We start from the raw sequence: 72,089 nt of genomic DNA, 5'->3' as shown, positions 1-72,089 counted from the left end.
ATTTGGTAGAACCGGCTGCTCGAGTGAAGCCGCATTTTGAGTGATAGTGAAATCATTGTAAGCGTAAGTGTGCTTTTCCATTATCCTTCTTTACGCGCATAGTCCCCGTCGCTGACGTGCCTGTTCCCTACGAACGCACCCCCTCGTTGCCGCTCGGGCCCTCTTGCTGTGCTCCTGCACTGATTCCAATAGAATGCATTTGTGCTTTTTAGTGGGCACCTAGCAAAAGTTGTTTCGTGTTTTATGCACTGTACTTAATATGCCACGCATCGGCAAGGTTCTAGAACACGAGTCCCCACATATAGGTTAACAGTTAGATTAGTTCTTTACTGTATTAAAGTTTAACATTTAATTCACATAGTATTGTTGAGCGAGCGTCAGTGAGTGAAGGCGGGTTAAAGCCCCGCACGGCACGTTGTTTTCTGTCTTTGTTACAATTAAGTGGGAAGGGGGACCTGTGTTCTAGAACCTTGCCTCATGCGTCTACTCTATATTTATACTAACCCCCGTGAAGTCAATCTGCAAGTAGTAATGGAGCTCCTCTTTTAGTGCATATTCTGCTATAGGAAATACAATGCTCCAACCTAACCTGAAAATGTAAGAAATGTATCAAAATTTAGTAGAACCGTCTGTTCCAGTAATGCCTCCAAAAAGCATACACTTACTGTCATCTCGTTGTTTGCTTGTATTTAGCAGTCTTTCGCCTTGGCAAATAGTACAACAATGCGTGCAGCTTTTATTATACGGATTCATAGTAAAAGTAGTAGTAGTAGGAACGGGTTAGAAGCCCCGCGGAGGTTGGTTGGTCCTGTTCTCGACATGAAATAGGCAAATTAAAGACTTGTCCAATTTTTTTCGTACATTTTACAATCTATGGATCTGTATAGTAAAACTGCACCACAGAATGACATACTTTCCCATGCATACTCACTCCCATATACGGTTTATTGAGAATAAAAACACATACATTATCATTTTACTACCTTCACTATTAATATTTTATATAGTATTCTACCTAAAATATTTAATTTGATACAGGCGTCTGCAAATGTTAACCTAATGTAGGTATCCTCGTTCTTTCTACGGTATTTTAATACACTGTAATAAGAAACCGTAGGCAACGCTGTATGAGGAGCTAATCTTCACAATTACAATACTCAATCTGCTGAATTTTACACACAATGCACCTAGATAGGAATAGGATAGGAATTATACTTACTTGTCTTAAAGCTGACCTTTATCACAGGTGCCTTTAACAAAACACATTATTTATATTCACACAATCAAAACACGATTCCGCAAATGGCTCACGATTCCCAGCATGCACTGCTCAAACTGCAGTTACAGTACGGGGAACGTCCGCGCTTTTTAGCACCTAAAAAAGACGTCTATTTTTGATGATGTTCGACACGTGATTCTTTGTACCATTCTGGCACGTGATAAACACGTACAATTTAGGTCATGTTTGACACGTCATTTTTGTTACCATTTTGGTGGGTGATAAAGACGTTCCAAATTTTCAAAAGACGTCATTTTGAATTCGAACCCCAAAAAAAGACGTGTTTATGACGTGATTGTGCTACTTGGGAATTCCAATGTTTTGTTTACACTAGGAATATCAGTCACTAACTGAGACTCAAATTCCGGTGTTTCGTATCCAGTAGGAACATCTGACTGTAACTGGGGTTCACATTCCGGTGTTTCGCTTTCGGCGCTTTGTGTTCCTTGGTTGTTTTCACGAAACACATCTCGTAAACCGTCTATCTTTTGCCCTAATTCGCTCTTTACCTCTTTCTCTAATCTGTCAATATTCTCTTTATTTCGATTTATATATCTATCAACATTCTCTTTAAACTCAGCACGGCTCTCTTTCATTTCTTTCTCTAATCTAGCAAAATGCTTTTGAAAAACTGAAACAAATCTGCCTCGTTGTATGCCATCTTGAACAAGATAAAGCTTAAAACATACAATTAGAATAAAATGAACTATCACAAGAATATATGATTAAAATCACCTGAAAGAGATTTTTTCCTGATTACTGGTTCTAAGCTGGAAAAGAAATGATGTATTAAAATATTGATCTTACAAGTATATTCGAGCACCAACGGTCTCGATTCGGGTCGGTAGTTCGGGCGTCATTTATTTGTAACCGATTAAATTCGGGGTCCATGTTCAGGCAGACATTTATTTGTAACCGTCCGGAGTTCAAGTCGCTGTTCGGGCGGCATTTATCTGTAACCGTCCCGGAGTTCGGGTCACTGTTCGGGCTTCCATTCATTTGTAATCGCCCGGAGTTCGGGTCGCTGTTTGGGCGGCCATTTATTTGAAACTGGCTGGAGTTCGAGGTCTCTGTTTGGGCGAACATTTATTTGTAACCGCCTGAAGTCCTGGTCGCTGTTCGTGGTTCTACCAATAAGTATTCTCCTGAGACTGGAACTTACCTGGACAGGACGATGAAGGACCTCTCCAAGAAAAGGTTACAAACTGTTTCCAAATCGCTCGTCGGTCTCAATAATGAGATGAGCATTAGGCGTCGAGAATTTCGGGTGTCTCGTCTTGAAAACCTCACGGACGATTAGACGGTCATCCAGACCATAGCGCACACAAACATCACTCATACAAACAACGAAAACACACTGGATTAAATGACACTATACTTATTTATTAGAACACTATTATATAAAAAATAAAGAGGAGATGAATGAACACAACACTGAACACTGGATATGTATAATAATTTCTGTCGCTGAAATCACGCTTTGCCCTTTTTGGGCAATATAGCCCTTTATATATATATATATATATATATATATATATATATATATATATATATATATATATATATTTATATATATATAAGATTATAATTTGAATTTCACTGTAAATGCTTCTCTCACACCATTGACACACTTGGGGGGTTAGCACTGGCGAAAAGTTGTCTGGATCGTCCCACGATGAATCCAGTTGTTACGCTGAACCGTCCTAAAACGTAGAGGTGATTCTTCAGCAAATTAAACAAGAAATTCTCTAAAGTAGAATGCTGATGTGGGAGGGCGCGTGTATAACATTTTAAACGCACAAGGTCTGCGGACCTGGGACTTCACTAGTTGGGGCTAGCCGTAATAAAACGTCCTTCACCGGCTAAATAGCTTGTGCCCCTTCACAAAAAGTCATATCTGAAGCTCGACGCGACATGCGTGGTTACGGCTTCCAGACCTGGAGTCAAACACCCTGAGCATCAAAACTCAAGGTACGGGTTGCAATGATCAACTGAAAGTGTTGGCAGTTCATTTCAAAAATCACTCAGTTAACTCACCTGTATGCACATACAAACAGAATATAGAAAACAATTTATGTTAATTTTAGTCAACTGCCCATAATGCACTAGACATGGCGATAACACTGGCGTGAGAAAGTACAGATAACGGGCTGGAATACAACGCAGTTGGTGCCACTTTGATTGCTGAATCATCTGGTCAGCCCGTATTTCTCTAATCTATTATAATGTTTCCATAAGCGATTAAAGAAAACACTAAATGCAGTTCCCAATAACTATAGAATATATACTGTGTATATAATAAGTCAGGGAGAAACACTGAAATGGTTAGTCATTCGCTGAAATGTTCTCACCAAAAGCAACGTTTTACATGTATATATGAAAAAACGATGAAAGACTTCTTTGTCCAATTGTGTGGGAAAGAAGCAATTCCCACCAAAGAAAGAACTTATGTGCGTTGCAGAATAAAGTACAAATTGAAAATAATAATCACTGTCTTTACACTGATGGATTCTCTTTGGAAAAATATTGAACGACAGTGGTTCAGATTCCTCGTTAAAACTATAAGTCCATGTCTCATATAGTCACGCTGATGAAAGGGGACGGTGAGAGATAATTAAATAATCAATCAACAGTATTTCAAATTTCAGCTGCATAAACAACCTATGACTTGTAGGACTAGTTCATTTTGTTAAAGCAGCTGTTTTAACGAAGTTTAGTATTAACGTGTCAGGTATTTGTATGAGAAAAGAAAAAAACTTATTTTGTAACTAAATGATAGCTCTATCCACGTAGATTCTGCAAACAGAAACAATGAAAATCGATATAAAAGTGACTCACATTATTTTAACAAAAATCGATTTAGATAATAGTTTGGGCTGCCGCAAGAATAGGAAAAGTTAGAAAACTCCGATTAATTGTAAGAACTCCATCAGGGGTTGAAATTGGAGGGGTCATACGCCATTAATCAGGCCATTAAGGTGTACAAGCTCGCGAGCATGGTTCTGCGTTCAACTGGGCTCGGGCTCAAAGCCTCAATGAAACAAGTCAGTGCGAGCCCAACTCAAAGAAGTGAGCCCGAGTGCAAGTGAGCTCGAGCCCCAATGAAATACGTGAGCGCGAGCCCAATTGACGGAATTGAGCTCAAGCACGAATGAGGGCGAGCCCAATTCAGAGAAATGATCCCGAACGCGAGCGCAGTCAGAGAAGAGAGCGTGAGCCCAAGTGAAAGAGAGCCCATTTGAGACAAGTGAGCGTGCGTCCGAGTGAGTGCGAGCTCAGTTGAGAGAACTAAGCGTGAGCACGAGCCCGGGTGAATGCAAGCGTAGTGGAGAGAAATGAGTGCGAGCCTAGATAAGATCAGTGAGTGCAAGCGCGAGTGAGCGCGAGCCCAGTTGGGAGATGTGATCTTGAGCGCTAGTGATCGCGAGTCCAGTTGAGACAAGTGAGCGCGAGCCCGGGTGAATGCAAGCCCAGTGGACAGAAGTGATCGCGAGCCCGAGTGAGTGCGAGCCCAGATAAATTTAGTGAGTGCGAGCGCGAGCCCAGTTGAGAGAAATGATCATGAGTCTACTTGAGACTGGCGAGCGCGAGCCCTAGTGAGTGCAAGCTCAGTTGAGAGAAGTGAGCGCGAGCCTAGTTGAGACAGCAGAGCGCGAGCCCAGTGGAAAATGTCTACCTTTGCTCTACGCTACGCTACCGTACGACCGTAATATTCTCTACTCTTCCCTATCCTGCCCTATACTTGAACGCAGAAACCGAACGTTGGATTTAAGACAAGACAGTATTTGTGTGAAACTTAGCGTAGGTTGTATTTAAACAGTATTTAAGAAAAAAGGATTACCCACCCTACTAGAAAATGTCGCTTTACAGGCGGGTAAAGAAGCTTGATCTGTTAGGACAGAGCTATTCTTTTTTATTTATTTATTTATTTATTTATTTATTAATATTATTTGCTTTTAATATTCGGACCTAAGATATCCATATTTGATTTGGTTTGGAGTTTAGCATCCCTTTCAGCAGCGAGGCTATATGAGACGTGGTCCTACAACTTAACGTAAGATCCGAATGGCGGATCTCCCAGGACATCACGCTTACTAAAAAAATCTATGCCCTCCTATCAGGAAGAACTTCCTTTCCAGATTTTGATTTTTTTTTGTGTGTGTGTTTGTTAAAGGATATGTTTGTCTAGCAGCATTAGAACATATTTGCTTTTCCGAGGAGTCAACTTCGCGAGCTTCCTTCCCATATCTAGTACGAAAAGTTACCACATACTACGCGAATCAGTTTTTAGTTGATACTCTCCTGTTTTAGCCAATCAAACGTATGATATTGTATGACCTCATAGTTTTATACAGCTTCCGATTATTCATGGATAAGTTAATCTTTTCTCACAAACTCTTGGTGCAACGATGTAAGATTCTTATCCAAAGATAAAAATAATTCTACGGATTATCTTATCCGATCATTAATCCTCGGTTGGTGTATTGGTGCAACCGGGCATGAGGATCTAAGTATTAGAAATACAATTATCACACACACGCACACACACAAACATATACATTTATATATATATATATATATATATATATATATATATATATATATATATATATATATATATATATATATGAGTGAACGATGTAGGACTCTTTTGTTCTGTTGCGTGGGAGAGAAATTCAATTGTTCGTAGTTCCCACCGAAGAAAGAAATCTGTGTCCCAAAAATAAAATATAAATTGAAAAATGATTACCGTCTTTTCAAAATATACAGAGCGTCCACAAAAAATGCTTATATAACTTCATGACGGTTACATGTACATATCACCATTCATTTCACTGTAGTTCACCGTCTTCCAACGTTTCTCCGGATATATTTTACCTTCTATACAGTTCTTCCTATTTTTTTTACTACCTTTTCCAGTTGCTTTCCTGCTCTTCTATATTGTGTTTTAAATATTTTGTCGAGCCGTATGAAGTTTTCAGCTAGCACTTTCATTTTTCTATAAATGCTGTAGAGAAAAGATTTTTGAAATCAAAAACATTCTAGAATATTCAATACCAAACACTTTACAGGAGGTGAGTTCAGAAGTAGTGCTTAGCATATTTCATAGTAAGAATTTCTGCAACGAAAAGTAACCTTTAATCTAAATCATTGCAGTGATAATGAAAACTATGATGAAAATGAGGTTAAATTTCTTGGTATATGTATAGACATCCAACTAACCTGGGAAAACATGTAAAATATGAATGTACAAACATCTTCCGAATTCTCCTGTTAAGAAAGTTAAAACACAATTCCCCATGAGTATGTAATATATATTTTGCTTTGGGGTAACAGTAGTCAAGCACACGTTGTCCTTGTTTCGCTAAAGAAAGCTAACAGGATTATTGTTGAACACTGTAAACCACTATTTATCAGGATTAAGATAATGACAGTAGTAAATCTATATATTTATCAAGTGCTACTTTACACTAACCTTTCGGTAGTCGCGTCTGTCTATGTAACACGGGCAGTCGCGCGTTGTACTTTTTACAACACTTAACAGTAAAGATGGTATTGACTTATATTCACATTGTGATCCCATTGTCACATTCAAAATAGTAAAAATAAATAAAAATACAAACGACACATGCAGTAAATTCGGTCAGTTGCAATTCACTCAGTTCAGTCAGTTAGTGACTTACAACAAAAACAACAACACTGTTGTACTTTTTACAACAGCGCGACTGCCGAAAGGCTAAACAAAACCTTGCAAATATGACACTTAGGGACGAGGTATATACATATAATAGTAAATGGTGCATGAAGATTGATGTACCCTTTACTAGATTATCGAAGATCAGAAATACCTTTTTAGTTTTAGGGCCGAAGCTGTTTAACAAACTAACAACCTCCATACAGCAGTTGCCGTTAAAATTTATAAAAGAAAATCAAATGATTGGTTAACATCAAATCAATTTTTATTCGATTAAAGAGTTAAATGAGTGCAAAGAAAATGTGTCCTAATTTCCAAAGTCATTCTACTTCAAATATTATTAGGCTATTTATGATACTATTAATCAGCAACTGATTGCTTGTATATTACGAATACCTTTTTCTTCTCTTTTGTTTTATACAGACCTATATATATAAGTTTATCTCATTTGGACGTTGTCTATTGCTTGTAAAGCTCAATGATAATAAAATATTCTATTCTATTTGATTCAATTATTTGAAGATTGACGTCACGGGAATACCACCCACAGGTAACAGAAGGTGCGTAAAAGAGCTCCCTGAGTGATTTGAGTTTAACCTTACCAATAGGTAAAATTTTACTTTAACTATTCGGGAGAGGTAAAATCAACTGAAGATATATTATAATGAAACATGGCCATAGTGCCCTTGAATTTACGGTGGATGTTAATGTTATTTTAATATTTTCCCCATAAAGATATCGAATTGGTCCTGTTATCGATATTTTTAACCACAAACCTAGAATAAAATGTATTTTCAGAATCCACAAAGCTCGTTACTTTATTTCTACTGTGAAAAAGAGACCTAAACACTACACTTCAATTAATAGGTCAAATTATGTAAATTACATTTTGCATAAAATTGGTAAACGAATATCAACATTGGATACTTGTACTTTCGAATACAGTATACTTACAAGGGACATGTTTCGGTTCGAACGCGAGGATCAACGTAAAACTTGGTAGAAATATACAGGACTAAGTACTGACCACTGTATGGTATGTCGTTCCCGTGTAAAACACGTTTTTCGCCGACAGCGCCACCTATCCTTCGAAACACTAGCAGTTAGATTCCACGTTATAATGGTTAGTGAAGATCAGTCAGGTGCGTCAGTGTATGGTAGTAAGCTCGAATTAGTGTTAGGTGTGGTAGTCAGTGTGCAAAAAATGGGGCGGGCTGCTGGCATTAATCCTCTTCATGTAGTTAAACTGTTAAAAGACGAAATAAAGCGCAGATTTAAGGATCAAACGTCAGTTGGAGTGGACGATGAGTCATTTGCGACATTTTGGTGCAATTTAATTATCAATGAGTACGAAAATGAATTAGAAATGATACACACATCGACAGTCGACAGAGATGATAAAGAAAATGTCAGGGCGCAGAAAGGTATCTATGATAACAGTTCAGAGCGGGATGAAGACAGCAGTCCAGAGCGGGAACCGAGAATCGGGAAATGAAACTCCAAACAGTGAAATGTGAAATAATCAGATTATTTGATAAAGGTCGTAATCATTCGTGAAAAAATGCCTGCTTGTTTCTGAAGATTTTCAATGAAAGCCAACTTCTTTTATCGCTTGGAGAGCCCAGCACAATAAATACTAGTAATGCACTGACGTTCCATGCTCTCGCGCCTCGTCAAATAATCTGATGATTTCGCACTTCACTGTTTGGAGTTTCATTTCCCCATTCCCTTTAAATGAAGCGGAGTTCGTAGATAGCGCATGTTCATAATCCAAAATAGGTTTGCAGTTACTCAAAGAAATAATTTTCTTGTGTCGTGTCAGAAAGTTCCTGTACGAGTTCTATTCTCCTTCATGATAATCTTTGTATATACTCCGGACTTCCTCGTCCGTAAACTGCGATAAAATATATGTTCTTTACAGTTTTCGTGCTGAAGATACGTGGTATTCGCTTTGACTAATGCCTTGTTCCCGCTCTGGACTGCTGTCCTGTTTCCACTGGACTGCTGTCTTCTTCCCGCTCTGAACTGGTATCATAGATATCTTTCTGCGCCGTGACATTTTCTTTATCATCTCTGTCGAGTGTCGATGTGTGTATCATTTCTAATTCATTTTCGTACTCACTGATAATTAAATTGCACCAAAACGTCGCAAATGACTCATCTTCTGCTCCAACTGACGTTAGATTCTTAAATCTGCGCCTTAGTTTGTCTTATAACAGTTCAACTACATGAGGTGGGTTAATACCAGCAGCCCGCCCCATTTTTTTCACACTGACTACCACACCTAACACTAATTCGAGCTTACTACCATACACTGACGCACCTGACTGATCTTCACTCACCACCTATAACGAAGACTCTAACTGCTAGTGTTTCGAAGGATAGGTGGCGCTGTCGGAGGAAACAAGTTTTACATGGGAATGACATACCATACAGTGGTCAGTACTTAGTCCTGTATATGTCTACCAAGTTTTATGTGGATCCTCGCGTTCGAACCGAAACATGTCCCTTGTTACAAATTTTGCTACTAGTCGTTCTGGCACTACTTTCTTCTCATTTAAACTAATAATAAATTAGTCTGAGAAATATAATGATGTTCTCTTCATTGATGAGACTAACAAAGTTAATGTCGAATGTTTTCCACTACATTAAGTCTTATGTGAAGATACTAATTTTTTTTTACAGAGTAAGGACTTTTTCCAACAATAACTGTAAGACAGTATTTCTGAATATCCGTTTTTCGATAATGTGAGGACTCGTGTAGGCAATATTCAAGCAACTTAAAGTATTGCCCTTATCCTCACTATACATATTTCTAATGTTGCTCTTTGTGAAAACCAACATTGAATTACTTAACACACCATCAATCCATAAATTTGATACCAAGAGTATGGATAAGATCCCAGCAAACAGCATCGCACAACGCTATACGAAAGAAATAAAACATTTATGGGTTCTATATTATATAATAAACTTCCTCAGCATATTCGAATGACAGAACAAAGACGTGAATTCAGGAGATTACTTGAAAACCTATTACAGCACGGCTTTTGTTTCGTGAATGAATACCTAGATGTGTAAAGTAATTTGATTACTGATAATATTAAAATGTCTATTTTTGTGTTCTTTTCTCTGATGTAGCCCAGTATTTTAACCCTTTGTGGACGGAATTATTTTCCTGTTGAAGAAAAAAATTGTTTTCGGTATCAAGCTGTGATCCACACTGAAGACGCCAGGCTTCGCTACTTGTCAAATATAATCCTCGAAACGTAACGGATATGAAACGTTCGTCGTTTCGAATAAAAAAAATGCTCGGGCTTGCAATACAACGATGCGTTGAAACGTTACAAATTTGTTTTCGTCGTCCATATCGGGTTAATGTAACCAGTATGAATATGTCACAAATATGTATGTTTATATATGCCTTGACGAGTCTTATTCTAAAGCACGAATTTGTGCTATATGTGTGATTATAAAGACGAAGTAAAATGAAATGAAATGAAATGCTCGTCGTCTGTAATTTATTATACAATTTTATACAGTATATGTAGACAGTTTTGCTAAAATTTTCGTAGGTCTGCTGTTTGTTATACATATTACAATTCTGCCTAGTATTGTATGAGTAAATCGTATTTGCTAATATATTCGATTACATACATAATTGTACTATATCTATGTCAATAATAGGCCATGTCAATAATTTATATTTTTAAGAGCATTTTTATTTGAGGATTGTTTAGGCACATTAAACATTATTCTTATGATTTTTCTGTATTCGGAATGTACTAGCACTTATTTATGAATTCCACTAAAATTTAACTGCATAGTTTATTTTCAAAATACAACTTCACTGGTAGATGTATTGCAATATCTTATATATTTTTACAAAATGAAACTAGAAGTGTATTATCCTCTGCATTCAGAGAATTCTCGACTTTGGATACTTAACTACGGAACAAATGTCCTGCAATTGTAACAGATAAGGATTTCTCCCTAAGGCTGCTATTTTATTAAGTATATTTCATATCTTGCAAGCATCTTAAAGAGAAATAATCAAAGTGCCTAAGAATACTGTGGTTAGAAGCCAATTGCTTAAATATACAAAAAGTAATTCTTTCAAGCTTTCTCAGTAGTGACTATGTCGCACGTATAAAGGAAATAAATAACGAATTCTGTGAATATTATATTTACAATTCTCACTCCTCTAAAAAGAGAAATGTGTACCGTGTTAGTAAGGAGAGATGCTGCACTTAAACAATCGAACAAATAATACAACAGAGATTTCTGTTTATAAACGAAAATTATATACTATTATTGACATTTGCAAATATACATGTCGCTTTCAAACACAGTGTTAACTACCGTACTCGCATGATTGCAGTAATAGGCTCAAAGTGTTTTAATTACTCCGGCGGTCAAGCAGGAATAACGCGTAGAAGACTTAAGGAAATTTTTTATTGCAAAGACTTGCAGATTTTTTTTCTGCGAAAATAATTTAACAAGAAGTTCAAGTTTTGACACGTCTGAAAAAAGTTCATTATCAAGCATTGTTGGGGGACATTGCTCTTTCCTATTCACTTGTGGTGAAAACGAATACAAGGGAAAGTATTTCCTTGAAAGTTTGTGTGATGGGTGTTGGCAAAATCGTTCAAGTATCTCTTTCCTCAAGTGAACAAACACAGAACATTAACAACAAAATGCAGATAAAAACAAATTCTTTGCTAGAAAGATTAGTGGTAATGAATCTGCATGTTATAGAAGACTGTACCATGTGTTATGTTGAATGAGTAGAGGATAGCTGAGAAGTGGTTGAACAAAATATTTCACTATAAAAGGTTTGAAGGATAGTTCTTTTGTTAAAAATTTCAATTTCACAAGTAAAGCTAAGATGAGGAAGACCAAAACAAGATAATACTGTTGCAAATACTGTTTGTGTTGCAACAGGATTAGATTCATTACATACTAATAAGAATATACTCAAATATCTAAAAAGGCGCCCCGCAATTTGCACATTGATTTATTCCAATTTTCTGTTTCTGTTACGGTAGATCTGAGTCTTTTATATTATGATGTGGGTTATAGGAAACCCTGTTTTTTTCGGTAAAAAAACAATATTTATTCACAAATGTGTGCAATCATTAATATATCATAAATCATAGTAGTCGGTGTGTTCGAACTTCTCAACGACAGGGATATTCAATTTGCATTTGTTCACGCCATGAAACTAAATAAAAATGAATATCATATAAAGTATTGGTATATAAATATTACGTTCATTTTGAGTTTAATGTCCTGTTCACCAGCCTGGCTATATAAGACGTGGGCTTACTTGTTAATGTAGAATCCACACCACATGAACTCCCACCAGGAATCCAACTCGGGTCTCAGACGACACACCAAAGGCGGGTACGTCAATCGCTTAGCCACGAAGGGGGTCATGTTGGTAAATATTTTATCATGGCCCTCCAAAAGTGTACTTTCACTATTTTTTTATTTCTTAACTGTCCTTTATGTTTCATCATTAAGTTTTGATGTTTCCTTCACTTTTTATTGTTATTCGCAGACTATTTTGTTTCTTTTTTCTTTTGCCAACAACAGGTGTATTTGTTGTAATCTCTTACTTCACAATATTTTCATTTATGACATTCATCATTGGGGGAACACAACATAAATTGGAATTGATAAACGCTCTTATGAATTCTCATGAAACTTGTCCCGGTAAAAGCAGAAAACATTATTTTTAAATTTTTCAAAATTGTTTGTGCATTTGAATATTTATTTACTTTACAAAACTTTCAAAGAGAAAAACTATTGGTATGTTATTTAAAATAATATTTTGAGTAATTACTTTTTCTTAATTGCGAACAAGGTACTATAGTGTGACAGTGTATAAAAAATCCTTTTTCCTAACATCTTGCTTTACTATTCTCTAAGGAGTTTTTTTAATGTTGAAAAAAGTATCTAATTTGTTTTTTAAACGCACTGGGGTCTTCTGATGTCATTTAGCTTGAAATTTTGTCTCCGTTGCCCGTAGTTCTCCAATATTTTATGTGCCCAAATGTGTACATCAGCGCTTCACTGTCATACATTTTCTTTTTTAAAAATTATTATATGGCATTTGTGTCCCGTTGTACACACTTTACTATTTAGATTATTATCATTCACAGAATATTTTTTAAATATTCCTTTGCTTATTAACATCATAGCATAATTTTTTATGCAAGAGAGGGTTAGGGTTTAAAGAAAGATAGTTCTTGTGCAAAAAAAAAAATCAAATAAAACAACAAATTTTATGTGACCTAGCGTATATAGCAGTAACTTTTGAAGTACATTCAACGAATCCTAATATGACATCCAAGGTTTCAATATGGAACTCTATCAAACAGCTTCTGCTTTTTTTCAGACCGAGATACATTTTACATTTCTGGCACTGAATTCGAGAACGTCCTGTACATTTTGGAAACCTGTAGCGACATGGGGCTCCATCATCATGAAGAGGTAAATAATCAACGGAATCATTTACCTCCAGAGCATGGAGTATGTCTCTTTTTTTGTGTGCGTAATCTGTAAGTCAGATCCTGAACGGTCACTACCAGAGCGTCCCTTCTTCCTTCAAGAAATTGTCTTTTGATACAATATTAATCTATCTGCTACTCTGATACGAAATGCAACAATGTCTAATTCCTTTTTCTTCGCAACGCTCAAGTTACCTACGTCTTGTTTATATTCAAGTCTGAACAATACATTCCCTTATTGTGAAGCATATATGTTTGTATACGAAGCCTTATTTCTAAATATCCCCTGAAATACATATCATTTGAATTAATGAGTGGGTGACAATAATTCACACTTTTCTATATTTGGAGCCTCGAATGTTCGTACAAGGCAAGCCAAAGGCTTGCGTGACCATATAATTGATGGGTTCAGTGCAGGCCTGTAGGGGCCAGGTAGAAGTTAGGGGGGCCGACCCAATCATTTTATACTTCATCACCATATTATACAGGGTGGGCCATAAGTCCCTTACCATCACTTGTAAAATCCGTGTTCATGGAAGATAGTGAACAACAACCGTGTAGTAACATAGTAGGCCGAGGGGGAAGTCGGATTGTGATAGTGGCTAAGATGGCGGCTATCTTGAAAGCCGCCATCTTGAATTCACGTGAACATTTTTAAATGGGAACATGGTAATGCGGCACATCATTTTAGGGTAGAATTTAAAAACAAATAAAATGGTGAAATCGGTTTGTTGATATCTTAATGTGTTCAAAAGTTACAGGCATTTCAAATTGCTAATTTTACCGTACTATTTCTGTTGTTGCAGGTGAATAATTATGCCGCTGACGACAGCAGAAAGGAAGGATGCCAGGCACCCAGATCGACATCCTGTGTTCCATGTTAGTGTTGCCTACTCTTCCAGAAGTTCATGGGTACTGGTTCCATAGCAGATAAACCCAGGTGTGGAAGACCCACGACCAAAACAGATAAAGCCACATCAGTAGCAGTGCTGGCATCATTTGCTACATCACCACACCGCAGTACCCGTCGTCTGTCCATGGAATGTGGTGTCAGCCGTACATGCATTAGGCATATCTTACAGCAAAGCAAGTGGCATCCGTACAAATTGCAACTTCAACATCATCTATCTGAATATGACCTTGATCGTCGTGTGGAATTTTGCGAATGGGCCCTAGCACAGTTGCAAACGGATCCCACATTCCACACAAAAATTTTATTTTTTGATGAGGCCAATTTTTATGTCACTGGGGAAGTGAATGAACAAAACTATTGGCCCTGGACAAATCCTCAGTGGTTTGATGCTTGCAAAATGGTAGGTATAGGCAAATTAATGGTGTGGTGTGGTCTATAAGGCACCAAATTAATTGGTCCATTCATCATTTTTGATACCCTCACTGCTGAGCGGTATTTGGATATGTTGCGGGATCTCATCCTCCCTTCCATATTGTCCGAGGACGGCACATTTCCACTCTTTTTCCAGCAGGAAGGTGCCCCTTTGCATTATGGATTGCAGGTTCGTACCTATATGGATGAAGAATTTCCTGGACGTTGGATTGGGTGCCGTGGTCCCATTGAATGCACTGCACGATCACAAGATCTGACGCCCTTGTATTTGTATCTGTGGGGTCATCTGAAGGCAAAGTATACGCCGAAAAGATCCGGGATCTTGAACTCCTGGAACAACGCATATTTGCAGCCTAAGCTGATATTCCACCAGAAACTTTTTTGAGGGTCATGGACAATTGGGTTGAACGACTTACCTTGTGCATAACTCGGGATGGGGGCCACGTAGAGCACGTGCTCCGCCATGCGTGACAGGTAAAATTAGCAATTTGAATTGTCTGTAACTTTTGAACAAATTAAGATATCAATAAAGTAATTTCACCGTTGTGTTTGCCTTTAAAGTCTAGCCTAAAATAAAGTGCCGCATGACTATGTTCCCATTTAAAAATCTTGACGTGAATTCAAGATGGCGGCTTTTAAGATGGCCTCCATCTTGGTCACCATCACAATCCTGCTTCTCCCTCGGCCTACTATGTTATTACATGGCTGTTGTTCACTATTTTCACGAACACGGATTTTACAAGGGGTGGTAAGGGCTTATGGCCTACCCTGTATTTCATTTGCAATCCTACCATGAAACTTTTAGAGGCGCTAGTCAATGTTTAGGGGGCCCGTCCCCCTAGCCCTCCCGTGGATACGGGCCTGCTTCAGTGTTAACACGGTGTTGGGATAAGTATAATCTACTGTTCTGTTGTTATCTTTATCCAAATCATTCAGTTCAGACTGCTCTACATTTTTCTCTTCAGACACTTCGTTATCAGATATTGCGTACTTGATTCGCTCCAAAATGCTTTATTGCACCTTTGTACAAGCAGTGCATGTTCCTCGGTTTCCTCTTCAGAAAAATCAAAATCAGAAATGTCAACTTTTTCCAAAATGTCTAAAATTTTCTCCAAGCAGAGAGATTGTGTGCTTACAGATGGTTTATCCATGATTCTAATTCGTCTAAACAGAAACTCAATGCAACATATATTTTATCAGTGAGCTGTAGTCTACTGTCGTTGACATAAGTCCGACTCAAAATAAAAGAAACCAATTCTTTACCGCGAAATCCATAAGCATTGTGGTTTCATTGATAACCTATCTGTTCATTATGATCCTCTTGGGAACAATTGTGTACATTATATTTCAATAGCAAATACATGTATATAGAAGTAAATGGCATCTTTGTAATTTCATTACAAAAGATAAAAGATGTTCAGAAAAATACGCAATCACATCAAAAGTTAATTCAGTAACGAAAAATTTAAAATTATAGTAATAAAATTAGACGAGGCAGTACTTTTAACCAAGCAGCAACACCACAGACCATTTCCAATATTTTTTATCTTATACTACCCTCTAGAGCGAAGCAGCAACTTGTATAAGAGTGAAACAACCAATACAAATGAACAATCAGCTTGCATGCCCACAATCCCACACAGCAATGAAATATTTTCAAAACATTTTTAAAACGTACAGTGGCGTATTTAGGGGGGTGGCTTCCGGGCTTAAGCCCCCCCGAAATCTTACTTAGTATAGTAAAGTAAATGAAATATCTTGCAGAATTTTAACATTTCCAGGTAAAGTCCCCCCCGAAAATTAGCAAAGCCCCTCCCGAAACAAAATCGTAAATACGCCACTGAAAACGTACAATCATTTTCCTTCAAAAAATGTATCCTACTCCCCTTAAGGAAATATATTCCATATGTTGTTGAAAACATTTTCCAAATAATACTGAAAATATTCTCTGAATACACTCAGACACGTTGTAGAAATATTTTATACGCCGTTAGAAAAGTTTTCCAAAAGATCTTTCCTGTACGATTTCCAAACAATACTGAAAATGTATTTAAAATGCCTTATGCAATATTAACGGAATGGTTTTTAAAATGTTTCGCATGGGATATTTTAAAATTATTTACCAATAACACAGAAAATAATTTGGCAAGAATGAAGAAATTATTTTTTAAATATTTTCACAATGTATTGGGTACATTTGTTGAAATGTTTTCTGAAGATTTCTAATTCATTTTTAACAAAGATTAAAGTTCTATAAAATAATAATTCTAAAATATTTTCCACACATGACAAAAATATGTTCTGTACCTGACAAAAAGTATTTAGAAAATATTTTGTTACATATGACAAAATTTCTTTTATATGACACAAATATTTATTGAATATTTTTTGTACGTCAGAGAAAATATTTAGAGAACCCGGAGCCCGTAGGCCAAAACGGTTACTATTGCAGATATGAAAACAAGGTAAGAGATGTAAGGATATTTTGAAATTCCAGCAACAGTTTTGTTTATATACCAGTATACCGCCCAATAGTAACGAAAAGTATAACGCTGTAACTGTTGGACAACATTGAATGAAAGAAAGTATGATTTGAAATTATTTGGACCAAAGAGAACGGAAAGAAAGACACAATGAAAGATATAATGCAGGACTCCATTTCGTGTGTTTCGTATCTGCTCTCTCCCCCAATCCTTTGGTTGCTACGCCACTGGCGTGGATATTGAATTCGCATGTTTATCTTTCATTGTGTCTCCTTTCAATTCTTCTCGATGTAGCAAATTTCAGGCCACACATTCTTTCATTCATGTAGTCAACATGACGCACGGTAACGTAATTTCTTTATTGGGTGGTACACTAGTACACAACAAAACTGTCGCCGGAATTCAAAAATATCCTTACCTTGCTTTTATATCTGCAATAGTAACCGAGTTGGCCTATGGGCTCCGAACTTTTGTGTCACTGTATATATACCCCTAGTTGTTGGGAACAGATAATGGGCTGAAAACAAGCCGGTCAGGCAGCAACATAGCAGCTAGAAGAAAACATAAGAATCTTCTGTAGACTTTTACCTGCTTAGACGCTTCTGCATCACCCTGTCTTAATCACGAGGAACCATTGCGGCCCACATACTTAGAAAAAAAGGTGACAACAAAACTAGTGATAATCGCGCTTGAGTTTCTTATACAAGGTACATCTGCATGTAACAGTCCAGTGAGGACATCTTAGATTCTTGAAATCGCATTGAGGAGAATTCGATATATTCAAACACTGTGCTTAATTATCTCTCAATTACCTGATGTATTACCTCCCAGGTAATTGAGGGCAGCTTGTTTAAAAAGGAAGGCTATTGCATAAAAAAATGCCTGGTACAGAAAGTCCACGCGACGTAAATGCGACTTCCAAATGTCCGCTCTGGTTACATCCACTGCAATGTAGCTGGGATAATCCATGCGATGTCGCTGGGACCTCCAAATGTAAGTTTTGGTTACATCCTTGGGATATCCCTTACCTCATTGGAACATAAATTGTGACATGTCCCAATGATGTTGCACTATTAACTACAAGTGTGTGGCAACGCCGTCCATGTATGTTGGGGTGTCTTATGTGACGTTACGAGATTCAAACTGCATATCAGTGTGTTCACAATCGTCACCTGCCAGTTTTGAAAGCGGTTATATTGGATTCATTTAAGAAAATTAGGAAAAGTATTGAAGTTTAGACATCAAATTCAAGAAACAATTCTTAGCAATCCTTTTCCTATTTTAAAAATAATAAATCCAATATAGCCTCTTTCAAAACTGGCAGGCGATGATTGTGAAGACGCTAATATGCAGTTTGAACCTTGTAAGATGACATAACAGACCCCAACATACATGCAGGACGTGGCTACACACCAGTAGTAGCAGTGGAACACCCAAAAACATTCTGTATCTAAATAACATTTTCAGTAAGAAATGCTTAATTATGAGAGCAAGCAAACATTATGTAGTCGTAATTTACACTATCCACTATAATATATATACATATATATCAGTTTAACTCGGTTAGTCGTTAAATAAAAATATAAATGTACATTATTCTAGCTTTATTTCTTTATCTTCTCTCTAGCAGCATCTTCATGCTGCTCGTATTATTTGTTTCTACACATTAAGAACAATCTTTTCAAATATCAGTAATTCACCTTCTAACTTTTAAACCCTTGTTCTAGAAAATTATGTCACTAACACACTAATTAAATAATAATAAAAAACAAGGATATTTACGTATGTTGCTGAAAATAAGTTCAAAAAATCTACGGCGCATTGGGAATAGATCTTTTCAAGAAATGTCACTTTCAAGAACAAACACATTGCTGAATAACCAGAAATACAAATTTGCTCCTTTATAATTTTACTTTTGATTACTAACTCTAATTTCGACGCTGCGAATTGTCAGTTAACGTTCTATGGAAGTGCAGCTGAATTCTTAACTGATTTTCCTGTTCATCTGTGTTTGGCATGTTGAAGGCAATTCTCAATAATCTCCTTAGCTACGTTTCTCTTGTATTGGCACACAGTTTCTGAAAATGGAAATCATATGCAGTGTTTAATAAAAAATAACAGCATGGAATGATAAAGGATCAATTATTGCATCTTAAACTTACAAAAATATTTAAAATGTTTGCGTAGGACTGAATCAGCTTCTGAAAACAATATTGTGTCACAAACGTAACACACTCAAGAAAATGTAAAGGGCAAGGAAGACAAAAGATACAGCTGAAAATGACATACCTCAGAGTGTAGCTTAATTACGGACGTTGTAACATGTTGAAGCAGTCACATTCTTATTTTTTTAAAAGCATAGATTCTTATAAATATTACAATTATAAAATACATTTACTTTATTTAACACTTTGCTGTAACTAAACTTCTGGTTCACTCTCTCAGTCGTTCTACGTAAATCGAAAATAAGAATGTTACAACTGAGGCAAATTATTATTTCAATTAGCAGCATAGAATAGAAAATCATAAAAATATTTTAAAAAATAAAAATTATAATAATAATTTGAAAACATGTGACAGCATTTCAATTGATGAACTAGTATCCCGTTCCCAAGGCTCCGATCTTAAATCTTGGCCCGGTCATTCTTTTTCCCTCACTCGCACCAGGTGAATACCGAGATGGTTACTAAGGCCTTGACGACCGCTACCTTCCTCAATTTCTTTCCCACGGAGCAGGCCATACATACTACTTTGCCTTATACAAAGGAATAATTTTGATAACGTTGCATTGCAAAGAATACAAGAAATCGCGAAAGTAGGAATAAATCATGAAATACTGAAGAAACCTACCAACATGGCAGAACACTTCCGTAAAAGGCTGAAGTGTACTTTAGGCGTGAGCGAATGATCCACAACCTGAAATTTGTCCGTCCAAATGTCATGAAAGTACTACAGTTTGCACACAAACAAAACATTTTTTCTGTCAGATTAAGATTTAGAAGTAACTTTTTTTTTAAGGGAAAGAGCAAATCAATCTTCTTGTGTCTGCTCGTGACAATCGCAGGTACTTGCCCTTGTAACATTGGAAAATGTTGACTCATTAATTGTCAGAATGTAGCCTTCGCGCCCTTTTGATAGTTTTAAATACACATTCACCTCTCTATCGCCGACATACACATTCAGTTCTCTCTGTTCCACGGACCTTTAACGTATCACTTGAAGATGGGAAATTTGCACATTTTGCGAAAAAGGATTCCCAAAGTCATTTAAACGATATAACATGCTTTTGGGGAATAAAGTTTACTGAAGATGGTTTTGACAAGGATTCGTGGCATAATACACTAGACTCGCTAAGCCCGCCATTCCTGGCACATACGGGTGCCGGATTATTGAGTGTCTGACATTTATTTGATTTATTTATTTATCTTGTTTTTTATTTATTTTGAAAAAATAGGGGATATAGTGTACTGTACTTTATTAAATCGAAGGATATAATTTTAAAACAGAAAATATACTTTATTAAATCCAAATATACATTAATTTTCAAAGAAAACATAGTCTTTGAGTAGTATCACTTACTATGAAACATGTCCCTAATTTTTAAGCGTCGTAATGATGATACGCGACGGTGGCATGCTTTATCACGCAACCGAACTGTAAAGAATGCTACAATTTCGAATAGGTACAGTATATAAACAGCGTTGCCAGACTCACAGCTCGGAATTCTTCCAAAACCTGATCGAAATTATGCTAGATTCGGTCAAATTATGCTAGATCCTCATAATTACTAATTTAGGAGTTTTAAAAGAAAGAAAAAAAACGAAGTTGAGATACGATAACGTAACTTAAAATACGCAGAGCGCAAGAATGCGTGGATAGAACTCAATAATACTTCACGCACCAAAGGTTTAACTCAACTAAAGTAGTGCAGTCGTTGCCAGACTCAATTGCGTATATATCGTATAAATGAATGCGAAGTGTTTGTTTACCTATTTTGAAAGAAAATTACCTCGCAGCATAAGCGAAGTTGGGAATTCTGCTGGGGGGGCAGATGTTCGGTCGGTCTCGGACCTTTTATTTCAGGAATAAAGATGGCCATGAAGTCAGAAATAAAGATGGTGAAGTTGTCAAAAATTCGGGGGAGAATGGCCCCCATAGCTCCGCCCATACCTCGCAGTTAAAGGATTAGAAAACCCTGGGTGGAGCCACAAAAAAAAAAAAGCCCAATGCCGTTTCTACTTCGGAAAATAAGACTGGCTGTATGGTTTACTGACTGTATGAATCAATGGAAGAGGATACATTTCTGCCGTTCTTTTTCTGCCCATGACCAACTTCTTTCTCATCTTCAGGGTTTTACGGCTTTTTGATAAACTTGCTGAAAATATGCTAGATTTGGGCAGGATGCTAAAAGCAAGATGCTAGATGCTAAAGACATGCAAATTATGCTAGATCTGGCAACGCTGGTATATAAAGCATTGCTTAACTAAGCACTGTTGCGCATGCGCACGATAATTCATTGTGCACGTATATTTGCTTGGATGTGCGCCGGATTATTGAGAGGCCGGATTAGCGAGAGTATAGTGTAGTATATATTTAAATCGAAAAAATGGGCATCAGAAAGTTTCTTTTTGACAATAATTTAAACATAGAGTATCCCTCTTCAAATGAGATGTTCTACAATCTTTTACACTCTGAAAACGAGATTAAAGAACAGTACGGAGAGTTCCTTACCTATTATTGTGTTAGTGATTAATGAGTGAAAGCTCACTTTCCTCTCCCTATACCAACGTAATTGTTCAGCTACTCCATTTGTTGTTTTTTCTTCATAATGTTTATTGTGATAGCTTCTAAGCTGTGACCTCCAAGTTTTTCATTTCTTCGATCTGTAATGAAATGCACAGTAAGCACTCAAGTAATAGTAATGGAAATGTAGAACATACAACTGATGCCCTTAAACAAATTACATTGATTCTGGACGATAGTATCACTGAGTCAGTTGCAATTGGCGTATATTCAAAAATTAATATTTATACTGACGTTTCGTTTTTTCAATAAAAGAAAAGTTACATAATTATTTTCAAGCTGTTGTAGATCAGAAAGGATCTAGGACAAATCTGCCAATGACCAAATGCGCCAATCGTGAAAATGGATAAATCTGCCAATTACCAAATGCGCCAATTGCGAAAATGGACAAATCAGCCAATTGACAAATCTGCCAATTACCAAATGCACCAAACGCGAAAATGACCAAATGCGCCAATCGTGAGAATGGACAAATCTGCCAATTGACAAATCCACCAATTACCAAACCTGCCAATGGACAAATCCGCCAATGGATAAGTCACCAAACTATCATTTTATTTTAAATGTATTCTTCAATCATCATCCCACAGTATTACAAATAAGAAGAAAAATTATTTATGAAAGAAAGCGGAAAAGGGTATTTTAATTTTAATATGTGTTACTTTTATAAATTAGCAATTATGTTTCCAAATGAATATTTACTGATGTTGGTTGTTGGGAGTTTAGTATCCCATTGCTGTACTTAGGTTATATGAAACGCGACGCAACGCGTTTGAATTTTAATGCCCTCTCACTGGGAATCGAACCCGAAACGACTAATGTTTGTTGTAATTATTGGATAGCCCACAAATAATTTTACTGGACAACAAATTTTAACTTTTTTCATGCTTCGGAAAAGAAAATTACATTTTCTTATGCCAATGAGGATGCTGAATACGAAAATAAAAATTTAAGTGATGAATTGGTTCGAGTTTGAGTGTAATCGATAGAAATGTGTGTTATGTATTGTTGACCCTTAGATTCTTGAATTTTCTATCTGATCTTTCACTTAAGTAGCTATTGCTTATATTCTGTTCATCCGATTATCTTGGTTCATATGTCATTCGCTTCAGAATAAACCAAGGTTGCAAATGGTACTATGCGTATATCTACATGATGTGTAAGAAGAGGGAAATGCAAGGTAAAATTGGGAATTTCCCGTCCAAAAATTCCTTTTCTCAAATGTGGCACCCCTTCGTACGGCCCCGACTAAAGGCACCCAAATATAATATACCTTTAAAAACTAATGTAGTTTATAAGTAATACATGTGCCAAGTTTCATTGTAGTACCTACAATCAGTGGCATAGGGAAGGGGGGGCCAGAGGGGCCGCCCCCCCCAAAGCGGTCCGACAATGAATTTGGTACTTTGATGTTTGTAATTTTTTATATATTTTTATGTTTATATATTTTTTTTGTTTGTAATTTTTCTATATGTACCTATAACAGCACTTGCCCCCCCCCAAACACATCCTGGCTACGCTACTGCCTACAATAGTTGTGAAGGAAAAAAATATTTCTCAGTTCTGCTAGACAATACCAAATTTCATATTGGTATATTCAAATTCCAAACTACAAAATCAAATGAATCCGAACAGTATTATTTATTTGAAATGAAATAAAATCTTTGACTATTACGTCCCACGCTTATGCCGGTGAGGCTAAAGGAGACGGTAATGATGAGTAATGAATGAAATTATGGAATGAAGAAAGTGGGAGGAAACGGGAGAACCTCGAGGAAACATACGCACACGGTGTTTGTCTAGCTCCAGTTCACTTGGCGGGGGCTGGGATCGAATCCAGGACCCCAGGTACCAGAGGTGAACGCTCTACCACTGAGCCACCACGGCCCCTATTATTTATCTGAGTATCATGACTTATACGTCATTCGCTTCAGAATAAAACAGGGTTCCAATTGATATATATATATATATATATATATATATATATGTGTGTGTGTGTGTGTGTGTGTGTTGTACGAGAAAAGGGGAAATTTGGGTAAAATTATGAAATTTCCGTCCAATAACAATCGGCAAGAGCAGAGTTGCTCCAGTAGCCCTCATATCGTTTCTCCATCATAGATATAACTTGGTAGAAATGTTTCCCATGTTCATCAGTGACTGCTCCACAATTTTCTGGGAAGAAATCTAAGAGGGATTGCAACATATGTGTTTTTAGTGATACATTACACTCTATTGTTTGGTAGAAGGTGTTAGGTACACCTCTACTTCCTTATAGTTCTGAGACCGCTCGTTTCCCAAAACATTCGTCACCACTTTTCGGAAAGTCTCATGCAATCCTCTCCTCATTTTCTAACGCTGCACCAAATTCAGGATCATTGAGGAATTAGCAAATTTGAGTGCCAATAAGGGTTCTTACCTGATTTTAGTTTCAACAATTTATGTAAGTTTACGCAGAATATATTTGGAGAATGTTTTGATGCGTCTATGAATAGCCGCCATTCATCAAGATTATCGTCTATGTTATGTTTACTCATAAGACCAGTTAGGCCTACATTGTTACAACGTAATATGTCACTTTCCACTGAAAATACAGTTTAGGGATTCTGACGTGTTCAAAACACGAACACTTTCAGATCTTCAGAATAAGCTCCCCACTTCTTGAGTCTGGATGCCAACAGTTCTGCGCCACTTTTTGACAACCACAGGTAAATTAATTCAGGTTGAGTATCATATGGTGAATAGATAATCATATTTTAGTTTTGTGGGGTTAGGATCGGTGGAAGACGATGAATCTGCAGCAGAATTTGGCAATGTGGGTCGACATTGTTCGCCTTTTGCTCTTCATCGGGCGAAACACTGAAATAAGGTACGGGAAGTTGTGGAAACTGCAAATGACACACATGGCCTTTTTCAGTGTAGCCAGTCCCGCAAATTTGTAGAACAAGTATTACAACATATATGTGGTGCTCACTTCTTGTCCACATCTCCCACTTTACAGCCAAAGTACAAGTGATAGGCTTTCTTTATGATAAGAGCGAAATTCCACTTTTCGCTTCACTTCGTTAAAAACAACAATTTGCCCTGCACTGCAAACACATTTACGCGACATGTTTCTGCTTAGTATAGTTATAGAAAGATTATTATTATTATTATTATTATTAATAATAATAATAATAATAATAATAATAATAATAATAATAATAATAATAGTAACAGCACCCACCAACCCGCCCAATATCTCACCACCACTATGTCCGAGATGGCAAATTGTAACTACAAAACAATGTGACACATGTTTTCTTTGGCAAACTCTTCAATACAAACTAAACCGTGAAGTGGTTGATATTTCTTTGTTTGCGATGAAGTGCGAGCAATGTGGATAGCCAGAGACTACGCAGGAATTTATTTCGGGAAGGGCCTTAAGCTTTTCGGGGGTCCAAATACAATTTGAAGCTAAATTATATTAAAATTTGTAAAATTGCACCTGAAATTAGACTAAATTTACAAACAAGCCGGGGTGTCAAGACCCGCAGGACCCACCCCTGCGTAGGTCCCTGAGGATAGCAATGAAACTAACCATCAAAGAATGGGGGTTTATTGAAATAAGTAGACAGATCCTGTTGCCACGAACCCTTAATTTATCCAGCAGAGCACACAGGGTGATAGCGTATTTCTTTGAAACCCGAACCAATCTTCAAAAACTAATTTCATATTCGTTATCAGCACCCTAAAATTAGTAAGAATTGGTTAGTTTTGTCTTCAAAGCATTTTCACTGTTGACCAGTGTTTTTCACAACAAGTTTTTCTTTATGTAGTTAATACGTTTAATGTGGATTAAATATGATCCAAGATTAGTTGATATAAAGGGGAAATTAGTATAATTGAATTCACTTTTCATCTATTAGTAAATACACATTAGTAACTAGTGTTTTGTAACTTGTATGCTTAGTGCATAAAATACTTTTGTGATCCTGATAGATTTCTAAAGTGAAAAATATTAACTGTTAACAATCGGATTGTACCTTTTGTTGCTTGATTTCACGTCCGTGAGCTTGCCTCCCCTTTGAACACTAGCGATAAAATTAGTGTCAATCGTTGTTGCATCGTTAGTGCTTCTTAGTGCACCAACCCCTACCGTTAGTGCTTCATTACTGTAGGAGTTACAAGTAAAAAAACATTGGGGGGCCAAGTTCACGCTGCCCCCACTTCAATCACTAACGAAATAACTAGTGCCATTCGTTAGTGCTTCCTAGTGCACCAACCCGTTACGTTAGTGTTTCATTAGTGTAGGCTCTAGAGCCAAAACAATGGTACACGCTGCCCCCCACTTCAAGCAATAAGGAAAGAAATAGTGCCGTTCGTTAGTGCTTCTAGAAAATACTAGTAGTTTAGTTAGTGCTTCACTATTAGTGTAGATATAGCCAATTATAAGTCAAGAAACTCCCATAAGAAATGCATGGGGAATTTTTCATTGCGTCAAATTACCGCCAAATTCAAAAGCACTATTGACCTATTCTAGTGCAATCGTTAGTGCATTACTAGTGCTTCTTACTACCCCAACCGCTAACGTTAGAGCTTCATTAGTGTAGGTGCTACAGTATAAACAAAAAACATTTGGGGGGCCAAGTTCACGCTGCTCCCCCACTTCAAGCACTAACGATAAAATTAGTACCATTCGTTAGTGCATCGTTAGTGTTTCAAAAAACTACCAAAAGTTTCGTTAGTGCTTTAATATTAATGTGGTTATGGCTAATTACATGTCACGAAACTCCCATAAGAAATGCATAGGGAATTTTCATTGCGTCGAATTACCGCCGAATACAAAAGCACTAATGATCTATTTTAGTGCAATCGTTAGTGCTTCTTACTGCACCAACCCTGACGTTTGATCTTCATTAGTTTAGGGACTACAAGTAAAAAATCCTTTGGGCCTAGCGTGAACTCGGCCCCCCAGTTTGAGCACTAACGAAATGATTAGGGATATTCGTTGGTGTATCGTTAGTGCTTCTAGAAGGTACTAATAGTTTCGTTAGTGCTTCACTATTAGTGTACATTTAGCCAATTGTATGTCACGAAACTCCAATAAGAAATGCATGCGGAATTTTTCGTTGCCTTAAATTACCGTCAAATTCAAAAACACCAATGACCTCTTTCAGTGCAATCGTTAGTGCTTCTTAGTGCACCAACTCTAACGTTAATGGTTCATTAGTGTAGGAACTACAAGTAAAAAACCCTTTGGGCCTAGCGTGAACTCGGCCCCCCAGTTTGAGCACTAACGAAAAGATTATTGCCATTCGATAATGCGGCGTTAGTGCTTCTAGAAAATACTAATAGTTTCGTTAGTGCTTCACTATTAGTGTAGATATAGCCAATTATAAGTCACGATACTCCCATAAGAAATGCATGGGGTATTTTTCATTGCGTTAAATTCCAGAACATAATAGTAACCATTACACTAATATATGGTTATTAGTGCTTTTAAATTTGGTGGAAGAATTTTACAAAATGGAAAATGCTAGGTGTCTAAATTTAGCCCCGCACGCATCTGAAATACTAAAAAAACGTTTCACATTGTTAGTGCATCGTTAGTGCCCATTAGTACAGTAAACTCTAACGTTAGTGCGTCCATTCAACTCTATATTAGTAAATATTATTTGCGAGAATAAATTGAAATTTTTCTAATTCTACAATTATTATCCTACAAAGGTGAGATAGACGTGAAAAGTTAGTGCATTGTTATTGCTTCCCCAAAACACGAAGCATTAGTGTTAGTGCTATTATAGTTTAAGAGCTATAAGTGAATAACTCACTCTATGCTAAATTTAATTTTAGCGAATTTTACAATAATTGTCCCACAAAGGAAGCATTAATGTTACTGCTATCGTAGTTTAGGAGTTAAAAGTGAATAACTTGGGGGGGGGGAGGCTACTTTAGATCTTTAATTCTGTACAATTTTAAGCTAATTGTCTGACAGAAATGGATAAAACCAGCGTTTAGTCCTCCGCTGATTAAGCACTAATGTTAGTGTTATAATTTAAGTGTTATTAACGAATAACACGCATGAGTCTAAATTCAAATATATCGAATTTTACAATAATTGTCAATCAAAAGGTAGGATAATCGCTAAAGGTTCGTGCTTTTTTAGTGCTTCCAAAATACTAATCGCCAACGATAGTGCTATCATAGTTTAGGAGTTATCAGTGAATAACTCGGACGGAACTCCATTAAAATTTATCGAATTTTACAATAATTGTGTAAAAATTGAAAAACCTGAAATTACCCCGCTCGAGTTATTTGGTAAAACTCCTAAACTGTGACGGCACTGACGTTCAGTGATTAGTGTTTCATGGAGCACTAACCGTCACTAATCTTCGGTGGGTATCTTGCCTTTGTGGGACATTTAGTGTGAAGTTCGAAAAATTAAATTCAATCCTATCCGGATTATTCATGAAAGCACTAACGACAATGCTTAATGTTTTATAGCTCTAGCAATGCAGTAAGCACTTGTGCTTGTCCCACTTTTGTGTTAAAATCGTGTAAAATTGTTTAAGTTGAAAAATCTAAAGTTAGACCGGGTTGAGTTATTCATTAATAAGTCCAAAAATATGATAGCACTAACGTTAGTACTTATTATGTTTTGAAGCGTTAAGGATGCACAAACCTTTAGCGTTTGTCCTACAATTGTCAGAAAATTAGTATTAATTAGATAATTTTAAATTCAGTCTCGTCCGAGTCATTCATTAATAATTCACAAACTACGATTTCACTAACGTTAGAGCTAAGATAGCATTAACGTTAGAGCTAAGGTAGCATTAACGTTAGAGCTTTTTGGAGTATTAATGCTGTACTAACCTGCGAAATTTATTCCACTTTTGTGAGACAATTATTGTAAACTTCGATAGATTTAAATTTAGTCTCGAGTGTGTTATTCACTTATAACTCCTAAACTATGACAGCACTCAGTGTTTAATAGAGCTTTATTAATGTACTACCCTCTGGTCTTAGTCTCACTTTTGTATCACAATTAACTAAAAATTGTGTAAAAGTTGAAAAATCTAAAGTTAGCCCCGAACGAGTTATTCATTAATAACTTCTAAAGTATGATAGTACTAGCGTTAGTGTTAGTACACTAATGTGCAATAACGAATACTAAACATGTAAATAGTTTTAGGGGTCACGGTGGCTCAGTGGTAGAGCTTTCACCTCTGGTGCTTGGGGTACCGGGTAAGATCCCAGTCCCCGCCAAGTGAACTTTGTGGTGGACAAACACCGTGTGCATGGGTTTTCTCGGGGTTCTCCCGTTTCCTCCCACTTTCTTCATTCCACCATTTCATTCATTACTCATCATCACCGTCTCCTTTAGCCTAACCGGCATAACCGTGGAACGTAAAACTCAAGTTTTAGTAGCACTTGAGAAGTGGCGGGGCTAAATTTAGACACACAGCATGTTTTATTTTTCATTCATTTCCACATGTATAAAAGCACTAAAAACCACATATAGTGTAATGGTTATAGTATAGTGTAGTGTTTGTAGCTCTTATTGCAAAACTCCAAACATTAGTACTTCAACAGTATGAACGGTAGAAAATAAAACTTAGGGGAAACTACCTATACGCTAGCCAATAAAAGCATTCACGATGAGAAGCATTTATGTTCGGTCTTGATGCACTAGCAAGCAATAACGAAACACTAACGATGCCATTAGAAGAGACAACTGCTGCATTTGAATTTCGTGAGAATTTGACCTAATCAAAAATTCCCCATGTTTTTCTTATGAGAGTTTCGTGACTTATAATTGGCTATATCTACAGTAATAGTGAAGCACTAACGAAACTATTAGTATTTTCCACAAACACTAATGATACAATAACGAATGGCACTAATCGTTTCGTCAGTGCTCAAATTGGGGGGCCAAGTTCATGCTATAACTCGACAAGTTTCAAACCAAGATGCGCAGAACGCTACGGAGCACTTCGTATTCCGCCATCCTCCCCACTACTCTTCCATCCACTGGTCTGGCTTTGAAAGTTCCAGTGATACTAACTCAGCAAACTTATGTTACAACAAATATCACCTGCTAAAATGTTTAAAGTCCGAATCTTACTTTTTTCTTTATTAGGTAAGCAACCTCATGGTAGTGGTCTTCACGAGCTCGGGCCTAGGGCCGGGCCCGGGCCGTAAATTTTTAAATAAACAATCATATTTCTTGGGACCTTTTCGGGCATAATACAACGATATTTTCTGGAGAACTTTTAACGCACACCTAAATTTGTAACTTAAGACGCCCACACTTAAAATCACTGTGCAATTCAGAGAAAAGCTGTGTAATAGAGAAAAAAAACTGAAGTAACAGAAATAAATATGCTTAGCTTGTCTGAGTGAAAATATTGCTTCTTACACTGAATTAAAGGAACAAGAACATTGGTAACAACGTGTCTTGGTTTTTTCTTCAAGACAATGTCAGTTTATATTATATGAAAATTTATATAATGACTTTTTTTTTTTTTTTTTTTTTTTTTTTTAGAGAATTCATAGTTAACTAAATGTACAGGATAACCTTTATTTCCTTGTTGTCTCTGAATCATAAAAGCTTTTAAACTGCAAAATTAAACATTTAATTGTTGCAAATAAAAAATACAATGTTGCCTTAATTGTTAAGTTTTTGTATTTCGGGCTCATTTGATTATCACATGGGGTCGGGCCTAAATGCTAAAACATATTTCTAACTCGGGTCGGGCCTCATATTATTAATTCACGGGCAGGGCCCGTGCAAACTACCTCATGGATACACTGTAAGCAGTGACGCTTTCCGACGGGGCAATCCCTTCACGCCTTCTGAAAGGAAAATTTCTCTTTTTATTATTTTTTTTCATTGGTACGAACTGGCACAGTCAATATACAGCATTTACACTCAAATGTTGTAGAAAATCCTCAGACCATTCCGCTCCCTGCAGATTGCAACACTGCAAAACATCATCGTCGCGGAGAAGGGAGTGGGGAAATGTAGGATTAGGTGCGCAACAGCTAGGTTGCAGCGTTCTGTTTACAAACTTTTTAACTTATAGGCACAAAGATTTTTTTACTTGTATTTAAGAAACTAATGAAACACTAACGTTAGGGTTGGTGCGCTAAGAAGCACTAATGATTGCACTACAAGAAGTTATTAGTGCTTTTAAATTTGGCGGTTATTTAACGCAATGAAAAGTTCCCCATGCATTTCTTGTGGGAGCTTCGTGACTTACAATTGTCTATATCTACACTAGCAGTGAAGCACTAACGAAACTACTAGTATTTTCTAGAAGCACTAACGATACACTAAGGAATGGCACTAAATTTTCGATAGTGCTGAAGTGTGGGGGGGCAGTTCACACTAGGTCCAAAGAGTTTTTACTTGTAGTACCTACATTAATGAAGCACTAACGTTAGGGTTGGTGAACTAAGAAGTACTAAGGATGCACTAACGATTGCACTAGAAGAGGTCAATAGTTCTTCTGAATTTGGCGGTAATTTAACGCAATGAAAAATTCCCCATGCATTTCTTATGGGAGTTTCTTGACTTATAATTGTCTATATCTACACTAATAGTAAAGCACTAACGAAACTACTAGTATTTCTAGAAGCACTACCGAACGGCACTATTTCTTTCCTTATTGCTTGAAGTGGGGGGCAGCGTGTGCCATTTTTTGACTCTAGAGCCTACACTAATGAAACACTAACGTCACGGGTTGGTGCACTAGGAAGCACTAACAATGCACTATTGAATGACACTAGTTATTTCGTTAGTGCTTGAAGTGAGGGGGAAGAGTGAACTTGGCCCCCCAAAGGTTTTTTACTTGTAGGACGTACACTAATGAAGCACTAACGTTAGGGGTTGGTGCACTAAGAAGCACTAACGATGCAGTAACGATTGACACTAATTGTATGGTTAATGCTCAAAGTGGGGTGCCAAGTTCACGGACGTCTTGATTTCTCTTAACACTGACACACATATTTCCAAGAATGATACGCGTAGTCGTAAGAGTCTTCAAATGACGCGAGACATATATCATTCCATTGATAATATTGAGGTAAACAAAATGTCACACGTGCGTATAAAAATCCGTGTAAATGTTTCTAGAACATGTAGTAAAATATCCTATTCGTAGATATGAAAATTGATGCTTTGTTACAGCTATTCACTGATATAAAAGTGAAAGTGAATTATATCGTCATTAACCATGCGTGCTGATCTTGGGGATTGGCCTCCCTGGATGTAGATATCTTTATTCGAATTTGTGACAAGGAACTACACATATTTCAATGCCTCCCGAAAGTTACACAGAAGTCGTCGTTGCTGTCATTAAGATTTTATTACACCAATTCTAAGACTACATCAGTTAATGAAATATAGTCCAGAATGTTGATTGATTTTCTTCCTTTCAAAATAAAATTGTCAAACACATTATATCGGGTGTAAAAAAAAAATCCACCGACAAACTTCGGGAGGTAAACCCTCTCATACGAAGAAACAAAAAGGATCAGTAAACATGGGTCCGGAAACGCGTTGTGTTGGAGATATAAGGCGTCGAAACCGTAGGAAATTAATCTTTAAAGGCGTATATTTCAGAAACTATTCAACGTAGAGGGTGCGGTTTGAAAACTCACCAGCGGAGTCATACCTGCTCTGGTTAAACATGCATGTTTCATAATCTTGCAATGCCTGCGGAAGGGATTCCGCAAAGGAGCATAGAGATTCCCGGATAATCTTCAGAGTGAAGATGGCTCGAAAGAGGTATGAATGGACGACTTCCTCACCTGTTAACAGTACTTCCTTGTACCAAGACGATAGATAACTCAAACGGATACAAAATGGTGGACACTTGTATACCTGTTGTGTGTGGTTGGATAACCGCCACATACGGATGGTGCCCAATACTGAAGTTCGGAATATGAAGTACTGTGAATATGCAGTCTAAGGTTCGTAGTGAGGCACGTGCAGTGTTGCTACAGCATAACACACGAAGCAGAGTGATTGAGAGCTGTTGAAACTAGATGAAAACCCGCTATCAAAATGTACATAAATTATCGTGGACAAATGTATGTTAACATATGAAGCATTTTGGAGTATAGTATTAACATATGTAAGAAGCAGCTGACAAATGACCTCCTGGGAACAGCGATAATATGATTCGCATTTTAGTGGCATAGTTGGTGGCGTGCAATGCTGTAAAGCATATTCTCCAGGCACACAAATAAAACACACAAAGCACAAAGACAGAAGAAGACGAGTCAATAAAGGAAATGGTGTTTGTAATTCACTTGTACCTTACAACGTCACGAAATCCAATAAAAATATGAACCATTGACTTCAATACACAAGAGATAGCGTCGAAACACTTCGTCTCGCACAGGAGGAAAAACCTCGTGGTTAACACGAATTCTTGCGGAAGCCTTGACAATGCGGCCCACAAGGTCCAATTCTTTCTCCACTGGTGTCTGGTAGACCAACTCCTTTATGTGTCCCCATAGTTAAAAGTCCATAGGTGTCGTATCCGGTGATCTAGGAGGCAATGCTACAGGACCACCATGCCCAATCCATCGATTCCCAAACATATCAGAAAGTACATTTTGAACACGCCGCGGCCGATGGGGTGGAGCTCCGTCATGCTGGAACCACATTTGTCGCCGGACTGTAAAGGGGATATTTTCTAGCAGTTCCGGAAGTACCTCTGAAAGAAACACACTGTAAGTAGCATGTTCAGTCGTGGAGGTAATACATAAGGTCCTACTAAGACATTATCCACTATACCGGCTCACACATTAACTGAGAATCATTCTTGATGACCTTGGTGAAACATTGCATGTGGATTGTTTGCTGCCCACACATGGCTATTATGAGCATTGTAACATCCGTCACAAGTAAAACTACTCTCATCCGTGAACAAAACATGCCGCGCGAACTGCGGATTCTCTACACACTGCCGCAGGTACCTCGGGCAAATCGCACACGTTTGGGATAGTCTGTAGGACGCAAAACTTGTACTCTTTGAGGATCATATGGATAGAGATGTTCTTCATGTAGGACGTTCCACACTTCCTGGTGCTGAACATGCAACTCATGTCCAACGGCCCGCGTGCTTTTTGAGGGATTTTGTTCAAATTGGTCCAACACATTCTCTTCGAATGCTGGTGATCTCACTGTTCGTGGTCTTCCTGCATCAGGCCGGTGAATATGTAAGGAACCTGATTCTCGCAGCTGCCGATCAATTGACGTAAATGTAGTGTGATGGGGACACCGTCGTTCTGGAAAACGTTCTCTATACAGCCTTTGTTCCTCCCTTGCATTTCCCAAAGCTGCACCATATGCCAGAAGCATATCACTTAATTCTGCCCAAGTAAACTCTATTTCCCACTACGGTGTTTTATAAAGCACAGACAGTAAGCACTGCACACAAGCACAGTCGCTTCCAGAATACATGTCAGTCTTCGGTAGACTAGCTTCTTCAGGTGCTCGTCTGTCATATGACTCAGAGTCGAATCCCACTAACAGCATTATTCTGTTAGTCAATGTTTATTTTATCTCTTCTATCGTATTTTTGTTCCTATAAACAGTTTTGCACGTAACAAGAACGCTATGTACTGTCATTTCAAGGGCAGTGTCTTTTTGTTGAATATTCTGGACTCAGTTCAAATTATCGTGTGAAACTGAAATACCTCTTACATGTTTTAAGATTTAAAGATCAGAAACCAATTTCTTTACACACAGTAAAATGATAATCAATGTTGTTTTTGTTTTTAAAGATCGACAATACCCTCCAGAGTTCGACTGCGTGTGCATTTGATTGCAGACTAAATCTGTTTACATGATGAAAGTTATTTACATCCGACGACTAAAGTTCAGACACAAATGCAGGCGATGTTGCGGCCAGAGCGTTTATAGATGTACCATCTTGGCATTCGACTTGTGAAACAGAAGAAAGCCACTCGGAATGGTTGAACAAAGAGTGGCGAATCTAGGCTGTGGTCGGGGGGCCTTGGTCCCCCAATTTTGCTGCGTTACTAGAAAATCACTAATGCCATACATACCAAAACTCAGTCCAAATTACTTATTTTACATAGCCCCTCCCCCTCCAGTTTTTACTTTCAAGATCGGCTACTGAACACAAGGATCGTACCCGGTTCTCTCTACACTTAATCTACTCTGGTGTGCTAAATTGGAATAGGCGTATAGATTTGAGGCTCCAGCAGTTGCATTGTAAGCAAAAATAAACATGAGAAGAGTATGACGTTATGATTATTATTTTGTAATTACGTCCCCGCCTTATAGACCTAACAAAATGGACACGAAGACAATCTTGATGTAACTTTAAATGGAGGAATAAAGACAAGGTATAAAATATGAAGGTGGTTTATTGTTCTGTTTACATATTTTGGAATCCGTTAACACGAGCGGCTTGGGTATCCAAAGAGAAAACAAAACCGTAGCAGGACTTACATTTAATTTAACGAGCTAAACCAATTCATTTAGATATCACATTCGCGCACTACAGTATCATTTAATTGTACGTTTATAACAATTGTTTATTGTTTAATTGTTTATTTGTTAAGATATTCAACGTCCCTTTTCAGCAGCGGCGCTATATGGAGACGGGACCTAAAGTTTCAAATGCGATCCGATCCATCTCTTGGTTGTTGAGTCCAAAGCTTGGACTCTTAGTGGGGATTGACCCCGCGACATGGCGCGTCAACGTGCAACCTTGCTTTCTGTTGCTTTCTTGCTTATCCACGTAACGGTGCAACAACTGAAAGGAACAAGTACCATTGAAATCAGGTAGACGGTTGCCGACTTATTAAGATAATGCATATCATTTCAAATCACAAATCTCTTATACATTTAATCAGATCATTCATGTAATGTACTTAATATTGGGTCTCGTTCATTAGTGACATTCACTCAGTTCACTAGACATAACGATATTTCTAGCCATTGCTAAACATTACTCATATCTGGAAATGTGCTGACTGTATTCGCTATCGTGCTATTTGGGGTTTTCCTTTGCATTAAGTGTTTTCACAATTTCCATCCCTCTCAGGCACGTAGCCAAGGGGTGGGTCCGGGGGGTCCGGACCCCCTCCTTTCGGAACCAGAAATGTAAAAAATTAAGGAAGGATGAAACAATAAGAAACGAGAAAAAGAAGAATCAGCGTTAAAAATATAAAGCTACAGCAAGCGTATGGTTACTCTTTCTTATGAGGAGCTTTATGTAGAGGAAACGGGGGGGGGGGGGGATCGAGTTAAAAATGAATATTATTATAACGGAGCATTCCAAATTCCATCTAGCTCCATGCTAATCCTATGGACAACAAATGATGATCGAGAAACCGGTTCGATCAGATAGACTCTAAGAAGAACTTAAGAAACTCGGAATATTATACCTTTTTCAATACTTTTTTTTAAATATTCTTTTACTCGAGAGATAGTTCGTTATTGACTTACTAGCATATCCTCATTTTATTGTCCTAACAAACCAAGTGTTGCCACTAAAATAGTTTAGATTGATCGAGGCCCTGGTGTGTAATCAGAGTATTTCATGTCCCCCCCACCACCATTACGAAATACTGGCTAAACGAACCAATATATGTTTACAGTAAAATAGTTCAGAATGTATCGTGCCCCTGGCGTGATAACCGCAATATTTCGTCACGGACCCCCCTATTACGAAATCCTGGCTACGTGCCTGATCACCCTGCTTCGTGTGTTATGCTGTAGCAACACCGCACGTGCCTCACTACGAACCTTAGACTGCATATTCACAGTACTTCATATTTCGAACTTCATTATTGGGCGCCATCCGTATGTGGCGGTTATGCAACCAAACACAGTAGGTATACAAGTGTCCACCATTTTGTATCCGTTTGAGTTATCTATCGTCTTGGTACAAGGAAGTACTGTTAACAGATGAGGAAGTCATCCATTCATACCCCTTTCGATCCATCTTCACTCGGAAGATTATCTGGGAATCCCTATGCTCCTTTGCGGAATCCCTTCCGCAGGCATTGCAAGATTATGAAACGCATGTTTAACCAGAGCAGGTATGACTCCGCTGGTGAGTTTTCAAACCGCACCCTCTACGTTGAATGGTTTCTGAAATATACGCCTTTGAAGATTCATTTCCCACGGTTTCGGCGCCTTATATCTCCGACACAACGCGTTTCCGGACCCATGTTTTCGTAGCTTTTTTGTTTCTTCGTACGAGAGGATTTACCTCCCGAAGTTTGTCGGTGGAATTTTTTTGACACCCGATATATATATATATATATATATATATATATATATATATATATATATATATATATAACCAGTTGTTAAGAAATTAGGCTAACACCACTAAGTGTAAGAATGAGCAATTATTTTGCCTATTCTTCTCTAACTAGCCACTAGACCATCTGTCGTTTATTAAGTACCATATTCTCGCATTATTTTGTTTGATTTAATCTTCGAGACGTCATCACTGTGCGAGGACTGCTGAGACTAGTAGACCTCTTCCAACTTTCTTGATAAATTAGTGTACGGCTAGTTATTAAGAAAGAGACTGATGACAGAATATAACTGGTGTTCTTTGGGTGAAAATAATAACTCTATCTTAATGGTGGATGAGAACACTATACACTAAGAAAATGGTATCCAATATTAAAAGGGCGACGCTAATGGCATCTCATTTAGTAAATCAAACGTTTGAATCACGCCATTGCCAAAGTACACGGATTTATAATCGTAATGAAGTGTGTGAAGAATCGTAAAGAAAATATAGTGGGTGGCTTAATAAGGGGAACTGAACAAGTTTTTAAAGATTACTACAAATTCGATAGATTGTTTCATTAATTAGGCTCAGATTATAATGTCAACTTATTTTTCAATGTTTACATTAATTCACCGAAACAAAGAAAAGAAGTGCAGGAAATAGCAGTACTAATATAACTCCAAAAGAAATCAAATCAACTTAAAATAATAATAATAATAATAATAATAATAATAATAATAATAATAATAATAATAATAATAATAATAATAATAATCCAGTACGTAAAATGCACAAGTTGAATGTATCGTAAGAGGTAACAAAACAACTTTATTTCGCAAGAAAAGATCAAAGCAATTAATCAGAATCAACAATAATTCACATGCCAAATGGAAACAGCGTAACAAAATATTTATTTAACAAACGGAAGGTAAATTCTAATTATTAATTAACATTTCTATTTTTCCACTTTAATGCAGCTTGAGTATCTTCCCAAGAATTCCTTTTGCCAACTCGAAGTAACAAATTTAACAACAAAGCTAATGTTGACCAAAAGATTCATAGTATAATCGAACAGCATCTAAATATGAAAATGTTAATAGAATTTTCCGCCTCGACTTCTATACTACAATTTTATTTCCTCCTATAAATTCGTATACATTTGTTACAAAAACATTTCGCACTACTACCTTATTGTAGTCAGCCTTAAATCGATCGTTCCTTTACGTGCAATATTTTTCACAGAAATAATTATCTTATGAGATAAGAGAGTAGTACTTCAATGTGGATATATTTTCTACACTAGGAGAAATTACTTAGAAATTTTTGGAACTAATTGGCGTCAAAGTTATCAAATTTAAATATACTAAGCATTTGGTTATTCCTTCCGAATAATTTTATGTATTATCCACAACGTGACGAAAAATCTATATTCTTGCAATTAAGTGCTAACGGAAAATAGAAACGTTGAGTAAAATTTCATTTTCTGAACAAAGCTTAAAAAGGCAACAAATTCCGAAGAAAAACCAATCAATATGGAAACGATTTCTCACCAAGAAATACATTTAGCAACAAGAAAGAAGTCTGCACGATCTAGCTACTTTTAATTTACCGTCTTTTTCAAGGCCAATTGAGTGGTCCTCCATTTTTTCTCCTCCACTATCACAATCTACATGTATATGTAATTTGCAATAGACTCAAGTACCTCAAATAGAATGTAAATTTATAGAATCCAATAATACTCCTAGCTTACTATCTCTAATCAATTTACTCGCACTATCCGAGTTAACTTTAAAAGTAAATCGGTTTCTATTTCAATCTTTATAATTTGAAGAACGAATAACACGAAACTCAAGTAGTAGCATTCTTCTGTTAGTAAATCTTGCATTTTACCTTTAAGTTTAATGGCACCCTTTAATGGAAACTTTAATAATAGGTATCAATATTAAAGTTTCCCGTTTGAATACAAGTTACAACTGCTGATCCAGCAAGAGCCAAGCAGCAGTGACAGCTGTTCTTTCCTTCCTTCCGTTCTACTATACAAGGCTTACTTAAATATATTTAAATACACGTGCAAACAAACACCTTTAAATACGTATTAGTGCAAACAAATACGCTCTCTTTCCATTTCGTTCTACTTATTTTTAGAAATGAAGAAAATATTCAAACCTTTCATTTCTTAATTTATTGAATATTTTTATTAATATTGAAAGATAAAAGTCCTTTGAAACTTCTACCGCGAAACATGGGAGTCAGTAGCTATTTCTCCTATCAAGAAGTCGTACCTTCTTTAGTAATACCATATCTGAATTGATTAATAATCTTTGAGGTTAGGAACATCTTCAGCCAAAACATCGTTTCTGGTTCACAATATTCGAAAAAATCAAAGGAATTCAAGTTTTACGTCACAGGATTATGTAGGTTAGGTTAAGGGAGACGATGATGAGAAATAAATGAAACGGTGGAGCGAAGAAAGTAGGAGGAAAGGGAGTACTCCGAGAAAACCGACGCACACGGGTATTTATTCACCACAAAGTTCACTTGGAGCGGGCTGGGATCGAACTAACCAAAATATTAGAGTCTCGTCTTGCACATGTAATATTTACTATCCATTAACTCCCATATTTGAGCTTATATGGCATAACCTTAAACAGTGAACGAAACAAGACAATTCTTACGTAAGTTAGCGGGTAGTTAACTATTTATAATTTCATTCCATGTTTTCGTATTTAATTCTCAGTAAATGAATATGATTTCAATGTTGACAAAACATTGCAAAGATCTAAATAAATATCTGAACTATGAACTAAACGCATTCCAAAAAGAACAGAAAGCTACAACAAAGAACGAATTGAAGTTACTCGTCGTCATATGGTCAGACTACTAGTATGACTCGCATCCTACATAAAGGTGTAAGTCCACGACCCTTATGGCCTCGATGATCGATGAAGACAAAGTGAAATTATTGAGCTAACGTAATAAGGAAGCTGGAAATTTTAAAACTTAAGGGAGATATTGCTTAAGGTTTTGAAGTATTAAAATAATGTATTAGGAAACAACAGAAAACGATGTCTTCTCGAAAGTAATTCATGTGATTTCGTATCTCTCATCATTCAATACAGAAATAAGTAAAATAAGAAGTGAAAGATTCTATTCCAATATAGAAATAAGTGAAAGTATCTATTTACATTTGTTATTTCGAGACATTTCTCGGTAGAGTACATGTAGCAGTTTTTCTCAGGCTGGCAATTCTGAGTGCAGTTTTCTAAAGGTTTTGCACATTCATACATGGCAAATGCCGGAATAATACCTAATAACCTTATATACAGGAAAAGCAAAATGTATTCTAGAATTTTCTATAGTATTTGGAAATATGCGCGTTAAATAAATGTTCGTTTAGTACAATAGATAACAATTGCTTCTGGTATCTTAACACAGACTCCTTCAGTATAATCTAAAGATCATTTAATGGAATCAAGAACTCATTCAAAATATTGACCGGTTAAGCGTTATAAATCAACCTTCGAAAATCGAAAGTCATAAAACTAAGTAGACACATTATATAACTAATATTTATTTTGAAACCACGCTCTAACTACATAGTTTTTTTACACAATTTATAAACATATTAGGAAAACATGTTCGGATTTTACTAGAAACGCATAAGCTTTTTCTCAAAATAAAAAACAAGTTTTTAGTGTTTAATCTTCTTAAAACAACCAGATTGTCCATGTCATCAATAAATAAACTGTGAATTTTGTCTGTGCCGATTTTATCAAAGTGAATGTAACCTTTCTCATTAGTAGAGAGTTAATTTCTTATGCTTAACATTTCTAAGATTTTCTTACCTGTAAAGCCATTAAATTGTAAATAGCTTGCAAAGCGGTGACGCAAGATGCTCTTCACTGTTTCTATAACTGTTATCATAGATTTTACTTTGCCTTATCTGATATAGTTGAATACTTTCTTTTGAACCACTAGTACTGAAAATAGATCATGTAATAATTTACCATCAGCTTTTAAGTGGTGTTTGTAGTAAACAATGTTAAGCTGCGACAACTCAAAGTAATTTTTAGGAAGCCAATTTTTCAATTATTACTGGTTTTTCTACAGATACACTCATATTTCTTTTCGAACAATAGAGATACTGGAAAACCGTAGGGCAATGTAAACATAAAATCATAATTAAATGCGTTTTTAAATTACTAATAAAACCAGAATATTAGAGCGGTGGTTTATTCTCGTTTTTTTTCTATAAGAATTGATAGCTAAAGATGTAATGTATTCTTTGTCTTAATACGAATTACAATTGCACGCAGATGACAAGTGTGAGTACAGTGTCTGATTTGAGTGGCGTATTCAGTCTTATAAAATGGATTTTACACCCAAGCATGCGTAACATATACCGATATATAAGAGCTCGAAAGTATCTACAGTAACTAGGAGTCTTATTTTTAATTAATCTACGCCAAAACCATGTATTTCTACGATAGCAAATCGAGCTAGTTTTTAGAGATGTTTTCACGTCAATTATAACTAAGCAAGACAGAATGGAGTTCAAACTGCAGGAAATGGATTCTGGTTTTAAAAAGTAGAGTTCTTACCCTAATATATAGCAAAATGTTATTTTGTGGGTCTTAAAATATGACCCCAAAACAGTACTAGCGTTAGAAGGGAACACGTGTCTCACCAACTTTGAACTAAAACAAATCTTTCGCACATTATCAATGCCTATTGCATCTCATTTTTATGTGCAAAACTTTCCTGCACTATCTGAGTTGCGCTTGAGTACTTTCTCGCACTTCCGTCACTATGAGGGTAATAACTCCATTTATATTAAGTGCATTTTGAAACAATTTTGTTATATGTGCTTATCACAATACTCAAACATAAGAGGGTCTTATTCTGATTGTATTAGTATGTGTGTTGCTTAGTATGAACTTGAGTAAATTCTACAGACTTACAGGATATATGATGTATGTCATCTTTAAAATTGAACCTTTGTTTTGAAATTAGAACTTTGCCGAAACTTTTTTTCTGCACCTTAATAACGTATGAGTTTTCCATCTTCATGTATTGACATATCTGTTACAATACATAATCTTTCACTAGATACTCCCGCACTCTTGGTACTTGTGAGATTTACCTAGTGTAATGTGACATTTCACTACATCTTTCTCCACACTCTTAGCACGTGAGAGATTTTTGACCTGAATGTATTAAAATGTGTCTGGCCAAACTTGGCTTTACAGTAAATTTCTTGTCAAACTCTTGCCAACTTACAGGTTCATGACCTATGTGTATGACTTTTCTGTATGTATTAACATATCTGACTAGTGATGGGTAAATTCCCGGGAAGATATTTTTCGGGTATATTCCCTGGGAATCTTTCCGGGAATATATGTACAATCACAAATAAAATTGTATTCTATTACTATATTGTGATTTCAAAGTTAAATTCGTTTTTATGTCACAGTATATTATTACAGTAGTATCCACAGGATTCTTTAAAATGTATTTGATGAACGGTAGGGCCTACTATGTTACTTTATTAAAATTTTATTATACGCACTAATGTTTATTTACTTACAATATGTTCTATGAAATATGTAGAAAAAATGGTACAGTAAGTCCACATATTTTTACCCTACTAAACAGTTTAAATTTATAAGTGAGTGAATTTTTAAAACTTCGCTCTACTACTGATATTATAAACATATCAAATTTTTAAATGTTCTAAAAAAAATTACATTGGGTAACTGCCAGAAGATGCATGTCTCAAAAGTTTATCAACATTTGCGCATATATATTTATGTGCAAAATATTTGCAAGACACTGACTTATCTTTATCATTTTTCACGTAACATTGCCACACATAACCTTTCTTCTTACCTATTTTTCGAAGATTCATGCGTTAAGAGAAGTCCGTGTACCTATTCAGAAATTCGAGTCAGAGAAAGGAGACAGACCGACGTTGATTACTAAAGATGTTCGGGTTGTAGTAATTGTAGTACATCTCTACTTCTGCATAATTTGTACATTACTGTGCGAACTGGTTCTTTTCATCATTTGTAAATTGGTACTTTGCTACTTTTTAGTGCAAATGGAAATGTAACTAATTTATCATTAGATTAGTTACATAAAGTACAGTGAACCAATTTTATTTTTTCAATCTCCAAATTATTTGAAGCCTAGAAGTTAATCATAATAAATGAAAATAAAGTAATTAGTCATACGGTTGTTATAATTTGGAAGATAAAATAAAGAAATGGTTATAAATTATTTCCCGGAAATTTATGTCAGGGAAAAACCCGGGAATATTCCCATTTTTTATTTTCCTTCCCACCCCTGAATATTTCTACTGCCCATCACTATATGTGACCTCTGCCTAATCCTTTCCACACTCTTGGTATGTGTCGGATTTGTCACCTGTATGTATTAACATGTGTTCTGCCATATCTGATCTATTAATAAATCTCTTTCCACATTATTGGCATCTCTGAAGGCACATTGCTGTATGTATTAACATGTGTGTTGTCAAATGTGACTTCTGCCTAAATCCCTTACCACACTCTTCACACGTGTGAGGACGCATTGCTGTATGCATTAATGTGTGTGTTGCTAAATGCGACCTCTGCCTAAATCCCTTACCACACTCTTGGCACGTGTGAGAACGCATTGCTGTATGCAGTAACATGTGTCTTGTCAAATTTGACTTCTGCCTAAATCCCTTACCACACTCTTTGCACGTGTGAGGTTTTTCATTAGTATGTATTAACATATGTTTTGCCATATCTGACCTAAAAATAAACCCCTTTCCACTCTCTTGGCACCTGTGCGGGTGCATTCCTGTATGAATTAACATGTGTCTTGCCAAATTTGACTTCTGCCTAAATCCCTTACCACACTCTTTGCACGTGTGAGGTTTTTCATTAGTATGTATTAACATGATTTGCCATATCTGACCTATAAATAAACCACTTTCCACACTCTTGGCACCTGTTCGGGTGCATTCCCGTATGAATTAACATGTGTTTTGCCAAATTGGACCTATTCCTAAATCCCTTTCCACACTCTAGGCACGTATGAGGACGCATTCCTGTATGAATTAACATGTGTTTTGCCAAATTTGACCTCCTCGGAAATTCCTTTCCACACTCTTGGCAGGTGTGAGAATTTTGACTTGTATGTATTAACATGTGTGTTGTCAAAGCTGACCTCTGAGTAAAGCCTTTTCATGTAATAGACGTATTTTCTTTTCTGGTAACAGCATGTTTATGGAACCTGTAAAAAGTTCAATAAGTAAGGAAATGAACAGTTAGATAAATGATATAAAGCAAAAAAGAAAATGCGAACTTGTATAAAAATACAGCAATAATGGGAAGTTGTTCCATATTACATTTGTTATTGCATACTAAATATTCAGAATTTCCAGGGTCTCATACTCAACTTTTCGAGTTAACGGAACCAGGAACAATCGAGAGGTCTCTAAATTATTTCAATGCTCCAAAGAAGAGAATATCCTTTCTTTTATTATCTGAGGTTGTATCTACATTATATATACGGAATCAGAGTTAAATGCACATCAAGCTTCATATGTTACATTATGGAACGAATATCTCATTATTATAGGTGAAAATGGAGATACGAAGTCATTGAAGACGTTTATTATAATATCGTTAATTTTACTGCAGAAAATTTAGTAATTTGCCATAACATCTTCCAATTTCTTATAGCAGAAACTGTCAATATAATGACAAAGAAAGAAATTAAGGCTATTGCAATTTTTAAAATTTGAGAAAAAAATTACCATTTTAAGCAGTAAAGCAATCATTATCGTTTTTAATATCCTCGGAATGATTTGAGATATTAAATTTTAATTCCCTTAACAATCTTTATGTCTACTGAAATATATCTGCGTGGTTAGATATCATATATATATATATATATATATATATATATATATATATATATATATATGTGTGTGTGTGTGTGTGTGTGTGTGAGTAAGTATTTTTCCGAAATAAGGCCATTTCAGAAACATCAAGGATTTAAATCCTTGCTATTCTTAATCTATGTATTAGAAATACCTGATATTATGATTGCCGGATTCAAAACTAAGATAAGCAGGATCTGCATTGCCCCGTTCGTCTTCCTTGTTTATTACCCTGACAAGCTTCTAGAATGTCCAAGGTTATCATGCTGTATCATTCTTAGTCACTCAAACAAACAAGTGTGCTATTATAAGTTTTCCTTCACGTAATGAAATCCTATTAAATGAATATTCTATAATGGCTTTGCAACACTCCTATTAGAGATATATCAAACAACGTCTGGAATGTATTTATGCATCGTAAAACACTACGATGTTTATTATTACTTACTTTAAAATTAAAAGAGCTTGTCAAGACAAATGCTCCACTCTGTATATTAAAAAGAGAGAGAATGGTGTTGAAATTACATTATAAAAGTAAAGTAGCCGAGTTGTTTTAAATTAATTTTTTGATATGCTGATTGTTGACCTTAATCTGTATTCTTATCATGTTACTTTCATCGTAATGGGTATTGTAAACAGAGAAGGATTGAAAATCTACATTGAAATTTATCTTCTCACGAGTCTCTCTTGTTACGGAAAGAAGACATAGCACATAAGTTTATCACTTAAAATGAACTGTAACGGGGAGCAGTTTTGGGAAATACCGTATTTAAGAGGGATATGAGGAATAATCTCTCAGTCCGTAAGCTTAATGTTGAGCTTGTCTGGCATTAGTTTATGAAAAGGGTCAATCGGTTAGATGAAATTTTGTACTGCAAGCAGAGTCGGCATCAGAGAATAAAACAAGTTAGGGGTGAAGAACTGGAGAAGTGAGGTTGTAGCTGTTGCCCTTTCAAAACTGTAAGTATAGTTTATTAAAGACACGATTTTTCAGAGTTGCCAGGTATATGGTGACGGGCATGTTTGTGTGGAAAGCCAAAGAAATGTTTCATTTCGATCATTTGGGTAAACCAATAACGAGGAATTTACAAGCAGAGAAATTCCGTCTTAGTCTTTAAAGGAAAGGACAAATAACAAATAATTTGAAACACTTATTAATGAATATATTGTATTTGAGATTGTATATGCTACACGTTTCCCTCCAGGTTAATTACTAGACTCCACGGAGAATCTAAAGAGATTGTTTTAAAAATATTTAAAAATTAATTCAAATTTTTTTTCCGGTCTCGATACTTTAGGAGCTAGCCAAAAATTAAATTATAGCTCAATTTACCTCTCATCATCACACTGAAAATATACTTCTCGCTTCCAGCTTATATTATCAACTTAAACAACTTTTCTTCTTCTTATTATTATTACTGTCATTATATTTTAATTCAGAATGGTTTTAACTAAAAATATCAGGTGATACTAAAATTAGCTCCATGACAGAAAGTCCTAATATACATCTTTCTAGAACAGCTTCTCCTGTTTCATTAATTTTTTAGTGTAAATATATTCATAATGATATCTGAAGCTTTATTAGTAAATAAGTAGATATGTAAATGTCTCTGCAGAAGAGTAAAAAATATTTATTCTTGAAAATTATCATCATCAGCGAATTACTGATTTAGAAGTTGAATCTTGTACTGAATCGTGATAAAACTTGTTAATAGCATTTGGTTTGTTTAGTGATTTTTAGTGTTCCTTTTGTTTTTTCAGCAGCGGAAGGGAGGCTCGGTGGCTCATTGGTAGTGTACTTACCTCTGGTCTTTCAAGTACAATGGATCACAAGTGACTTCACTTTCAATGTTTACCTTCACATCATTAGTAACAATCATCTTGTTCCGATAGGATAATATTACTATCAAAAACCCGAGCCTGGTAGTAACGAAAGGTCGTGTACATTCTTTAGGTGACTAATCGGATGCAATATCTCAACAAAAGAAGGTAAGTGTCCCCACGCAAATATTTCTATAATAGCAGAAAGGTCACTTAAACATTGTGAATGGCCATTTATGGAACAAATTTGGTTCCTTTACAAATTTTTAAGTGTTTGAGCGGCAACACTTTTCAACATTTACATCTGGGTGTTCTGGCTAACCAACTGGTTCGGAACCCTGTAAAACACTAGGCCGTATCCTTTAAAACGGAGTGTGTTGCATAAGCAAATGTAATAAATTCAATCATAAAATACAACTCGTTTAATACTTTAGTGTAAGATATATCTATAAAGCGGAAGTCAGAACTCAAGTTTTCATATCATAATTATGAAATAAATTAAATTTTCTCATCCCCATATAAAATGATGGTGTAAACTGTGTTCGTACAACTGCTGACAACCTGTGTCTGTACAGTCGTGGAAAATGAATTGTCATGTGTAAATCAGCTGTTCGTTAAGCTAAATAGCAATTTCTCAAGAAACCCTTGCAATTGTTCACGCCAATTGCGAAAACTCCAGTAAGAATTTTACGAAAATTACGATTCGGTTCTATAAAAGATACAATGTGTATGTTATGTAATGGCTCTCTTTGTTCTACTGTAAAGTTTGTTCACAATCGTTTCATAGTGCGTACAGTAATGAGATTATATGAAATAATTTTTGAAATTGTGAAATCTCTGACAAATGTGAAGAAATTAATTTTTGACCTGTATTTCACTTTTGGTCTTCTGCTGTCGAAAATGCAAAATGTACGGCAGTTGGCATATTACGGGCTCTCAAACAAATGTATTGAAAGGAAATATAGAAACTCTGAAACATATTAGTTTATTTAGAATGAAAACTAGAAAATTAGGCCTATCTACCTATGAATTAGAATTTGCAGCTGTAGTCATAAAGTAATGAATAATCTAGGTATTGACTATTCTATGCTAAAACTTAACATTTTAATCTACTGTATATGCCATTAAAGTTTGTATTTTACGTGCAAATATCTGCATTACCTATAGACTAAGTATCACGATTAAGCTATATAAACCAGCACAAATTTCTGCATTGCATTATATATATATAAAATATTTGGTTTCTCTTTATACTATTTTAAATTTCACTACATAAACAAAGAACATGACATAATATTATATATATATATATATATATATATATATATATATATATATATATATATATATTTAATATTTGGTTTCTCTTTATACTATTTTAAATTTCACTACATAAACAAAGAACATAACATAAACACGTTTCTTATTTGTGTAACATTTTTATATTCCATTAGTAAAATCGCTAATATATGCTTTTATCAAGTAAAATATTATTAGATAAGTACACAAAAATTTTCACCTCAACAAAAATATTTAAAATATTCCTTTTATTATTTTAGTAGGTCATTTTGTGAGAAATTGTAATGTTAAGCACACAAGTATGCTGACGTGTGCTTATTCATAGTTACGTGTGCTTGATAAGTTCTTATTCATAAGTAATAGCAAGCCCAGGAGCGGCTACAAGAACATTCACAGCTCATTTGCATGGATTGCCCTCCACGATATCTCAATCTCAATCCACTCGAAAATTTTGGGCTTTTATGCTGCAGGAGTGGTAGTAATGATAAGACAGGAATCAGAAAGTTGTAGAATCCCGCGTGATCGAGATGCGCCAGTATTTCCGACTTAGGCATGGTCACTCTACTACGCTTCTTGCAAGTATGCCAGAGCGACTGCGTATTGTAATAGCAGCAGACGGCAATTATACAAGATATTGTTATTGTTAATATATATATATTTATTTTCGTCATGTAACGAATATGATCTGTTGCTGATTTTGTTGCACATTTACATGATGATGATGACTAGATGAATGGCAATGGCGGATGAGGAAAGTGGGAGACATAAGAGAATTCCGAGAAATCCAAAGAAACAGTGTTCGTAAATCACAAAGGCTAATTGTCAGGATTTCGGGATCGAGTCCCAGCCTTCCGTGCTAGAGATGATTACTCTACGAATGGCCACAGTTTCCCCGTAACATGGTCACTATTTACAAAACAGAAAAGACAAAAGCGTTAGTTAAGAAAAAAGGTTTTTATGATGGCATACGTTATACAAAAGTAGCAAGAAAAGACGCTTTGCCTGCGTTACAAGATCATGATAAAACGTGGTATTGTAAGATATAATTTCTGAAACACGAACGTTCATCAGTGAAGTTACTTCATCCAGATAGTAAAATAATTTATTTACACGACCTGATTTTTTGGTTGTGCTAGGAATTCGTTTGTGATACATATCTTAAAAATAATAATAATAAAAAAGTGAAAGGGTTTCGTAAAACACAACCTTAAAAGTTCTGGCGACAGAGGTGTCGATAATTTCTTCGCGAATAGCCGTTGACATAAGACAAAAGCGTGTCTGCACTTAATCTTGTCACTCAAGTGTTTCTAGAAAGGGAGGTTTATACCGATTTCCATTACGTTTAGATACATATTTCACTACTGAACTGTCTCACCTCTTACAAAGCTAAGCATGAAATTGGGATATTTTGTGCGCTCGAATATTAAAAACTCCATTAACTCAGTTTAGAGTAAACGAAAAAAATGAATATTAAACTAAGTATTGCAAGTGAAGAAAAATATTTACATAGATATAGTTCTGATGAAATGAATGCATTTAAACGTACCTAAGGTCCTGAGCATTCTTACTTCCTTCTCGATTACCAATTTCTTCAATGTCTTCTTTGTCACCCTTTATATCTCCAATAGTGGCCAAAATGTGGTCGCTTGATTCTTTCGTGTTCTGTGTAAAATCGGAAAATTTTGGCTTGATGTTACTGTCAATACTTTTGGCATTTATTAGTACTTCAGCAGTTGACAAACACTTGACTAAACATATTGCTTTCGAAGTTAATTTCCAATCTGACACTGTTTCATCCTCATTACTTTCTGAAGCTATATTCTCTCCTTCCATTGCACTTTCCCGTTTCTTACATTCCAAAGGTATTGCAAGAGGATCTTTCTGATCATTAGTGTTACTAGTACATAGTTCATAATTACATTCCTCAAACGACTGGCTTTCTGTTTTTATTTCAAGTTTAACAGGAATGACTTCCATTTTCATTTCGATTTTTTTATAAGCAAACTTGAAATAATGAAAGGCTTGTCGCAAACAAAGAATCGTTCAAGTTGGAGATTTAAAACATTTAGAGTTTAATGTTAAATGAATCCAAATAAATCTGAAAGCAAAAAAAAAAAAAAAAAAAAAAAAAATCACAGTTTTAATAAAATTTATGAACGAGTCGGGAGAAGAACAGAGTAAGTACCATTTCAGGTGAAATGGAGCTAGTGGGTGGAATGGTTGGGGTCAGACTAGGATGTAAACGCTGAAACCAGTATTCTCAAATTTCCGAAATTTTCCTATAACTCGTGCCAAAATATCGAGGTGCCTAAATACCGAAAATACAGAACCATACCGGAGTATCGAAATATAGTATTCAATATCCGATTTTTTTTTTATTTTCCCATTTGCTAAAGCAAAACCTAATACATTTTTCTTCTCTTTGAAGTATAAAAATAACGGCTACATTATTTTTTTCTGCTATACATAGGTGCATTTTATTAGAGTACGACACTTGCGTTTTTGTGATTTGTTTCTAAATAAAGTTGGGAATTGTGAACGAACAATCAGTGTTCCATCAGAAAAAAAAAAAAACGCCAAAACTCAAATTTTCCCTGTTACATTATTAGCTTATATTTCTAAAGTAAAATATGGAAAGCAGTGTTATACAAATTTTCGACTTAAAAATGTATAACGTCTTCGAAGTTTACCATAAGATTTTGTAGAAAGATTTACACATATTCTTTCTAGCCTTTACCTTTCACAAATAAATGTAACGCTAGCAATTTGTAGTTACATTTATTTTGTCTTCCTTGTTGTTTGTTGTATGTTGATACAAGTCTTCTCCATTTTCGGTATTTTCGTTCTTCCAATACTTAATTGTCACTGGATGTTTCCTGTAGTAAATCATGGTATTGGTTACACTACTGTATAGAGCCCATTTTAGTACCAATGTTATGCGAGATATGGATTTACTGGTTAATATTGGATCTTAACACCAGGAGTTCTTACCGGAAATGAAGGATTCTTTTGCACAGAAGCCGTCCAGGCTAACAAAAGAACAGCTATAGAGGTCTTATATTGTGTTATAATAGGTCATGTAACCACTTTATCTTTTCAGATTTCAGCGTAAAAGCCCTTAAATTAACGAAACAACAGAAATATTCTGAGCGTAGATATATGGTATATTTGACTGAAATGAAACGTTACATAAAACGATATCCGCTCTCGCGGTAATTTTGTTTAGCCATGTAATGACGTTTTTCGATATTTAAAACATCAAAGTTAATATCTCCAAATCTTAACCCCGAACAGTTCTATCGGTATGTGTCCTAACGTAAAATTTAATATGTATTGAAAATTAAAGTAAAATAAAAGGTGAGAGAACTATGTAATTTTGTAATAAGAGGAACTACGTACAGCAACTTGCGATTTTCTCTTATATACATAGGGTTCGAACTATTTTATGGTATTCACTAAAAAAGTATATTTTATTTTTGCTAAGAGAACATCGTGCTCGATTATGTCAAATTACTTTAGAGGTCTAATAAAACTAGTATTACCACATATTTGCCATTTAGTGCATGAAGCACATCGTCCTTAATACCTAATAAAGCTTTAAAAGTGCTGGTAAATTAACGATACCCAGATTGTTCGGACGGAAGTATGCCAGAGTTATCAATATATGAAACCATTTCCTGAAGCACTAACTTTTCAATTACCTTTGAAAGAACTGGCAGTAATTTTATAGGCCTAAGGTCACTAATTGATTTAATGCAAGGCTTCTTTGGTAATGGCAGAACTTTAGCTATTTTCCTGACATTAGGGAATTTACCATTCGATAAGTGCAGTTAACAATACTAGTTAAGGGAAATTTGGTAAAAGGTAAAGCTATTTTAAGCATATGTGGTGTTATTTCAAAAAATCTGCGCCATTGGACTTAATATTAACAATATCTCTTTAAACTTCATGTACAGTCTTAACATGAAAGGACTTAAACAAACAGTGTGTTTCAGTGAACTGTACCGATTTACTTTTTTATGAAATGTATCGTTATTTGTTAGTGAGATTTCGGAAAGCTTACCAAATGACGGTTTATGACATCAAGACAAATTAGTACTTCAGGGAGGTTTAATGTTGAACTATTCCCACCTATTCCCAAATTATGCAACGTCCGCCAAATGTCTTTGTTGTCTCAAGCGTTAATAATACGAAAGGAAGAAAACGCAATCATTTCTTGTCGAAAATTGCCGTAGTAAAACTATAAAGGTCTTTGTACTCATCCCAGTGTTGAGGCACCTTAGTGCGTTTGAACCTACGGAGCGCACGATCGCGATTCTTAATTAGCAGCTTCGTATTACTAGTCTCATAAGGTAATATCTTATTTGAAACTTTAACCGTTTTCATCGGCGTGTGCCAATCGAATAGATGTTTTAGAGAATTCCGAAGAAAATAAATTTAGCAACTATGGAATTATGAAATTCAATTTGTTTCCAGTTCAAGATTTCGGCATTTTGCAGAAACGCGTCGCGATTACATGTATTAAAGTTCCGATAACAAAAAATATGAAAAGACTTTCTTGGTGGCTTTTTAAAGTTCAGGATAGCATGTGTCACTGAATAATCGGATGATAAAATGGGTGGACAAACGTCATTTGAAGCTATCATGTCAATTTTATCGATAACAATAAGATCTGGTAACGATTCACCGAACTCTGTAATTTTGCTTAGTTCTTTAATGAGTAGGACAGGACCCAACATATCCAAGATACGATCCAAATATTTTGTTTATGCTTGCCAGGACAAAGCTGATCACATTTAAGGACACCTAATATATAAAGACAATCAACTTGCGGATAGACATGCGTAATCAGAACCTCAAGAATAGCAATCTGGTGTAGTGGTACTTTGTGGTCTATACATTGATAAGATACCTATACGTAGCGAACTTATTTTGACCATTCCGTGAGGCATTCTAATTGATTTGGGTTATGTACTTCAACTAGTTTTACATCTTAATTTTCAAAATAATGCATTAAAATTCCCGCAGCATTATGTTTTCATTATGTTATCAGAGAATGGAGTAACCAGATATATTAATGAGACTTGAAACAGCTTAGTTTTCAAGCCATGTTTCAGTAATTATAAAAACAGCACACAGCAATTCTAACAGTAGTATGCGTATTTCGTTTATTTTAAGTAAAATGGAACGAATATTAGGATGCCTAATCAAAAACCGAGACTGTTGTTCTAATATAAACTCAATCATTCCCTGAAAGTTTTGCTGATACTTGTATTTAAATGCTCCAATGTACCAAGCCGGTGGTCTTGAGTGCTCCATTGGGGCTATGTGAAGCAGCATGTATGTATATAACGCACCAACGACATTAATAATTTTATATAAAGAAAATCAGACTTTATTTACTCTGTTACAAAAGGGGTCCTCAACCGTGCGTGGGAGGAAATTGAATATCGCTTAGATGTCAGTAGGGAAACAAGTCGAAGCCACATCGAACTGCACGGAATAGGAATGAAATTTGGGAATTTTCCTTTGATTTGGTGAGGACTTCACGTTTCTACTTTGTTTCTTTGAACTCCTGAGACCGGTTAAATGTACACCATGACTTTGGGGAAAACTGTATAATAGTTGCAAGACAATTTCCTTCTAATCTGTCAAAGGAGTTTCTTCTACGACAGTGAATACCACCTCCGAGAGGTACGATACCTTTCCAGTTGATTTTTCCGACAGGACTCAGCTGTAACTTTCAATCTCACAGAGAAATCTTGTGAATTTAACATTGCTACAGTTAATTATTCGAATGAAATATCAGCACTGTGAGTGCTAATCACATATATATGGAGAGTGGCTAAACATAAGGAGAGTGCGATCACGTATAAACATGACCCTCAAATCAAAATTTATTTTTTCTTTTATACTGTACGGAGATAGGATCTTGGATTATCCCTAGACTTCATAAACTGTTACTTAGTTACTACATGAAGTGCCGATGTTCTTATTGTTCTGTTAGTGTTCTTCTCCGATAGTGATGTGAATGTTGCATTACGGCAAAAATGGCGAAGTCTATGAGGCCATACTCGTAGGAAATGAGTGAAAATGGCGGTAGTCTTTTTGACGCAGAGGTATTCAACATATTTCAATGCTTTCGGTCAATTTTTGCATATTGTACAACAAAACTACCAGCAGCATGCTATTGTTTTGGAATTCATGAAAATTATTTGCAAGCGATTGATTGTACAATGGAGAAAATCCTTGCAGAAAACTTTTCAACATATGCGGTTACTAGGCTGATATCCAGAAAGCAAGTATTACACGAAACTCCAACACAAAATCGCACTCTGTAAAATAATAATAATAATAAATAAAACATGACATGAGACTGCCTTTTGACAGAACATTCATAAAAACAAAACCCAAACGAGCCTTGTGGAGCTCCTCACCCCTTACCTCGCTCAGCTACGGTTTGTGAAGTAACATTGGAAATTTTATAATTGCAAAATTAAAAGAGAAAATAAAAGATACACAAAATCACTTATTCTGCAAAGAATGCACTCTATCCGAAACATGCTTCGATATTTTCATTTATGAAAAGAAAACAATGAAATGAAATCTTTCAGTTTTTCGTCCCACGCCTAAGCTAAAAGAGACGGTGATTAACATAAATAAATGAAATGCTGGAATGAAGAAAGAGAGAGGAAACCGAAGAAACCTGAGAAAAACCATGAGCACGGTGTTTGTGCACCAAAATCCACACGGCGCAAGCTGAGATCGAAACAGGACTCCAAGCAACGGAAGGAAACGCTCTACCACTGAGCCACTGATTCAGATTAAGAGTTGATGTGGTCAAGTGGAGTCAAAATATGTTTGTTTTCATTTAGGAGAAAACTACTTTAAATAAAACACAGTAAGTAAAATATGGTGCATGTGCTTCCATGTATGTCTCCTTAAGATTTTCATTTGTACATTATACGTAATACGTGTACTTTTTAATATCGCCATATTCTTCCAAAGTGAAATATGATACACCACAATAAAGAACAAGGGAACTAATTTTTAGAATGTAACCCAACCTAATACTATTAGAAAATAGCGAACTTGCATTTTTGTTTATTATCGATTTTAGGAAAAGTCTGGCCGCCATCAAGTAAACATCAGCATAGAAAAAAATGGCCAGCAGCCTTCAGAATGGCCGTTCTTTGTTTATGTGCAAATGTAAACTGGCTAATATCCCGTTTCCTAGGGAAGAACAGCCAACCTGCCGCGCGGATCCGCTAAATTCTTACCGACAGATCTTTATTTAAGATTCGTGCTTTTCGGCCGCTTAGCACAAGTTCGTTTCCATGTTCTCTATTGTAATTTTGCCCTATGTTTAGTTACGGGGGTCAAGTTTTAATTCAGGAAAGGATGAGAAAATTTCGTTTTTTAATATTAATATTAATTCAGTTTAGATTCGTTTATGTTACCTTAACTTTGCTTGCCTTAGGCTAGGGCTATTTAGTTGGATAATTCTATTCATGTTTCCTTATGTGCGCCTGTAGAAGTTCGTTTCCGTGTTTTGTATTGTAATTTTGCCCTATGCTTAGTTATGGGGGTCGAGTTTTAATTCAGGAAAGGATGAGAAAATTTAGTTTTTTAATATTAATTTAGTTTAGGTTCGATTATGTTACCCTAAATTTGTTTGCCTTAGGCTAGGGATTTTTAGTTGCATATTTCTATTCATATTCTCTTATGTGCGACTGTAGTAGGTACCGGTACAGCTTCTGCAGCGGTGCAGTTTTACTATAGGGATCCACAGATTTATTAAAGGAAATAGAATACTAGACGAATTTTCCGTTTTCGGGAGGAGGAAGAACGTCATACTTTTAGGAATTATTTATTGACTATCTAGGACGTTAAAAAGTAAGTAACAAAGTGACTTTGAATTAGTTAATGAGTTATTCAGGAAGTAAACGAAGCGTACCTCTGTTCTTCTCTCCTACTGTTTGTTTTGATAAGTTGCGCGTTTCAAATATTTGATGCGACGTTAGTGAATGCAACTGCGTCTGTGCACGTTGATCTAGGTGGCGACAGCCGTAGTGAGGAGCAAGGCAAGAGTAGAAGAAGTGAACAAGACAAGATGGTGAGAGGTGGTATCCACGATTATCACAAGTTGTAAAAAGTCCGATTTTTATCTGTCTTCCATTGTAGGTAACCAATGATAATTTTGTCTGTATACAGTGTTAAGTGTTATATTAGAAATCTTCACTTGCTTTAAGTGCCGATGGTTGTCAAGGCAGACAGTTTTAAGATGTGATACTCAAATTAATGTTAGTGACATTTTTTTATGAAGAAAAAAGTACGTTATTCTTCACATGTTACAAATTATTATTTTAGGTCAATAAAATACAAAAAGCATACCACGTTTTGAATTTTAAAACTTCGCAACGTTAAGCACTTCTATGCTCGTGAGTAGGTCATTTTAGTCAACAACTTTTATAGGGATTTATTATTCTTGGCTAAAATTACCGACCGATACTTCCCGTATGGAACCGACCGATACCGGGAACAAAAGACACCATTTCATTGGACATCTAGCCTCCTTTCTTTGAATATATATATATATATATATATTCCCTCGAACCGCGGTTTCACAACTTCCTCCTGGAAGTTGCACCCATATACCTACCAACGATTTGAGATATGTGAAAATGAATGCTTCGTGGTCCTTATTCTCTTTTTCGTTGCATTCCTGAAATTTACACTTGTGCTTAATATGTGAGCTATTCCGCCAGGTACTTTCTGTCCTTTTTTATTGCATTCTTGAAATCTGCCCTTGTACTTTAGGTGTTTTTTAGGAATATCTTTTTCTGAATCGTATAGGAATAATGTGCCCTTGTACTTAATGTACGACTATGTGGGGGATTTGAATACATATGGAATGTCCCGCGCACGTAGATACTTCTTAGTGTTGTACTACCTACAAAAATGATTTATTTCATGTACAAGTGGTAATACAAGACACAACAAACGTAGATCAGACTGTATTCACACTCCATGAAAAGAAATCTTTAAGTTTTACGTCCCACGTTATGCCGATCAGGCTAAACGAGATTGTGATGGTGAGAAATGGATGAAATGTTGGAATGAAGAAACTGGGAGGAACGGGTGAACCCCGAGAACACAGACGAGCACGGTGTTTGTCAACCACAAACTCAAACCGGCGCGAGCTATGATCGACCTGGGTACCCAAACACCGGAGGTGAACCGTCTACCGGTGACCCACCGCGCTCCCTTCACACTCATCGTTGAAGTGTGAACATAACATGATCAGGATTTCTTGTATGTTCCATTACAACTTGCACATGATATAGAATGACTTCTGTAGGTAGTACAACAGCAAAAGTATCCACATGCACTTAAAACGATAAGTAGTTGTTGTATATAATTACCTTATAAAATTTAGAGGAGAAATTTCTATAGAGTAGAGATGGAGATAACGCTAACTGTGAGCAGTGATGCCAATTCCTTCAGAGCCGTTTTCCCTTCACAAGCTTCAGAATTTCCCTTTTCCGGACAAAATTTCCCTTCATCCAAACTGTTCAAGTACTGACGTATTTTTAATCGTTAGTAAACGTTAGTTTTAATCGTCAATTAGTAAACGTATTTTAAATCGTTTTCGCTTCCACCCCCTCACCGCAATCTTATAACCACATACAAGCAGATACCTGACAGCCTTCGTTTGAGGTTACGCATAATAAAATAAATATTATGTAAATTTAATTTTTATTCTAGATATCATGATAGATTTTAATATTAATGTAACCTAAGGTACAAAGAAAATATTTAGTATATATTTGGAATGTACTTACTTAAAAATAGCACTCCCATATTTACTGAAACGAATACGAACAGTTACAAAGAAATTCTAACTGCTACTGTCTTTGGCTGTACACGAGGAATGTTCGTAAGCACAATACAAACTAAATGAAAGTTTAGAGATGCGGAATTCTTAAGAATTCATAATTCTGTGTGCACACTCACCAGAAAATTTCTAAACTTACACAAACATACATACACTAATGGCGGCGTATATGATAAAGTTCTTCTCGGGCAATCAGCCAGGTGAAAACTGGTAAATAGGCCAACGTTTCGAGAGCTGTCATCGTTCTCGTCATCAGGGCAATTATGTAGAGATCAGCGGGTATAAGTAATATATACTCTGGGCTGGAGAAAGTGCTGGTTCCTGATTGGCTGAAAATGCTGGTTCCTGATTGGCTGGTTCAATCTGGAAAACTGGAGCTGTGATTGGCTGGCTATGTTCCGTAGTCCGTGCTATTGATTGGCTGAGGGTTATCTGAATGTTTGTGTGTCGTTTTCTTTGCTGTGGAACTGATGACCGGGTTCCACAGGGGGCTGAGTTGAAATCCAGTGTCTCTATTAACGTTGTTCGGTTCATGAACTATGGCGAGAGCATCGGCTACTATCCTGGTCCAGTAACTGGTGCTCTTGGTAATGATGGATGTGTCCTTAACACTAGAAGCACGGGAATTTTGAACCCCCTAGAAGCACGAAGCAGTCAAATTGACTGCTTTCCGTTTCTGACTAAAAAATAAAATAATGGTGTCACAGGATGACTGTATTTTATGACTTTCTTATTGAGACATATCTACAAGTAACCCTATCAGGCAAATTATGTATTTTATAATGTTTATTTATAAACATTAAGCACATCAAATATGTAATATCAAAATATTTATGAATAAAATAAGTTTAATATCATACATTTTAAGATAATAAAAATAACCAAAAATTACTGTCAACTCTTTGATAATAACGTTTATTGTAAAATAACATTTTTTATGGTATCTTTCGGAAACATCTCATGAGGAGGCCATTACAGTGTTCCTTTTTCTTGAAGCAGATAATTCGCTTTCGGATCTCTGCAGTATACTATCTACGAACTACTTTCGACATTTGAAACATATGTCTGCTGTTTTGTAGTTTTTGACAATCGTACTTGACATTGTATTCGCTTGCGTGTGGAAGGAACGCCCTATCTTCAGATACACTGTCACTATCATTAATGACATTGACCATCATCACTTTGGCCAAACGTTGGAGATATTGTAGCCAACTGATTTTCTTTCCGGCTTCTTCATATACTATCCACGAAGTCAAGCATGTAAAATCAACCAAGTTGAAAAGAACGTACATTGGCCACCGTCTACACGCACATCGCCGTGTGTATTTCTTTACCATTTGATACACGATATCTACACCAAACTTCATCTGACTGTAATGTGTTATAGTTTTGGGTCATTTTCTTGGTGTTGCGGAAATGGATACTTACTTATGCATGGAACTCAAGACACAAACACTTTTGATCCGCTTACATTTGTATACAGTTAATATACTACCACTCTGGTCATGGTAAACGTCACAGTGATACAATGAAGACGCAGTGCAGTTGTCTTCTGAGTTTGCAAAACCTTTAGGAAGCTCTCTTCTGTTATGTTGTATTGTCCAAACCAAACTAGTACATTTAGCCCTAAAAGCTTCAGCTAGTTTCCTTGTCGTGAAGAAGTTATCACATGTAACACTTATTCCCTTTTAGTGAATGGGTTTATCAAACTAGACACCACAAATTCACTTATCTGTGTCCCAGCAGGACATTCCAGATTCTTGTCCAAATATGGAAAGTCTTTTAGGATATTCTTTGAATGCACGTCGGCAAGTAATCAGAACTTGATGCCAAGTTTATCGGATTTATTTGGCACTTATTGGTGAAATCGACATCTGACTTTCGTGGAATAGAGTTGCTCGTCAACGATGACGTCATGCGGTTTCTAACATTTTGTGCACTTCTCAGTAAATGCATCCAAAAGTTCTGACCCGAGTGCGAATTTGTCCACTTGAAGTCCTGCAGATTTTGTTCCCTTTTCATCAAATTTGAAGTACCGTTTTGTTTCACAAAACCTTTCCCTATTCGTTGTTTACCTATAAATTAGTGACCCGGTTGTTCTTTTCCACAAGACCCTAATAGATATTGCTGAACACTATTATCACCTCAGTAAATAAAGCCCAAATAATATTGTAGATCTGAAAGAGTTGAAGTCCATGTTGTTGAGTTCAGTTGCCTATACACTTCAGATTTAGTGCACTTTAGTATATGCCTCCTCATTGGCTCATCAAATAGTAAAGAAAAAGCAGTACTACATTCTTGCTCAGACACTCGCTTCTTGCCAAAAGTTATCGGTCCTGGAGCTTCGCGAACAATATTCTGCTTACATAGACGGCAAACGTCACCTTGTCCCAAATTCAATTTTGTCCACTTTGTTCCATCTGGAGCAATAAAACTGTCTCCCCTATTGTCGTTGCATTCTCCATCATCGTTTCTTTTTTCTTCATCACTTGAATATAAAATGTTCTCTTCAGGCTCAAAAACACTCAAGTTTCCATCCCCTCACTACAATCCTGCAAATTTTCATTATTTTCTTCAGACTCAATTTCTAAGAGATCATGTGCTTCTTGAGGTCTCATCGTAAAATGTCACATGTACACGGTTCACCTCAACTAACTATAAGTACTCACTATTGGCCACATGTATCTGAACTAATTTTTTGTCTACAATAACATACTACGTGATATCTTGTAAGACAGTGAAAAATATACTATGAAGCTGTTAGAGAAAATAATAAGATTTTTGTGTCTCAAATTACCATCAATAAAAGTTTTAATTTATCTTTTGTACAGAAATAAGAAGTGTGTAATGCTGCCATTTGCAAATCACAAACAGAAACACTAATTTTCCGTACTCTTTATAAGGCAGTCAAAATGACTGCTTCGTGCTTCTAGGTATAACTGACACTAGCGCCCCTGTGAAAAGGGACATGAACTTATTGTTAATATTATCAACAAGTGGGCACAAAAATATTAAAAGTCAACGAATTTCAGGGCCTTAGCGAAAACATTACAGAAGTGATACGAATTTATATTTCTTGAAGCAGTCAAAATGACTGCTTCGTGCTTGTAGTGTTAAATAAAACTTTATGGCCTTCTGATAAACTGTGTTCAGCTAAACCTGATTTTTCTGGATGGAATAATCTAATGTAATTTTCATGTTCTCTGCAACGTTGTTCAATGGTGCGTCCTGCTTGTCCTATATAAGCCTTTCCGCATTCACAGAGTATACGATACACGCCTGGTGTATTTAAGCCCAAGTCATCTTTGATTGGGCGAAGTAAGTTCCTGATTTTTGGTGGCGGCTTGTGTATGGTCTTAATGTTGTGTTTTTTCAGAATCCGGGAGATCTTTCCAGAAAGTTGTCCAGTGTATGGCAAAACTGCTATACTCAATGGTTCTTCAGTTTCTTCTTTGGATTTCCTCTGTTCAGAAAAGGTCCTTTTCAGGGCCAATCTGATATCATGCTTCTTGTAATTATTCTGGAGTAGCCTCTTCTTGAGATGATCCAGTTCCCGAGGGAGGGATTCTTCGTCTGAGATGTCTTTCGCTCTATGTGCTAGTGTGCTGATGACGGTGTTTCGCTGTGACTTATGATGAAAACTGTTGCCATTGAGATAGAGGTCAGTGTGAGTAGGTTTCCTGTAGACGCTATGGCCGAGACTACCATCGGGCTTCCGGCGGATGAGAATGTCCAGGAATGGCAAGCATCCGTCCTTTTCAATCTCCATTGTGAACTTGATATTACTATGTTGTTTATTAAGAAATTCGAGGAACAAATGCAGTGTCTTCTCCCCGTGAGGCCAGATGACAAACGTATCATCTACGAATCTATAAAAACATGACGGCTTCAAAGGTGTCAGTTCTAATGCTTTTTGCTCAAAATCTTCCATAAAGAAATTCGCAACTGCTGGTGGAAGTGGTGATCCCATGGCGACTCCATCCGTTTGTTCATAGTACTGTCCATCATATAGAAAGTATGTTGAAGTTAAGGTGATTCTGAATAATTCCACAATTTCCGGTGTGAAGTGTTCACTAAGTAGGAGTAACGTATCTTGAACTGGAACCTTGGTGAACAATGAAACCACATCGAAGCTGACTAGAAGGTCTCCTGGAGCTGTGCGTATTGTTTTTAGTGTATTCACGAAGTCGGATGAATTTTTCACATGATGCTCACACTGTCCTACTAATGGCTAAACAGAGAGGAGAGAAAAATTCATCCGACTTCGTGAGTACACTAAAAACAATACGCACAGCTCCAGGAGACCTTCTAGTCAGCTTCGATGTGGTTTCATTGTTCACCAAGGTTCCAGTTCAAGATACGTTACTCCTACTTAGTGAACACTTCACACCGGAAATTGTGGAATTATTCAGAATCACCTTAACTTCAACATACTTTCTATATGATGGACAGTACTATGAACAAACGGATGGAGTCGCCATGGGATCACCACTTCCACCAGCAGTTGCGAATTTCTTTATGGAAGATTTTGAGCAAAAAGCATTAGAACTGACACCTTTCAAGCCGTCATGTTTTTATAGATTCGTAGATGATACGTTTGTCATCTGGCCTCACGGGGAGAAGACACTGCATTTGTTCCTCGAATTTCTTAATAAACAACATAGTAATATCAAGTTCACAATGGAGATTGAAAAGGACGGATGCTTGCCATTCCTGGTCATTCTCATCCGCCGGAAGCCCGATGGTAGTCTCGGCCATAGCGTCTACAGGAAACCTACTCACACTGACCTCTATCTCAATGGCAACAGTTTTCATCATAAGTCACAGCGAAACACCGTCATCAGCACACTAGCACATAGAGCGAAAGACATCTCAGACGAAGAATCCCTCCCTCGGAAACTGGATCATCTCAAGAAGACGCTACTCCAGAATAATTACAAGAAGCATGATATCAGTTTGGCCCTGAAAAGGACCTTTTCTGAACAGAGGAAATCCAAAGAAGAAACTGAAGAACCATTGAGTATAGCAGTTTTACCATACACTGGACAACTTTCTGGAAAGATCTCCCGGATTCTGAAAAACACAACATTAAGACCATACACAAGCCGCCACCAAAAATCAGGAACTTACTTCGCCCGATCAAAGATGACTTGGGCTTAAAGACACCAGGCGTGTATCGTATACCCTGTGAATGCGGAAAGGCTTATATAGGACAAACAGGACGCACCATTGAACAACGTTGCAGAGAACATGAAAATTACATTAGATTATTCCATCCAGAAAAATCAGGTTTAGCTGAACACAGTTTATCAGAAGGCCATAAAGTTTTATTTAAGGACACATCCATCATTACCAAGAGCACCAGTTACTGGACCAGGATAGTAGCCGAATCTCTCGCCATAGTTCATGAACCGAACAACTTTAATAGAGACACTGGATTTCAACTCAGCCCCCTGTGGAACCCGGTCATCAGTACCACAGCAAAGAAAACGACACACAAACATTCAGATAACCCTCAGCCAATCAATAGCACGGACTACGGAACATAGCCAGCCAATCACAGCTCCAGTTTTTCAGATTGAACCAGCCAATCAGGAACCAGCATTTTCAGCCAATCAGGAACCAGCACTTTCTCCCGCCCAGAGTATATATTACTTATATTTGCTGATCTCTACATAATTGCCCTGATGACGAGAACGATGACAGCTCTCGAAACGTTGGCCTATTTACCAGTTTTCACCTGGCTGATTGCCCGAGAAGAACTTTATCATACATACACTAATGACCCAGTATTCGCCCATATTGAAGACAGGTTCAAATTTCCCTGCAATATTGAGAGATTACAAGTAATTTCCCTTTTCTCCAAAATTTACTCAAAATTTCCCTGCGCCAAGGGAAATTTCCCTTCAATTGGCATCACTGACTGTGAGTTCCTACCCTGTTCTCCAGTGTTATTCTCTCTCTCTGGTGGGGGAAACATGGTTCCTCCCTTTCAATGTTCCTGGGAATCCCTTGAACAGTGTTATTCCTCCGTTCCTCAGAGGATTGTGAAACCACCGGACTGAAGTTACAAACATGTTTTTAAAAACGAAAGCAGTGTGAAACCACCGGACTGAAGTTACAAACATATTTTTAAAAACGAAAACAGACTGGCAGTGATCAAAAACTAAATAATCAAATCTCAAACAACCAATTCGTAATAATGTTTATTACTTTTTTTAATAAATATACTATCAATGCTAATGATAGCAAACACACTATACAATAAAAATTAGATATTCCAAAAATTTCAAGAACTCAATACCAACTCTAAATTACTAATTTATATTTTAATCATTTTCTTTATTATCAAAAATTACGTCTAAAATATGCAAAAATTTTAATCTTCATGTCCAAACATTTATTCGAAAATATAAAAAAATTATTACTAGCCATTCCTTCACCAGCACACCAAATACCGATTAAATCACATTCCCCTACTTCCACAACCACACTCAGACGTCCGCATATGTAAAAATGAAAAACGACCTGAAAATCATACCTCACATAATTAGCTCTGGCTCTCAAATTTTGCACTTCAGTCCAAATATAAAATCATTTTCTGTATCAAGAAGAATCAAGGAAGTGGAAAAGCAAAGAAAAAACATTTATTACTACACATATTTATTCAATTTAATTCAAAATTTAAACGTTCCAATTTTAATCATGCTGTTATAAAAACATAAACTACAGGCTTTCTATTATTCCATTTCTTGTTGACTTCACCTATAGTCAATATCAGACATTATTAACCTCGCATGCCAAGTATCCAGCTTTTCACATTGCTCTACTTATCAGAAGACAGCAAAACAGGAAACCACACTTAGCAGTCCGCATACGTTAAAATGAAAAACGACCGGAAAATCATAACGAATAAAATATTTAACGTGCGTACTAAATACATCGCAGTTCATAACCATACTAATATTGGTCGTGATTGGATGAATTTTGTCAATAGTAGGCATTATACGCTATCCTTTCATTAAATCCAAATGCAAGGCTGCCAGTTAGCTCAGTGTTAGAACGCTTACCTTTTGTGCATGGGATACCAGGTCAAGTAAGTTCGTGGCACACAATATCGTGTCCCTAGATTTTCCCGGGATACTCTCATTTCCTCCCACATTATCATTCCACGAATTCCGAAAAGTTTTCGAGAAACGACAAATCATCGAAAAACGAAAAATAAATCGAAAAAAATAAAAAACGAAAATTTTTTCGAAAAAGCGAAAAACGAAAAATTGAAATTTCCGAAAATCGAAAAACAGATTTTTCGAAAAAGGCCATCCCTACTTCCTTACCTAGTATAATCGCAAAGGAAACACCATATGGCAGCAAAATATATTGTTCATAGATATCAACATCTCACTAACACACGAAACAAAACTTAGTCGCTTTTGATAACTCAAATCGGAGCTAAGATGGAACAAAAATACGTGCAATATATAGCACAGCATGCTGATGCGTATTACCCATGTCAACGAATAATCTGATAGTCATAACTCGCCATAAGTTGACAGAATTAAATGTTATGCCTCTGAAATGAAATATAATTGTAATTTACTTGATAATAACGAAATAGAAACAAGCGAATTCCATTTCACAGTATGAATCTAAATTAGACTTTCACTCTATGCAAATTCAATAATAAAACGATAGGTTCTATTAGAGTAGTGGTTCCAAACCTGGGACTTGAAGAGCAATCAATTGGACACAAACTTCTAATAAAACTAATCTACATTCGAAATTAGAGGTAAGTTCATTACGATCCCGGCTGGTGGTCATGTGGTTCGGATCCCACGTTAAGCTGTAGGACCACGCTTCATATAAGCTGAATGCTAAATGGGACGCAAAACTCAAATTAATCAATCAATTCAAGTTCATTACGAATGTTGTAACAAACAGGCGTTAAATTAAATACCTTACACGTACGAATTATCTGTTTAGCAAGAACTATGATTTCGTTAAGAACAAAATTAGTAAAATATAATACACTGCACTACAACAGTATAGAGAAGCCTTGCTGGAAATAAATATGAATATAGTAGTAGGGGTCGACGTATGGCGAACCGAGTCAGCAAAAATTTTCTCGATTCTGATTGGCTGAGAGAGGTCACGTGACATTAGGCCCCGCCCACGCGGGAAATTCAAATTTTCAGGTCACGTGGTATGACGTCATGAGTCACCCCCGCGGGGAAATCCCTCACCAGCGATTTTTGAAATTTGTTCCCTTTTACGGGTAAGATGTGTGTTTATGATTGGTTGACAGCTGTCACGTGATTTTGGACCCTGCGATATTTGAAATTCGTTTCCTTTTACGGGTAAGATGAATCCTTTGGTACCACGATGGTGATTGGCTGATAGAGGTCACGTGATCTTAGGCTCAGGGATTTTTTAAAATTCGTTCCCTTTTATGGGTAAGATGAGTGGTTTGGTACCTTGAATTTGATTGGCTGACAGAGGTCACATGATCTTAGACCCTGGGATTTTGAAATTTGGGTATCCTCTTTGATGAGTACTTTGGTACTACGATACTGATTGGCTGATAGAGGTTACATGATCTTAGACCCGCTACACGGTGAACAGGTCACATGGTATGACGTCATGTTTTACCCTTGCGGGGAAATCCATCACTAATTCGTTTCCTTTTACGGGTAAGATAAGTGCTTTGGTACCTTGATTCTGATTGGATGATAGAGATCACGTGATTTTAGGTCCTAGGATTTTTGAAATTAGGGTGTCCTTTCTGATGTATACTTTGGTATCTCGATTCTGATTGGCTGATAGAGGTCACATGATTTTAGACCCGCCACACAGTGAACAGGTTACATGGGAAAACCCCTCACTCATTTGTTTTATTTTATGTGTAAGATGAGTGTTTTGGTACCTCAATTTTGATTGGTGGATAGAAGTCACATGATCTTAGCCCCCCAGTCCATGAGGGAAATACAGAGCGATATGACGGCGATCCATCCTAGACCGCGATTTTAGAATTTTGTCCTCTTTTTATGGTTATCCTTAAAGTTCCCATGGAGGGTTCAACCTCCTCCTTAAATAACCCTTTTTGGTATCATGATATTGTACTGAAGTTTACCTTAAATATTATCATTCTCTCTTTGACAGATAAGATGATTACCAGCTTTCTTACCTTGATGGAGAGACAGCTTGCCTTATACGTTTACGTATGGAGATCATGTCCATTAATTAGTTGCCTATGCCTCTGAAATTATACATTTATTTTAACAATGGTGAAAGAGGGGTCCATCCTTGTCGCTTGTAGATTTCTTATAACACATTGTTGTGAGTTTAAGAGATTTTTTAAACGCTCAGTAAGCGCTTCATTACTGGAAACAGTGTGGCCAGATTTTTTCTTACCTAAACTGCTCCGATTCTTTTCGAAACGGTTCCACAGAGTGCAAGAAATTTTAAACTAAAATTTTTTCGAACTAAAAAAATTCAAAACTAAAAATTTTTCGAACTTAAAAAAATTTGTAACTAAAAATTTTCGGACAAAAAAAAATTGAAAAGAAGTTTCAAACAAAAAATTTTCGAACTAAAAAATTTGAAACTAAAAAATTTCAAAAAATTTCGAACTAAAAAAATTGAAACAAAATTTTGTCGAACTAAAACATTTTTTAAAAACAAAAGTTTCGAACTAAAGATGTAAATCACATCTAAAAATTTTCAAATCAAACTTTTTATCGAACTAAACTTTTAAAATTTTCGAACTAGAAATTTAAACCGTTTAAGAAAAATCCTAATAAATGTTTTTCCAGGAATCGAACTCAGGTCTTTCAAACCAACGATGTGTATGCTAACCGCTTAAATGAGATCGGATTTAATCATGCTTGCTGGGTTTCGAACCAGGGTCCTTGAAAAGGATACACTTATACTTTAAGAAAATAAATCTGACAGTGTAATGCTTCCGTTCGTGGATTAAAATAAAATGTTGATAGACTTCTTTGTGTGTTGACATAGAACCACATATGATTGAAATGCAAGCGTCAGCGAATGTTGTATCGTATTACTTTAGTTTTACTACGAACGTGTCAGCATGATTCATGAAAAAAGCAAACATTGATATTTTCTTACGGAATATGAGGAAAATGAAATGTCGTCACAATTTACGACAGGTAGTGACATGATCCTGACAGCATTTGGGATGATGTAACTATCGAGAAACATGAATGACGTCACGATCGATTGTTACACATCGTTTTGGTTCGTGATTCATGACAAGAGCAGCGAGCGTTTTGATTGGTTCGTTGTGATGTCGTTTTATAAATTTCCTCGTTTCTGATTGGCTGACGGTGACGTCGTTTTCATAGCGATCTAAATAAAAATCTAAATTTCATTTTTCAAATCCTACACCGCTCTCAACTATCAAGTGAAGAAGATCTACTTTTAAAAGTGTCTTCATTTAAGAAGCTTTACTGCACCGACTTTTTGTTCATTGAATTTGAGGTAAGTTCAGTGAGATTTTATTTTTCACACAAGATTCGAAAAATCATTTTTATTTCATATTTGTGGGCGGATCACGAATACACTGTTTTACTTTTAGTACGAAATATTTAGACTATGAAGGAATTAGTGGAATGAGAAAGTGGGAGTACGAATCAGGAACCCCCACACATTAGAAGTAAGCACGATAAATGATATGGTTTAGCGTCCCTTCAGCTTAATGTTGATTGTGAACTCTCGTCGGGAATTGAGCCATGGCCAGAAAATGTGTGCGCTTAGTTTTGAAAAGAATGCATTACAAAATTTCGAAAACTATGCCTGAGAATAATATGGTTCGATTCCCTTTGAAAGCATTATTTTAGTTTTGCGTCCCCTTCAGCTTAACGTGATATTCGAGCAATCACCATGGATTGAACCAGGGCCAGAGTTGTGTACGTCAACCATTTAGCTTAGTTTTGAAAAGAATGTATGATAACGCATGAGAATATTAAATTTCAAAAAAGGCTTGACAGCGATCCGACGTGGGAAAGCAAACCCCACCGAGGATTGAACCAAGGACTTCCATGTTAGAAGCATGTACGCTAACCACTTAGCCACGAGTGCATGAATATTTGGTTAAAAAGTTTTACGCTATACAGATTTTGTTTTGACAATTACGTATGTGTATCGTTAATGTTTGAGAAATCTCTTCAACTTGCAAGCGCATCATTTAAAGGTCGTTGTGAGTGGAAAAAAAAATGCTGACGCGTATTTTGTCACATCTCAGTACTGTTGAAACATTCATTCATTTCATGCATTCTTTTTATCACTATAGAATGGTAGGTCAGTTAAATGCTGATGTAATGGTCTCGAGTTTGATTTCAGTATGACAGCAATAAAACACTCATTTCAGTAACATAATTATTTAAAAAAAAACTTTGATTTCTAGTACGCGTGCTTTCATAATGAGATTCTGAACGCCACCGCCAGGAATCAAACTCAGGACCTTTACATGAGTTGCTTAGTTAAAAATTTATCATAAATGTTATGATTTCCTGTTTATCAGGTGATTAAGATTTTTCTTTCTTCTTTTCTTTTGTAGTAAATTCACGCTGCTCAATTCCTTTTTTCCCCACATTACATATTTGTTTTACCGTACCTGTTTGTTTGTTTTTATTTTTAACCATGGCCGAATCGGGTTTTACTGTTCGCAATGAAATCACTCGTCATTATAGACGATTTAACATTGAGGGCAGAATGCTCGAAATTCAATTCAACGCACCGCCCGTAGGAACCGATATCATACAGTATGTACATAACAGTTTCCAAGCAATGCTGGACCATTTGTTAGTTAATGTCGACGATGAGGCGATGGTTGGTTTATCAGTAATATCGCCACGCAACACGAATAAGCCATTTTGGGTGAGTTTTCGCCAAGCGCGAAACCTGACATTGGAAACGATGTGGGCCACCTTTGAAAGAGTGTTACAAAGTAACAATGCATTTCTCCTGCACGAACCATTTACCGTTCATTTTCATCGTGTGGATATTCCACGTGGCTATGGCGGTTTGCGGCAAGGAGTACTTCAAAATGAAGAATTGTTACGAATCAAGCGAGGGATTGTACGTGTAAAAAATCAAGATTCGAGGTGTTTGGCGTACGCCCTTGTTATTGCTATTGGCCTGAAAAAATACAAGAATGTAGATGTAAAACGACATAAGCAGTATAAAGATCAATCGAAATGTATTGTGGACGATGAAGTTAATGCGTTATGTGCAAATGCAGGAGTCAATTTGGATCATGGTTCCAGTGTAAATGAAATTCGACAATTCCAGGCATACCTTAAAGAATATAAAATTACTGTGTATACTAGTTTCACAGGCCGTGACATCATGTACGAGGGGCCCTACGATGAAAATCGCACTCCCATAATTTGATTTGTTTGGCTGGCCACTTTGACATCATTCAATCCTTAACTGCTTGTTTTGCAACCAATTTCTACTGTGAAGCGTGCCATAAAAAGTATAGTGAACGTATCAGACATGTGAAAAATTGTCCTGTAACATGCTCCAAATGTTTACAGAGACCACTATGTGACAAGAACCAAACGCTAGTGCTGTGCAAAGACTGCAATCGTCAATTTTACGGCGAAAAATGTTTTAACAATCATCGTAATATTGTATATCAACATGGGGAACCTGTATGCAAAATGGTGAAGCAATGTACTAGATGCTACAGAGTTTATTCTTTTGTACGAAGTGGACAACGCATTCATGATTGTAATGAGATCTCTTGCAATGTTTGTAAGAAGATTGTTCCGGGATCGCATCAATGTTTTATGCTTCCCGATCGACAATGCTTGAAACCTGGTGTTCCTTCACTCATGCACGCAAAGAAAGCCTTGTTGATATTCTATGATATAGAATCTATGCAGGACACGAATATTGGCGATAATACGTATGTACACATTCCAAATTTATTGGTTGCACAACAAGTATGTTATGCATGTGTTGAAAACAATAATATCCAGCAGTCTTGCAGTACGTGTGGTCAGCGCCAGCATATTTTCCAAGGAGAGGATCCAGTTTATAATTTTCTCCAGTACTTGCGGGAACGTCGTCCCAATATAAATAGGATTTTCTGTGTCGCTCACAACGCGAAGGGATACGATGGACATTTTATCCTAAAGACCATGGTAGAACAATGCCAATGGAGACCTGACGTCATATTAAATGGGACCAAGATACTGAGTTTAACCTTGAATAATCTGACGTTCATTGACTCTTTGAACTTCCTACCTATGGCATTAAGCAAATTGTCAAAAGCGTTCAATTTACCCGCAACCAAAGGCTACTTCCCGCATTTCTTCAACACCAAGGAGAATCAATCGTATATTGGACCACTTCCAGAAACGAAGTATTATGGTGCAAATGAAATGGCCGTCGAAGACAGAAACAAGTTCATGCATTGGTACAACGATCATCGTAATGACACGTTTGATTTTCAGAAAGAAATTCTCAAGTATTGTATTCAAGATGTCAATGTACTGCGACAAGCATGCGTTTCGTTTATGACGTCATTTGAAGCAGAAACCAAAGTGAATCCCTTCTTGGAGACGATCACGATTGCCAGTGCTTCCAATCTAGTATTCCGCCGGAATTTCCTCAAACCCAATACCATTGGAATTCTACCGGCACATGGCTATCGATGGAGAAGTACCCAATCGATCGCTGCAATGCAATGGCTGGCCTACATTGAAA

At 36.4% G+C, this 72,089-nt stretch overlaps 1 protein-coding gene across 4 annotated transcripts; it reads right to left on the bottom strand.

Annotated features, from left to right (window-relative positions):
- Window positions 1-38,210: 38,210 nt before the first annotated feature.
- LOC145675816 (uncharacterized) lies at window positions 38,211-57,965 on the bottom strand. Of its 4 annotated transcripts, none has more exons than XM_081746540.1 (3): window positions 57,880-57,956; window positions 50,001-50,552; window positions 38,211-44,682 (listed from the first exon to the last, which is right to left on the bottom strand). In XM_081746540.1, exons 2-3 carry the CDS (start codon window positions 50,435-50,437, stop codon window positions 44,634-44,636), a joined length of 486 nt encoding a protein of 161 aa, XP_081602666.1. In that variant the 5' UTR covers window positions 50,438-50,552; window positions 57,880-57,956; the 3' UTR covers window positions 38,211-44,633. The 4 variants fall into 4 exon arrangements, 3 of the variants coding, with proteins under 3 accessions (XP_081602666.1, XP_081602664.1, XP_081602665.1); XM_081746538.1 differs by having other exon boundaries at window positions 38,211-41,381; XM_081746539.1 differs by lacking the exon at window positions 57,880-57,956 and adding an exon at window positions 57,117-57,767 and having other exon boundaries at window positions 38,211-41,381.
- Between the last annotated feature and the right edge of the window lie 14,124 nt (window positions 57,966-72,089).

This window comes from Thermobia domestica, chromosome 18, assembly GCF_964235325.1.
Source record: "Thermobia domestica chromosome 18, izTheDome1.hap1.1, whole genome shotgun sequence".
Lineage (NCBI taxonomy): Eukaryota > Metazoa > Arthropoda > Insecta > Zygentoma > Lepismatidae > Thermobia > Thermobia domestica.
Note: the sequence above shows the minus strand (reverse complement) of the source record. Positions and strands in the feature narration are given on the sequence as shown.

What these genes read in the sequence shown, in the direction of transcription:
- LOC145675816 (XM_081746538.1), bottom strand. Translation starts at nt 50,437, where the DNA reads ATGAAAATGGAAGTCATTCCTGTTAAACTTGAAATAAAAACAGAAAGC. An exon ending in AAGAATGCTCAGGACCTTAG is followed by an intron (nt 41,382 to 50,000) that starts GTACGTTTAAAT and finishes ATCTATTTTCAG; the next exon opens with TACTAGTGGTTCAAAAGAAA.